General features: G+C 39.6%; 2 protein-coding genes across 2 annotated transcripts; both read left to right on the top strand.

Moving 5' to 3' along the window:
• Positions 1-31,127: 31,127 nt before the first annotated feature.
• On the top strand, positions 31,128-43,162 carry tmem256 (transmembrane protein 256). The gene is made up of 4 exons (XM_079811029.1): positions 31,128-31,502; positions 31,692-31,729; positions 32,935-33,015; positions 39,044-43,162. Exons 1-4 carry the CDS (start codon positions 31,421-31,423, stop codon positions 39,185-39,187), a joined length of 345 nt encoding a protein of 114 aa, XP_079667155.1. The 5' UTR covers positions 31,128-31,420; the 3' UTR covers positions 39,188-43,162.
• Positions 43,163-44,703: 1,541 nt separating this feature from the next.
• On the top strand, positions 44,704-63,829 carry tmem102 (transmembrane protein 102). The gene is made up of 3 exons (XM_079811015.1): positions 44,704-44,837; positions 45,414-45,625; positions 59,326-63,829. The coding sequence occupies exons 2-3, from the start codon at positions 45,424-45,426 to the stop codon at positions 60,687-60,689; spliced, it is 1,566 nt and encodes a 521-aa protein (XP_079667141.1). The 5' UTR covers positions 44,704-44,837; positions 45,414-45,423; the 3' UTR covers positions 60,690-63,829.
• The last annotated feature ends 8,260 nt before the right edge of the window (positions 63,830-72,089 follow it).

Here is a 72,089-nt window from a genome sequence, read left to right as displayed (position 1 = left end):
ATATACATTGATTCTTATTAAAGCTACTGTATTAGTTTTTCAATCAAGAGCCGTGAGTGATTTTGTCTTTGTCTTTTGTTATTTTATTAACCATTAAAGGGAATAGTTCACTCAAAAATGAAAATTCTGTCATTGATTACTCGCGCTCAAGTTGTTTTAAATCTGAATAAAGTTCTTTCTTCTGTTGGACATAACATATATTTTGAAGAATATTGGAAACCAAACAGTTGCTGGTCCCCATTAGGAAATAATAATATGAATGTCAATCGCTACTATCAGCTGTCTGTGTTCAACAGAAGAAATTAATACAGGTTTGGAACAACATTAGAGTGAGTAAATAATGACATCATTTTAGAGTGCCCTGCTGTCAATTTAAGACTTTCACGCATCTAATATACAGACACACGCCGATTTTACTTTCACTTTAGACATAACCGACTGTGTTTATGTTAACCTTGTGTGTATTTGACAGTATTAGCGCAGTAAGATTTAGTCCAGTAATCACTTGTTTGACAGGCTTTTAGTGCGCGCGCTAGGGAAAGCGCATGGTGCCCTACGCGCAAGGGTTTAAAACGCATGCAAATAATGAATTTTCATTCAAAAATAAAACAACTCAAATCAAGGGCATAGTAAGTAACCTTCTCCAGCAAGCAAGCCGCTCTCTCTCCGTAGTGTACAGTCGCGGGAGTTCTTGTCTCGCAAAGTAATGCTGCCTAGGTAAACTGTATCTTGGATCAAGTGTTTGAGAACCAACTGTCGGCATTCATGGCAGTAGACATCTGTCTGCTTTTCGTCCGACGCCTTAAAACCGAAGAATCTCCATATAATGGAGCCAGTTGTTTTTAAAACGAGTTCTGTAGACTCCAAGCTGGTTGCGGACGCCGCCATGACAACACGCGAGGGGAGGGGGAACAAAAGCAAGGAGGCGGGGGGCGAGCGAGCGGGGGCGAGCACAGCACAGAGAAGGCAAACAAGCAAAGTGGCGGAAACAGAATTAAATATAAACAATATATCGATATATACGATATGTCAAAATCCATATCGTGTTTAAAAAATATCTCGATATATTTTAAATATCGAGATATCGCCCACCCCTAGCGTCTGGTCTGAAAACCAGGTGTGTTCAGGCGCATTGTTGGCGTTAGGCCTGTCACGATAACAAATTTTGCTGGACGATAAATTGGCCAAGAAATTATTGCGATAAACGATAATATTGTCGTTCTGAGACCATTTTCATCTAAAATAATGATAATGGCATAATAATGCAGGTACACCTTTTCAAAGATCAATAAACTTTTATTTCTAAAGACCATTTAAAACTGAAAACGGAAAGCATTTTAAATATCCACAATAAATGAACAAAACAACCAAAACAAAAAAAGCAATGGACTCTCAGTCTGTTAACAAAAAAATGCACTTGAATAAACCGCTGGAAAACTGCAGCGGATGATTGTGTTTTAGGTACTGCTGGGAATCAATTAAAAAAAATTAACTACTTAATCACATTTTTTCTGTAATTAATTACGAGTAATACATTTTTAATGTTTTGATATTGTAATAATTTCAGTTACTCTCCAAATTAATGTAGAAACAATTTAAAGACAGTATATTTTAAATATATGTTGTATTGTCATGTTTTTATGAATGAAGGCCAGTATCACTGATGTCTCTATGAAACATTAATGACGTTACATTACAGTATAACTGAAAGCTCCCAATTTCAACATTTATTAGGCTTTAAAAAACAACTTTTAATTTAAGTGAACTTCAAACAATCTTTACATAAACCCATAATAAATGCTGTGCCTTCCCTGTTAGACATATAAAGAAATGTAATAGTTATCAAACACCTTTCTTAACTGCATAAATAATAAGTGAAATATAGATTAATCATCATTAAAGCTACAATTTTCTCTGTTCCCGTTGTTCTTTGATGAACATTAATGTCAGGCATCATCAGTGCTCCTGTCACTTTAAGAACAGCCACAGCCGAACATGACGCGGATCTGACGCACATCTCATTTCCTCACAACTCTTTAAGTTAATTTAAGACGTTATTGAACTTATTTAAGACTCCTAATATGAGAATACTCAAAATTCTTGTTGTTGTTATTGTTTGCTCATGAGCAAAAGAGAACTCGATGCGAGCAGGAGACTGACGCGAGTCTGTCTGTGCATCGAGTGTGTGTGTGTGTGTGTGTCAGAGTGTCCCTCCATTAGCTGATGAGACGCAGCCACACACACAGGACATTGATACAGCGCGTTCTCTTGTGTCTTGTCGCGCTTAGAAGCATTTACATGTATAAGAGCGTGATCATATAATGTAATGTTCGGCAAAAATGGATATAAAAACGGACGCTGGAAATTATCGCGGCCGGAAAAATTATCGAGCTCATTTTTTTTTATAGTGCGATTAATTGATTTATTGACTATCGCGACAGGCCTAGATGGCGTGTTACTATTTTAAGAAACTGAAAACGACTGCGCCATTGACCAACAGAATCCTGGTCTAAAGTCAATAGCTTAGTATTTTCTTGGTTATTTAAAGGGCGCATTAGTAATGTGCGCCTATAGGCGGGTGCACAACATGCATACACTCTGCTTATTACACACACAGGGACGCGCAGTCAAATCACCCTGTAGCCCAAGACTGGTTTCCCACTGAAGCTAAGCAGGGCTGAGCCTGGTCAGTACCTGGATGGGAGACCAACTGGGAAAACTAGGCTTCTGCTGGTAGAGATGTTAGTGAGGACAGCAGGGGGCGCTCAGCCTGTGGTCTGTGTGGGTCCTAAAGCCCCAGTATAGTGATGGGGACACGATACTGTAACAAGCACCGTCCTTCGGATGAGACGTTAAACCGAGGTCCTGACCCTCTGTGGTCATTAAAAATCCCTTCGATAAAGAGTAGGGGTGTAACCCCGGCATCCTGGCCAAATTTGCCCATTGGCCCCTGTCCATCATGGCCTCCTAATCATCGCCATATATAAGATTGGCTTCATCCCTCTGTCTCCTCTCCACCATCAGCTGGTGTGTGTTGGGCGTTCTGGTGCAATATGCCTAGAAAAGCGCTAGATAAATGTAACAAATGTAACAAATTATTACATTATTACTTTTACACAGAACGCGCAGCAGCGCACAAACATTTTTAAATATTAAAAATGAAAGGATTCCTCTCTTGAGAAGCGTTCAGTCTTTCCGCTTGCAAATTCCGCCGTGTAAATAGCGAATCCGCCATGGTGCAAGCGCAACTGGCTTTTAAAGGGAATGGGAGACGAGACTCTGATTGGTTTATTGCACTTTACACCCAAAACAAACCCATGATTCATTAAGAGAATAGGGACAACTCTTTTAGACCATGCGCCGGGTGCAGCAACCATTTTTCCCGCCGTTAAACTAGCAAAAGTGGATGCAGTCACGGCTTAAGTGCACATGCGCTTAGATCGTTAAAATAGGGCCCTTAGACATATCATGCATACAGCATACTACATTTTTTTCTAACATATTTCTATATATAAATCAGAAATATTGATGATTTTGGCTTTTTATACCTTAATAGTGCAACGTATCCTGGAGATACGACTCATAAAATCCAAAATATATTCACAAAATTCCTGGAAAAAGTCCAGATGATATAAACGTGACATGAAATGATTTTTTGCTGATCATTTTCCACTCTTGCCTTTTTTAGGGTTAAAGATGCTCAATCAAAAAGATCAAAATATTTTGTATGACTGGGGAAACTTTTAATTACAAACATTGCTACGGCATTTCTAGGCAGGTAAGCACCACAAGCCTGATCATCACAGAACTTTTCCAAAACAGAGCTGGTGGATAAATCCTGTCAATTTGCATGAGTTGCCTTTGAAGCAGGATGGAGATGAGCCTAATGAGCTTTGCTAATTACTGTGCTGATCACTGTCCCTATCTTTTTCTTGCCGTCTCTAACATCTTTCTATTTCACACTTTGACTACAGCTTGCATACTTTGTGCAAACGGTGCATTCCAGTGCTTAGATCAGAGTGCATTACGGCAATCTCCAATGCACTCAGTGTGTGCGTGCCTTAATCTCCAGCATAATTTAAATGCTTGTGAAGGCCAAGTTTTACAGGGAAGGTTCTGAAGATTAATTTTTAAAAACACATTTCCATAAACCGTCTAAATCTTCCTAACCTATCTTCTTACAAAGCCTCTGAGGCAAAGGTTAAGGTTGTTCTCTTCCAGATATCCAGTAAGTTTATAAGGCTTCCATTATTGCATTACAGTAAACATGAATTTCTGTTGTTTTTACAAGTTGAGGAGCGAGTCAAATGATTTTCTGTGGTAATTTATGGGTCAGGGTTTGGCTGCTGGTCATGGAATCAAAGTTATAAAAGTTTTAAAAGTAATGCATTACATTACTTTTGTGTTACTTTTTCTCACCTGGGCTGGGCTTGCTTGTTTGTTCTATAATAACAACAAGAAAAGTGATATTTTTGGCAAATGTAAAGGCCCTTTCACACCAAAAGTGAAGCCTCAGGCTGAAAGAAATGCAAATTCACGCCTGTACAGAGGGTGCAGTTAAAAAAAGCCTGCTGTTCAACCATTCTGGATTTAAGAAGAACAGGATGCAGGAGAAGAAAGTTCAACACACTTACTTCAGCAATAAAAAAAGTGATGTTTTTCTAAAGTCATTTTTGAAGTAGATTCTTTGAAGGTCAGCAGCGAAGACATTAGTTAATAAAGTGAGATTAAGTACATAAAGTATATTTGAGCAATTGAATCTATTTAATTATACTACGGGGCCGTTGAATGCTTGAATCTGATTGGCTGATGAACGTTCTGAGGTGTGCAGTTATTTTCTGGGAGACGCACAGCGAACGTAGTTCCAGGCAGCTCTTGACCGCATTACAGTTCCATATCACTGCGCATAGTTAACTGTAATAACGGAAATTACAGGACTAAAAAACAACAATATGACAGACGATTTTCCTAAAGTAAATCTTAATATTTACAGTGAATATAAAACGTTCAACAACTGGGCGGCAGCAGTATTAGACAGTCCAGATGAAAAACAACAAAGGCAAGCTTTTCTGTCAAATTACTGAAATCACACATGCTCGCACACGCACTACAGTTTGCACAGAAAGCTGTCAGCGCTGTCCTGACGATTTGATCAGTTCGCCTTTATAGTGGAGCAACTTAAAGGCTACACGTGACATTTTTTCACTAGCGAGGTAATAACAGCTGTTTAGAGACGCACAGAGGTAGCCTAGTTCACACAAGCGCTCTTTCTTTCTTTCTTTCTCTCTCTCTCTCTCTCTCTCTCTCTCTCTCTCTCTCTCTGTCGCTCTCTCTCTGTCGCTCTCATTCTCTTTCTAATAACTTTATTAATAACTGCAGTAGAATGCTATCAACGGCTCAAGCCTTCGTTAACAGCTTTAAAATGACGTTTCGGAACTAGCAAAAGAGCTGTTGGATGAGACGCGGAAGAAATAGTCCTACTCACAATAGCGATTTAAGTACAAAAACCGGACGAATCCCATTAAATATATAATCGGATCGATGTCTTGAGGTGTGGTAACCGTAGTATAAGCGGAATAATTGACTCCGGGCCGTTCAATTATTAGAATGATAATGCACACCCGAGGTGTAACTAATAATTCTAATAATTAAAAATCTAAAAAAACTAAAAAAGGAGAAGGAGGAGAAGGAGGACCGTGACGTCGCCCGGTATGGCGCAGCCGGGGCCCCACCCTGGAGCCAGGCCTGGGGTTGGGGCTCGTATGCGAGCGCCTGGTGGCCGGGCCTTCCCCCACGGGGTCCGGCCGGGCTCAGCCCGAAGGAGCGACGTGGGGACACCTTCCCGTGGGCCCACCACTCACGGGAGGGACCGTAAGGGGCCGGTGCAAAGCGAATCGGGCAGCAGTCGAGGGCGGGGGCCTGGACGACCCGATCCCTGGACACGGAAACTGGCTCTTGGGACATGGAATGTCACCTCGCTGGCGGGGAAAGAGCCTGAGCTTGTGCGTGAGGTTGAGAGGTTCCGACTAGAGATAGTCGGAGTCACCTCCACGCATGGCTTGGGCTCTGGAACCACACTCCTCGAGGACTCTTTACCACTCTGGAGTTGCCCATGGTGAGAGGCGGCGGGCTGGTGTGGGTTTGCTTATAGCCCCCCAGCTCTGCTGCCATGTGTTGGAGTTTACCCCGGTGAACGAGAGGGTCGTTTCCCTGCGGCTTCGGCTCGGGGATAGGTCTCTCACTGTCGTTTGTGCCTATGGGCCGAACGGCAGTGCGGAGTACCCGGCCTTCTTGGTGTCCCTGGGAGGGGTGCTGGAAAGTGCTCCGACTGGGGACTCCGTCGTTCTACTGGGGGACTTCAACGCCCACGTGGGCAATGACAGTGACACCTGGAGGGGCGTGATTGGGAGGAACGGCCCCCCTGATCTGAACCCGAGTGGTGTTCAGTTATTGGACTTCTGTGCTAGTTACAGTTTGTCCATAACGAACACCATGTTCAAGCATAAGGGTGTCCATCAGTGCACATGGCACCAGGACACCCTAGGTCGTAGGTCAATGATCGACTTTGTGGTCGTTTCATCTGATCTGCGGCCGTATGTCTTGGACACTCGGGTGAAGAGAGGGGCGGAGCTGTCAACTGATCACCACCTGGTGGTGAGTTGGATCCGATGGCGGGGGCGGAAGCTGGATAGACTCGGTAGACCCAAACGTACTGTGAGGGTCTGCTGGGAACGTTTGGCAGAGTCTCCTGTCAGAGAGATCTTCAACTCCTGCCTCCGGCAGAGCTTCGACCGGATCCCAAGGGAGGCTGGAGATATTGAGTCCGAGTGGACCATGTTCTCCACCTCCATTGTCAAAGCGGCTGCTCGGAGCTGTGGACGCAAGGTCTCCGGTGCCTGTCGAGGCGGCAATCCCCGAACCCGGTGGTGGACACCGGAAGTAAGGGATGCCGTCAAGCTGAAGAAGGAGTCCTATCGGGCCTGGCTGGCTTGTGGGACTCCTGAGGCAGCTGACAGGTACCGACAGGCTAAACGGACTGCAGCCCGGGTGGTCGTGGAGGCAAAAACTCGGGCCTGGGAGGAGTTCGGTGAGGCCATGGAAAAAGACTATCGGCTGGCCTCGAAGAGATTCTGGCAAACCGTCCGGCGCCTCAGGAGGGGGAAGCAGTGCCCTACCAACGCTGTTTACAGTGGCGATGGGCGGCTGTTGACCTCGACTGGGGATGTTGTCGGACGGTGGAAGGAATACTTCGAGGATCTCCTCAATCCCGCCGTCACGTCTTCCATTGAGGAAGCAGAGGCTGGGGGCTCAGAGGAGGACTCGTCCATCACCCGGGCTGAAGTCACCGAGGTGGTCAAGAAACTCCTCGGTGGCAAGGCACCGGGGGTGGATGAGATCCGCCCTGAGTACCTCAAGTCTCTGGATGTTGTGGGGCTGTCTTGGCTGACACGCCTCTGCAGCATCGCGTGGCGGTCGGGGACAGTGCCTCTGGGATGGCAGACCGGGGTGGTGGTCCCTCTTTTTAAGAAGGGGGACCGGAGGGTGTGTTCCAACTATAGGGGGATCACACTTCTCAGCCTCCCCGGGAAAGTCTATGCCAGGGTACTGGAGAGGAGAATCCGGCCGATAGTGGAACCTCGGATTCAGGAGGAACAGTGTGGTTTTCGTCCTGGTCGCGGAACACTGGACCAGCTCTATACCCTCTACAGGGTGCTGGAGGGTTCATGGGAGTTTGCCCAACCAGTCCACATTTGTTTTGTGGATTTGGAGAAGGCATTCGACTGTGTCCCTCGTGGCATCCTGTGGAGGGTGCTGGGGGAGTATGGGGTCCGGGGTCCTTTGCTGAGGGCTGTCCGGTCCCTGTATGACCGAAGCAGGAGTTTGGTCCGCATTGCCGGCAGTAAGTCAGACTTGTTCCCGGTGCATGTTGGACTCCGGCAGGGCTGCCCTTTGTCGCCGGTTCTGTTCATAATTTTTATGGACAGAATTTCTAGGCGCAGCCAAGGGCCGGAGGGTGTCAGGTTTGGGGACCACACGGTTTCGTCTCTGCTCTTTGCGGATGACGTTGTCGTGTTGGCCCCTTCTAACCAGGACCTTCAGCATGCATTGGGACGGTTTGCAGCCGAGTGTGAAGTGGCTGGGATGGGGATCAACACCTCCAAATCCGAGGCCATGGTCCTCAGTCGGAAAAGGGTGGCTTGCCCACTCCAGGTTGGTGGAGAGTTCCTGCCCCAAGTGGAGGAGTTTAAGTATCTAGGGGTCTTGTTCACGAGTGAGGGGAGGATGGAACGGGAGATTGACAGACGGATCGGTGCAGCTTCTGCAGTAATGCGGTCGATGTACCGGTCTGTCGTGGTGAAGAAAGAGCTAAGCCGTAAGGCGAAGCTCTCGATTTACCGGTCAATCTACGTTCCTACTCTCACCTATGGTCATGAGCTTTGGGTCATGACCGAAAGGACAAGATCCCGGATACAGGCGGCCGAAATGAGCTTTCTCCGCAGGGTGGCTGGGCGCTCCCTTAGAGATAGGGTGAGGAGCTCAGTCACTCGGGAGGAACTCGGAGTAGAGCCGCTGCTCCTCCACATCGAGAGGGGACAGCTGAGGTGGCTCGGGCATCTGTTCCGGATGCCTCCTGAACGCCTTCCCGGGAAGGTGTTTCGGGCATGTCCAACCGGGAGGAGGCCCCGGGGAAGACCGAGGACACGCTGGAGGGACTATGTCTCCCGGCTGGCCTTGGAACGCCTCGGTGTCCCCCCGGAAGAGCTAGAGGAAGTGTCTAGGGAGAGGGAAGTCTGGGCATCTCGGCTTAGACTGCTGCCCCCGCGACCCGGCCCCGGATAAGCGGAAGAAGATGGATGGATGGATGGAAAAAAACTAAAAATCATTCTAATAATTGAACGGCCCGTCGTCAATTATTCCTTACTTATTCCAGGTTTGCTTAATATTCTGAGTTTGCATTCCACTGTGTTTTTGCAAGTGAGAGGAGTAAATGCATGTTCACATTTAGACTAGAACTACAATATCCATCATGTTCACACACCAAGCGGCAACCTCTCCCAGTTTCTCTTGAAGCCAATAGGGAAGTGACTTAAACTGCAATTCATCGACTGGCCACTAGAGAAACACTCCAGAAGGAGCAGAATCTCATTGAGCTCATGTTAAAATGCCAACTTTACAGCAGATTAAAACATGTTCACAGTCTGGGACAAATTGTGGTTTTGGTCTATACGGCTAATTTTGCCCTTCATGACACCTGTGAGGGAGTGAATTTTTTTTATAACTCATTCGTTTAAATTATATTAAGCCTTACCGTTCTGCATAATTAAGGGGGCGTGGCCACTTTGAGTGACAGGTGAACATCGTATTGCGGCTGCTCAAGCAAATGTTTGTGCTTTGTTTCTGTTTGATGTAATTAGGGGCCAAGCAACGAAGGTTTGAAACCGTTGGATTTCTTATTATTATTCCGCCATTGAAGTCTATGGCAGCCCATAGAACCGTTTGCGGGAAAGTTATGAAATTTGGCACACAGATAGAGGACTGGCCCAACATTAACCACACAAATTTTGGAGTCTCTAAAACAATCCCTCTAGGGCCACCACCTGTTAATAACTTTTGAACCCTAAGAGCTAGAAACAATTTTTTTACCTTTGATTCCTTGGCTCAAGCCGATTCGATTGCACAAGGTGACGTCATTTTCCGTCATGAACATTTTCCATTTTTTCCAACATTTTTTAATTTTTAATTAACCGAAAAACCTACTTTTGCAAACTCCTCCTTGGCCGTTGCTCCAATTTTCACAAAAAAATAACCAGATCATCTTCAGACCATGCTGACAAAAAGTTATGGAATTCAAGTTGATTCGTCAAATCGTTTTTGATAATCGTGCAAACAAATTTTTACGTAGCGGTTGCGAAAATACACTTAAAGCTATAGTATCTCCACAACGCTTTATCGTATTCAAACCAAACTTGGCACCTACTGGTCCGGAGATATGAAAAATGGCTATTTTTGCTAATAACTTCTGAACTGTTTGTCCAAAAATCATAAAAAGGGGTCTTGTTAGATTCAGGACGATATGCCGAATCGTATGATATCCAATTTTACCATATCGGCCATTTAGAATTATGTGCTAAAATGATGTATTTTATGAACGCCTGAATGGATTGTTACAAAACTTGGTATGGGTCATCATCACGATGCCCTGAAGGAGCCTGAGAAGTTTTGAAACAGCGCCACATAGTGCAGAATTTTTTTTTTTTTTTTCAAACGCGTATAACTTTGGGTGGGGTTGACTTATTTTCATGGGAGTAACTTTTTTTGTCTCCTGAATCCTTGCCCAGTCCAACGATACCAGACTTGCCAGGTTTCGGCATATGGTTTGTGCAGCGTTGTAATTTAGCGCTTAAAAAGCGTTAGCTGATATCTTCGAAACCGCTAGTCCGATCGAGACAAAACGTCCACATGTCAAAATATTGAAAATAAGGGGTAGTAAAACCCAATCAAAGTCAGGTGTCAGTCATTTTTTACGTGTTTTTCATATAAATGGCTATAACTCCGAAATTGGATATTTTCACCAAAATTGACACACACATGTATGGGCTCACTCCGAGGACACATACAAATTTTTTTTAGGATTGTGCCTCTTGGTGGCGCTATAATAGAACAAAACATGAAATTTCCATAGATTACAATGCATTTTTTTTTGCCTAAAATCATCTTAAAATGTGTTTAATTGCTCATTGCTGCAGTTGATCTGACACTCCCAGCCATTTTGGCATGTCTTGTCTTCTTATTTGCGCTTGGCCCCGGTATTGCTGCTTGTTGTAAATATATCTATTAAAGGGGTGGTAAAACACATTGTTTTGAAGGCTTGATTGTGTTTGTGGGGTGCACTGTAACGTGTGTTCATGCTTCGTTTTAAAAAAAAAATCATTATTTTTCATATATTTGACCTTTATTCTACACTGCTCTGTCCCTCCTTGTAAAACGGTCTGATGCTTTCCGGGTTGTATGAAGCCAGTCCCTCAAAAATACGCAATGTGCTCAGATTGGTTAGCTGGCCCAGTGTGTTGTGATTCGCTAACCGCAGTGCACGTTTTTCGGAAACTTCACGCCCCTTACCGGAGGCTGTGCTTTGGTCAGTATTAGAAACGATGGCGTCAATAAAACCACACCAATCTGAGCCCGAATCAGACCCAAAACATTTGAGTGAAGATGATCGAGCAGAACCTGTTCAGTCCTCAAGAGTAAAGACTGCGGATCTATAGTGATCGCTACTGAATGGCACTGTTACTTTTGTATTTTTAGAACGATTATAGCCAAATATCTGTCGCAAGAACTAACCCAAAACAAACACTAAGCACTGGCTTTACTAGTAGCCAAATCAAACACAGAACCATGTTTAGCATGCCCGTAGATAAATAATACATAAAAGCTCTAATCAAAGAATCATTTACACTAATGCCAAGTTCGCTGTTGAGATTTTAACGTTAGTGTTTGTAACGATAGGTGTTCGTCGGATAACGTTAAGTATGAATGAGCATTTAACAGACTGGTTTGCAGAACAGTGTTGTCATCTGTTTACTTCCTTGCTACAACGCACAATTAACCTATTACAGGAAAACACATCGATGAAAAATAAATCAGACTTACAGGTTGTGGCCCGTAAACAGCTTCTGTTTGTAAATCCAGCTTTCAGGTCAAGCCGTTGTGCATATCCTGAATTGAACTCGCGAACATTGTGGAAGTTTTCCTCCATGAAATGTGCTGCGGGAGGGAGCCCCGCGCGCGTTGTGCATTCACACACTGGCCGCGTTTGTCTCACGCAGCTGACGTTGTGCAAATCCGGTGTTGAACTCGCGAACATTGTGAAAGTTTCCCTCCATGAGATGTGCTGCGGGAGCCCCGCACGCACCTGTTTCCCTCTGTCTCAAACACACGTGCATATAATATGTTTTATGTTAAACGCTCTGCAACGCACCCCCGTCCCTATGAAGGCTGAACAGAGCAAGTACCCCAGACCTGCAATCCGGATGAAAATAACAGCGTTTCCTCGGCATCGCGGCAACAACACTCCAGCCTAACTATACCACAACAGCGCCGCGATGCAAAATGGCGCCCCCGCCCCCCCTATTTAATATTCTCGGAGGAGGGGTTTATGTAAATATTGAGCCTGGTGATGTCACCAACCCTGGAGGAATGTGTGTAGTCGCCTGCTTGCCGTTTGCTGTAGTTCTTAGAAACTGATTTCTTTAAAAGCAAATATCTCCCTTTGCTTTAAACTTTGAACGTTGTAACTTTGCAGATGTTGTTTATGCTCAAGCAGCAACATTACACGCTAGCTAAAGTTAGAATAGTGAAATCGTGGTTTACCACCCCTTTAAAATACTGATATTCTGGTCAATAACTCCTCCCTGAATCTCCCGCTGCCCTGTATCTTGCTCTCTCATTGGCTGTAGGTCATCAATGGTGTTATTTTCAGTCAGAACACATTTCACACAGCAGGAGTTTGAATCGCTGACAGCTCCAGATATTTAGCATGCCAAATATCTCGCGGGTGTCGGCGATTCTCTCAGATTGCGTCTTTGATAATTCACACTGCGTGATTGTCACTCACGTGCATGAGCACCGATTTGCCTGTGACTTCGGGCATTTGTTGGCGATTTCGCAAAACCTGTCGGTGAGTCAAAATCTGGATTAAAATCGGGCAGTGTGAACTCTGCATTAGTTTGGCACGATATGGTGTGCAATCGATTACTCTGGTCTGGTTGAACACTAGGGGGAGAACTCGTGGGATTTCTCCATTCCACATAAAGTTTGCAGTGGGGAAACAGCGAGTTTTCTGTGGTTTTAATCTTCTCCCCATTTTCACGGGTACAACAATTGCACATGTGCAGTACTTTTCAGTTTAGGTTTTCAATATGATCAAGTGTTAACATGCCCCTCTCAATAGGATTGCATGAATAATCCACCCCTTACAATCCGAATGAAATTTGGATCTGGCCAATTCATTCCGATTGACGTGGTTATATGTGACTGTTTTGTTCCAATTGTGCTACTAGTCTGGTTATGATCGATTAAAAGGGTCGCAGCTACTGTTTATAATTGGCGTGATTGGCTCAAAAACGTCTGTGGTTCCCATGAGCAAAAACGGCTATTTCAATCCTGCACCATCTGAGCAACTGCCATGGAGATGAATGGGAATATCGATGGTCTCCAGGGATTTTCTTGATGGAAATAGTACAGATGATGACAATAGAGTTATTTCACCTCAAAATGCAAGTTCTGGTTATTCAACTGTTATATGAACATTTTACATTATGCATTTACATTATGACACTTTTATCCAAAGTGACTTACAATAGAGGAACCGAAGCAGTTCATCATAAAACCGCCCATATGCTGAAAATCAGTGGGTCCAAAACAACATCGGACCCCATTTTTATTGTACCAAAAAAAAAAAATCTGTCCCACAAAAGAAAGTATGTCATGACATGACCAAATTCATTTTGGGGTGAATTAGTTGAACTTAGCAGTGCAAACGTTAGTAGTGAGCAAGATATTCCATCATATACAGCCAAGAAGCTACTATCCACGGAGACGGGATTCATCAGCTTCGCTTCCCACCACTGAAGTTTCAAGAAACAGAAGTTAGTGTGGTATTAAACTCAAAGCCAGAGTCAGAAAGACAGCCAAGTATCTATCAACAGCTTGATCCCTGCTGATAACAGCTATCTTCTCTTGCTCTGACACTCCCTGACTTGGCAAAAGTAAGAGTTAGAGAAACTCACAGTGCATCCTCAAGCCCTCTAATTCCCACATAAGATTAACCAGAAAAAGCTGATCCCAGTCAAAAGCTACGCCAATCATACAGCGTGTGCTAAAACAATCCACTGATTCGGAATCAGCAATTGGCGCCATGTTGTTTCTGCTGCAGAAGTCATGTGGCGCTCCCTCTCCAACCTGCTGTTACTGGAGGTCAGGGTTTTCTCCTGAACTCTGCGAGGGCTCTTTATAATTTAACGGCATGCAGGGGGCTGCTTCCACACACCTGCTGCACTCGCACACAAAGAGAGAGAGCGAGCGAGAGCCTCATTTTTGATCTATTATTGAAGCTCTGTATTTGAGAAAGCTGTCTATGTTGAAGGATGAAGATTTATGCATGCATTGGAATTCACAATGCTGCGGCTGTCTCACAAAGGCTGAATATATTTCACATGTCGCACATGACAGAAACCACTTGTTAAAACAGAATTCATGCATTCATGCACTCTTGGAGGAAATGTTCTGTATCGAATCTTAAATGGTTCTGTTTGGCGCTTAATATACCTTTAAGAAGATTGGGTTTTCAATCTGAGTTATATACAAAAGTCCAGGCTAATCCAAGCATTATAATAGCAGTAATAGTTGCTCTGTTTTTGAAGTCCATAAAAAGTGCATCTGTCCATCAAATAACTGCTCCACGCGGCTCTGGGTGTTAATAAAGGCCTTCTGAAGCAAATCAATGCGTTTGTGTAAGAAAAATATCCATATTTAAAACTTTATCAACTAAACTTTCGGCCGACCGCCTTCCCTGTTCAATTTATGGAAATATTGTTGAAAGTTCCCCTGCCGATCGAAAGACTAACGCGACCAGGTCCGCTCGTCATGACGTCACATACGCATCTTGAGTTTCACTTTCAACATTCAACACTTTTCCACGGAAGGCGGTTGGCCGAAAGTTTACTTGATAAAGTTTTAAATATGGATATTTTTCTTACACAAACGCGTCGATTCGCTTGACGTCGATTGACGGACAGATGCACTTTTTATGGACTTCAAAAATAGAGCAACTATGAATCAAATTCTAAAGCTTGGATTAGCCTGGACTTTTGTAATATAACTCTAATTTTATTCGTCTGAAAGAAGAATGCCATATACACCTAGGATGACTTGAGGGTGAGTAAATTATGGGCTAATTTTCATTTTTGGGTGAACTATCCCTTTAACTGAATAAATTTCAATTATTTATTTTATTACATTTTATGAATAAAAAAAAATAAAAATGGATTGATTGACAGCTGTCTGACTCGCGAGTCGCAAAGATGGAGAATGACTGGAGTGACGCCAGTAGCTTTGCAACAGAGCGGTCATTTCTCCTACCTTCACCTGAAGTGGAGGGTGAATTGTCTGTAGACACAGACCCGGAGCCTTATCAATGCGAGCCGCTGCTCAAACTGCGTTAACTCCCGATGCCGATGATGCTAGCGAAGCAGCAGCGCAAGAGAACTGACATAATCTATGAACAGTCAAATCCTTATACTGAATGCCACTAAAAATAGATCAGATACATACAATGTATTTTTACTCAAATTAACTGAATCAATAAGCAGCACAGGACCAATCGGTTCAAACCTAATAGGCTATTATAAACAGATTTCCGCAAATAAAAGTTAGACTGTACGGCAGCACGTTACGATATTGTTGTTCGCTACCATGGCAACCACATGCATGTCAGGGTTTGAAAGCGCGTCTCAAGTATGAAAATTATCTGTACACATGACCGGCGGCAATATTATCGCAAGAAAAGCCGGACGTGTACTGACAACTGCATTATTTAACCGTATTTTCTTCATAACAATGTTAAAGCAAGTGTCAAGTCAGTTTCATTCATAATGTTTCTACTTCATGTAATATGAGAGTTCATTCTGGAGTGAAGCCGTTCTCATCATGTGATTGGGGAAAACATTTCTGAGGGCGTGGTGAGCTCGTGCCAGGGGCGCGGATAGTGAGCCGTTGGAGGTACCATCCTACGTCACGATGTACCACAACGTCCAATAGGAAAATTCAACTGCAGTAGCCACCGTTCAACCTTAAGAGGGCAGCACTTTGGCGGTTTTACACCATATTTTATAGAATTAAAACACTTTATACCCAAATGTCAAAACATTTACTCGAATCAATGAACAGCATTAATAAAGCCCCAGCCTTGCAGATCATTAACTAAAAAAATTGGGTTTAGGGTTTAGTTACCATGCGATAATTTAAGACATTTCTACTTATAGAACCTTTTTGGCATGACGGGTTCTTTAATGGCGTTTTCACACCTGGTCCGTTTGGAGTGTTTGTTTCTGAACCTGATGGATTGCGTTTTCACACCTATAGATCATTTGTTTTGTTCAGAAACAGGGACTTCATTTGTTTCAATGTTGCATTTTCTTCTTCGCTTTCACAAGGCAACCTTGCAAAGTGTACCAAAATGTGTTTATGCAAGTGAGTACAACTGTCCTCTTATTGGTCAGAGTTTCCTCTGTGTCATCCATCAGGTTGATTGACACGTTCGCTCCATGAGCTTATTGCTGCTTTATTTGTAACTGTCGAGACACACACAAACACTATACACAACCCAAGTAGGGTTGAAAACGACAAACCCAGCAATTGGGTTGTTTTAAGCAAACATTTAACCCAACCACTGGGTTAAAACAACCCATTTACTGGGTTAAAACAACCCAATTGCTGGGTTTGTCCATTTTCAACCCAACTTGGGTTATTTTTAACCCACAATTTTTTAAAGAGTACGAATGTAGCCGTCATTCCCGCTCTTAAATTACACTCACCTAAAGGATTATTAGGAACACACACTAATACTGTGTTTGACCCCCTTTCGCCTTCAGAACTGCCTTAATTCTACGTGGCATTGATTCAACAAGGTGCTGAAAGCATTCTTTAGAAATGTTGGCCCATATTGATAGGATCGCATCTTGCAGTTGATGGAGATTTGTGGGATGCACATCCAGGGCACGAAGCTCCCGTTCCACCACATCCCAAAGATGCTCTATTGGGTTGAGATCTGGTGACTGTGGGACGGCCATTTTAGTCCAGTGAACTCATTGTCATGTTCAAGAAACCCATTTGAAATGATTGGAGCTTTGTGACGGTGCATTATCCTGCTGGAAGTAGCCATCAGAGGATGGGTACATGCAGGGGCGTCGCACCCGTGGGGGATGTGGGTGTTTTAACACCCACACTTTTCCTGGTGAGAGGGTTCAACACCCACACTTTTTCTGCAGTTTCCTGCAGTTTTGCACAAACACTTTCGGGATGCCACAATTCTCATTATAATATTAAACCGTTCGGTATGGCATTCACGGGTCAATTCGCAATTTTTTTGTTTTTGTTTTTTTGCAGTGTGCATAGTCTACGCGCTGATATGAGCAAATATCCAATCACTATAGAGATCGCTAAGACATGTGACCAACTGGCACGGCAACGTCATCAGAATGCAAAGAATTATGGGTACGTTTGGCCCGTTTACATGGCCTGGCATAGCAGGCTAGTGTTCTGGCATGAAAATAATTAAACATTAGAGAGAAAAGCAGAATGTAATCCTACAAAATGCAGCAGGCTAAAGAAAAGATTGTCAGACCATATTGCCTAAAACTAAATCCTAATGCAAAGACGAGATCTGATGAGAAAAAGAGAATCAAATGACTGGATCCTTACGAGCTGAGCGACTGGTCAAGGGATGTCAAACTGTTGCCCAACTTCCAGCACCCATATATATACTACATTATATTAAGTGTTGTATATATATATATATATATATATATATATATATATATATATATATATATATATATATATATATATATATATATATATATATATATATATATATATATATATATATATATATATATATATATATATACAACTACATGATATTAAGTGTTGTTAGTGCGTACACACACACGCAAAATTTTCAGAATTCAAGTCGCTGCAGTCTTTTTTACAGATGGATGGGTCTAGCACCTGGATATTGTAAAAGTGGGGTAGAAAACTGTCGCCCGTTCAAAGTTTTGCTAAGTTTTAAGCACCACACTCCTCGCTCTCTCTCATCTATCTGCATACAGTCAGAATTCAACAAACCTTCGTGCGTGTGTGTGTGTGTGTGTGTGTGTGTGTGTGTGTGTGTGTGTGTGTGTGTGTGAGTGAGGCCGGCTACACACTGCAAGCGCGTCGTGTCCGTTTTTATTTCGGCTCCCATGTTAACAGGTTAGAGCGTGCACACTGCCTGCGTGAGACGCGGAAAACGCGTGCATGCTAGAAATAGGTCAGACGCCTATCTTTCATGCGACACGCAAGCGTGTTGGAAGCGTTTAAAGGGTTAGTTCACCCAAAAATGAAAATTCTGTCATTAATTACTCACCCTCACGTCGTACGAGACCCGTAAGACCTCCGTTCATATTCGGAACACAAATGAAGATATTTTTGTTGAAAGCTGATGGCTGAGAAAGGCTTCAGATAGGCCTCCATTGGCATTCAGTACACTTATACTCCCAAGACGGATAAAAGGCACTCAAAACATCGTTACAAAGTCCATCTCACCACAGTGACTCTACAATAATCTTACGATGCGACGACAATAGTTTTTGTGCGCAAAAAAAATCAAAATAACACCTTTTTCCAACTTGTTACTGCCTTCCGTGTGTGCCTCCACGACGCATGCGCGAGAATATGACGCAGATCCGGCGTTCGGACAGATGACCCAGAAGTGATTTGTTTACAATCAGAGGAAGACGCGCGTATCTCAGCTGTTGGATTCTACATTGATCGTGCTTTAGGTCTCGGCGTAGTGCTCAAAATGGGGTTAGAGTGTGCATTTCATGGATTCCCAAACCCCGGCGCTACGTCATATTCTCGCGCATGCGTCGTGGAGGCACACGCGGAAGGCAATAACAAGCTGGATAAAGGTGTTATTTTGATTTTTTTTGCGCACAAAAACTATTGTCGTCGCATCGTAAGATTATTGTAGAGTCACTGTGGTGAGATGGACTTTGTAACGACATTTTAAGTGCCTTTTATCGGTCTTGGGAGTTTAAGTGTACTGAATGCCAATGGAGGCCTATCTGAAGCCTTTCTCAGCCATCAGTTTTCAACAAAAATATCTTCATTTGTGTTCCGAATATGAACGGAGGTCTTACGGGTCTCGAACGACATAAGGGTGAGTAATTAATGACAGAATTTTCATTTTTGGGTGAACTAACCCTTTAACATGAAGTATAGGCCTTCCACTTCGTCACCTAGCAGCAGCATCGCCGCGTCAGACACGCTTCTGGTGTGCAAAGACACAGAAAACGCCACGCAGCTGACACACAACAGAAACACCACGCTCACAGTGTGTAGCCGGCCTGAGGGAGGGGGGAGCGGGCGCAATCCAACAGTGGACACATACAAATATACTCCGTCATTTTGTTCATACAGGACATCATTCAAACTGCAAAGTGTTTACTTATATTTGTATATCCCGTTCTTAAGCTTTATGCCACTTCTATCGTGAGAACGACTATTGCAGTTTATTACACAGCAGGTAGACGGCATCAACACTGCGTTCTTCCCTCCATGCAAACTAAGAAGTCTGGCGACCGGCGCCCGTTTGTGCCGCGGATTCTCAAAATGCTTTGCGTTTACCACTGGGAATACGTCATGATGACGACACATTAGCAATCTCTATACACAGTGCTAGACACGCTTGCAATGCTGGTGTCAGAGAGTTATAATCACGGAACACTATAGTTATTCACAATCACGAAAGTTCATTATTTGCATGCGTTTTAAAGCCTTGCCGGTTATTCGCGTGCTTATGCACCATTTTAACGCGCAGAGCGCGCGCACTTAACTTGATTACTGGACTAAGTAGTTTTACTGCGCTAATACTGTCAAATACACACAAGGTTAACATAAACACAGTCGGTAATTTGTAAAGTGAAAGTAAATTTGCGTGTGTCTGTATATTAGATTATATTATTACATATTATTACATATTATTTCCTACTATGGGGATGTTAATGTTAATAAAACTACAAAAGACATAGAAAATTGCTCTGTTCTTGACTGAAAAACATTAATACATTAGCTTAAATAAGAATCAATGTATATTTTATAGTGAAGTCTATGTAGTGTTTTATTTTTACATTTATTCATTAAATTTCATACTTAAATGCTGCTGTACAGCTTTGAGCTGCCAGTGTAAATCTTTATGTATATTTATTATATATTATACTATTCACTAGGAATGTGTACAATGTTTTTTTAAGTAAAGTTTTAAGTTTAAGTAAGGTTTTTCAAGTCTTTTAAGTAAAATAAAAAAAATAGCATTTTTTTTCTCCTTAACCTCTTTCTGTCCCCGTCACCTAAGAATAGAATAGCAAAAAACTGATGTGACTAGCCATCAGAACCCAACCGAACACCGTGGTTAAAAAAAACGAGGTATGTATAATATATATATTATATATCTTGTATGTTATACCTTTTGTACCCTTCTGTCATTGTATTCATCGTTTTTATTGTTAACAAACAAACCACATCCATCCCCCACACTTTTGAAAAGCTTGCTACGCCTCTGGGTACATGGTGGTCATAAAGGGATGGACATGGTCAGAAACAATGCTCAGGTAGGCCGTGGCATTTGAACGATGCCCAATTGGCACTAAGGGGCCTAAAGTGTGCCAAGAAAACATCCCCCACACCATTACACCACCACCACCAGCCTGCACAGTGGTAACAAGGCATGATGGATCCATGTTCTCATTCTGTTTACGCCAAATTCTGACTCTACCATCTTAATGTCTCAAGAGAGATCGAGACTCATCAGACCAGGCAACATTTTTCCAGTCTTCATCGGTCCAATTTTGGTGAGCTTGTGCAAATTGTCGCCTCTTTTTCCTATTTGTAGTGGAGATGAGTGGTACCCGGTGGGGTCTTCTGCTGTTGTAGCCCATCCGCCTCAAGGTTGTGTGTGTTGTGGCTTCACAAATGCTTTGCTGCATATCTCGGTTGTAACGAGTGGTTATTTCAGTCAAAGTTGCTCTTCTATCAGCTTGAATCAGTCGGCCCATTCTCCTCTGACCTCTAGCATCAACAAGGCATTTTCGCCACAGGACTGCCGCATACTGGATGTTTTTCCCTTTTCACACCATTCTTTGTAAACCCTAGAAATGGTTGTGTGTGAAAATCCCAGTAACTGAGCAGATTGTGAAATACTCAGACCGGCCCGTCTGGCACCAACAACCATGCCACGCTCAAAATTGCTTAAAGGTCCCGTTTTTCGTGTTTTTTTAAAGCTTTGATTGTGTTTACAGTGTGCAATATAACATGTGTTTATGTTTCATGTGTAAAAAAACACAGTATTTTTCACACGTATACCGCTGTTTTCACTGTCCTAACAATGGCTTGAAAGATTTCCCTGTTCTATGAAGTCCCTCCTTCAGAAACACGTAACGAGTTCTGATTGTGCCAGCGGTTCCCGTGTTGTGATTCGACAGCAGCTTAGCGCACGTTGCCCGGAAAGGTCACGCCTCTTACCATAACGGGGAGATGAACGCGCTCAAAGTACAGCCCCTGAAGGCCAAACAAAGGTGATTTGACTCTGGGATGAAAATAACAGCGTCTGGACGACATGGCGACAAACGCAACCGAACCGAACCGAACTGAACCGAACGCAACACTTCCTCTTCTCCACGAGGGAAAGCAGCAAGGCCACGCCCCCTTTTTCGCGTATTCTTGTCGCCGGAGTTTAGTCAACAAACTGTTCTACTGACGTAATTAAAGCAGGATGTACAGGGATGTAGTCCAAACCGGCCGTTCGCTGTAGGCTTTGAAAGGAAACTTCTGTTAAATAAAATATCTCGCTTGGCCTTGAACTTTGAGCTTTATAATTTTACAGGTATTATATATGCTCTAACAGCAACATTACACACTAACCAAAGTTTGAAAAATGGGATCACGAAGAACAGGACCTTTAAATCACCTTTCTTTCCCATTCTGACATTCAGTTTGGAGTTCAGGAGATTGTCTTGACCAGGACCACACCCCTAAATGCATTGAAGCAACTGCCATGTGATTGGTTGATTAGATAATTGCATTAATGAGAAATTGAACAGGTGTTCCTAATAATCCTTTAGGTGAGTGTATACGCTACATTTACACAATGCAATTACACAACATTTTAGGATGAAGAGGTGCAACATTTTGGTTTTCAACTGGGATGTTCTCACTCAGAATCAGACACTATTGCGTTTTATATAGCACATTTCCTGTTATGAATTATAATACCATTTTGTTCGTTGGTCCATTGGGTTGGATTGCCTTCACACTTCAAGTGAACCGTCCCAGAGTTCATTTGCAATCAGGGCGAGACCACCTCGTTCAGGCGATCTCAGAGCGATTGTTTTGGTGCGGATCGAAGCGCGATTGCCGTGTTCACATGTGCCTAAACGATCCGAACCCAGGGAGAAAACGCACCAGGTTCTGAAACAAACGCTCAGGTGTGAAAGCACCCTTAGTTTGGTTCGTTTAGACACATCTGAACACGCACTCTATATTTATCATTCAGTGAGGGAATCAATTAAGGCTATATTCGTGTAAGTGTTAGCATGCGTCACGACAGCTTCAGATAAACCCACAAAAAGCCAGAGGAGCGAACGTGTCAATCCATCATGAGGAACATAAACAGGTGAACTCAGACCAATAAGTGGCCAGTTCTACTCTTATGTAGACATTAACATTGTACATTAAAAAAATATTTCAGCCCTTAAAACTCATCTTTGATCATCAAAATGACATATTAAAACTTGCTTCATTTAGTATATGTGGATTCATGAATATGCAAATTAGCCCCGCTTCACTCACACCAGCTGAGAGATCCACTCGCTCAACTTTACTGTAGTAAACGCTGCACAATGGTCTTGCTCTTTACAACGTCGTACACATAATGGTAATTAATATGATTAGCATTTTGCTTGACTTAACGGATGTTATCAAACCGCTAATAATGTAACCCTGTTCCCGTTCACCATCTCAGAGTCAGACAGTCAAATCAGCATCCATAGAAACACTTTTAACATCACAGAACATCAGTGGAGAAAGGCATTTAGTTTATCATATCATTATAATATACATCATATGCATAATTCACCCAGCTTCTCTTGAGACTCCTCTGCTTCAGAGCAGTCATAGTTAATGATATGCTAAAGCTCCGCCCCCCTTGTGACGTGATTGGTTACAAGGTCGTTTGTGACGTCAGAAACTGTCTTTTTGAGTCTTTGATTCACTGGACTTTTAAGGTGAAAATACTCAGCAATGGTGTTGACTTATGAATTTGTTCATGGTTGGTCTGAAATTTTTTTTAAAACAACATTAAAAAACTAGATTTTCACCACAGAGGGTCTTTAAGGGCGTTTTCACACCTGAAAGTCCGCACCAAGGTCCGAACCGAAGTTCATGTTTTGATACATTTTATACATTCGGTTAGTTTTGGTTTGGTTTCACATTGCAATCATGCGAGCGCACTAAAGAACTTTACATGACACACTTACGTCCACTCGTCATCATCTCTGTGGGCGGCATCTGGACATTGATTGTTTTGTAAACGGACGTGCGTCTGACGTCAGCGTCTTTGACAAGAATGAATTAACGGACGCATATCGTTGCCACTATTGAACAGTGAGCATTGCTTGACTATTTTTTATTCGTTACGTTTAAAAGTGGACATTTCAAGCTTTATATACACATATTTCTCATATTTGTGAGACAAGTAGCTGCTGAGTTTCGGTTTATTTGAGACGCGCTCCAGTTCATGTGCAAAGCATGTGATCGCTCCTGCGATTATTGTCTGCTATAGACTATTTGCTTCTTATTTATTAAATCCAGGCAATTATCTGATTAAACATTGATTAAAATTAAGATACAATTTATACGAAACTAAATTCACATTAAAAAAGGCTTTCTAAGCAAAATCATACAAAATTTAGTTCAAAATCATTTCTGACCTTCTGTCTTCTGACATATTGCGCATCTTTTCACTTTTCATAATCAATGTAGCCTAGATTGAATTTAAAAATAACATTATAATATTTAAACATAAACAGGAACTTCCTGTAAATGGTCTACCTTTTACCGAGACTACCTCTTTTCGTCGGACCAAATTTCGTCTGTTTGGTCCGGACCGTGGTACGGGGAGGTTTCACACCTGTAATTTTGATTCGGACCAAACTACAAAAAAGTCAGATAATCCGGACCAAGCAAGGTAGGTGTGAAAACGCCCTTAGACCCTGTTTTGGAGCAAAGAAAAAGATCTAGAGGTGTGACAACGCCCTGAATTTGAGTCAAGAACTCTAGTGAACCCCAGAGTGTAAAATCAAAGTAACAATAGAATAGAATAGAATACTTTTTCAGTCTTTTTCTTTCTTCTGCGGAACACAAAAGGTGATGTTTTGAAGTATGTTGATAACCAAACTGCTTTGGTTACAATTGACTTCCACTGTGGACAAAAACACGGAGACATTCCTCAAAATATCTTCTTTTCTGTTCCACACAAGTCACACAGGTTTGGAACGACACAGTTGCAAAAACAAAGATTATTGTAGTACGCTTTACAATTATATAGTATTTCATGTTTTTTTCAAAATTTCATGTTTGTGTTACTTTACTAGCGATTTCTGAGTGTAAAATATTTACAGATTTCTTATTTGGGGTAAACTCTCCCTGTAAAGGATATTCATAAAACACTGTACCATGTTGTTATTGTGTACTGTGTAGAAGAGAGGCGGTTAGAATGTGATGGCAGAACAAAAAAAGCACATCTGCGGCTTGATCTGTGATTCTGAGGGTCTAAGCTGGCTATTGCATTGGTCTTGTGTGTGTGAGCATCCAAACAGATTCTGAGTCTTCACCAAACAGAAATGACCTTGTCAGATGAGGATTCAGATGAAACCTGGCAAACACACGGACAGACCAGGGAGGAATTGCTTCAATGAAAACCGCTGTTTGGTTTGGAAAGCCTTGACAGAGACAGCCACAGTGCATCAAGTGCATGCGGTTTTAATACTAGAATGTGTCCTGGTTGTGCTGTTGTGCTTGTCATTTCGTCTACTGTTAGTGGCTAAACAGCGCTAGCGAGAAAACAAAGCCATTTTGCTTAATGTACACTGAATCGCTGTACAACTCTGCATCTGCATGACTGCCTCGCTCCCACACACTCACAAAGAATATCATGCAGCTTATAAAGAGAACTGTACATGACAGTGCAGGATTTGCCAAGCAAGAGTATGCAAACTAGCACAGAGATAAAGCAGACACAAGCACACAAATATCATCTAATATACCCGCACTGTCAAAGAGGTTCATCAACGAGTGCGCTTGCCTACATTTTAAGCACCAAATCACCCCATGAGGCCAGTAAAATCTGAGATCACCTACATCACGGGGAGCAGTCAACAGCCCTCATGAGGGCAATGGCTTACAAAACATACTGTAAAAATGGTTTGTGTGCGTGTTATGTTTAAGGGATAGCTATAGCTCACAATTCCCAATATACCTACGTCAGGATAGACGGCATACTGAATTTAACGTGGATGAAAACGAGGCGGTGAAGTGTAGACTTGCAGTCTTTACAATGGCACGCACTGCTTTCTTAATAAAACAACTATTGGTTTCAGTTATATATTTTATCAGTGTAATGTATCTGCTAGTTGCTAAGATTAATCATTAAACACCATTTTGATATTACAAAAAATATGTAATATGGTGAGTTTGTCAACTATGTTACAGACTATATAGCCCTATTCGCACGGGTTTAGTATTACCTGGTGACCTCTAGTAATTTGTAATAATTGCAGAGGTTGTCTGTGATCTTAATCCCGTGCGAATCGGCCGCGTCTGTAATTTGTAAAGTAAAAATTATCACGCAAATTACCTACCATATTTCGCCGAACACAGAGGTCCTGTGATAATATAAGTCCCGTGCGAATAGGCATCTCTGTGATTTGGCCAGGATTTGGAGGGTCGTATATAATTTTTGCAAGGTTTTTGTTTCTTGTGCGCATGTTTATCCATATTTCATGAAGAATGGAGGCTGCATTCGTTATAAATGCCTGTGCGGCTGTGCACATTATACTTTCACTTTAGAATAAGAGCCAATTTGGGGGCGAATTGCTTGAAAGGTGTGTTTAATATTATTGTTAAGGAAAAACACAAAAACAGAACAGTACAATGACACGCTCGCTTAACCCTTGTGTTATGTTGCGGGTCAATTTGACCCGTTTTGATTTTTAAGTTGTCAGAAATATATCAGTTAAAGGGTTAGTTCACCCAAAAATGAAAATTCTGTCATTTATTACTTACCCTCATGTCGTTCGACACCCGTAAGACCTCTGTTCATCTTCGGAACAGAAATGAAGATATTTTAGTGTAAATCTGATGGCTCAGAAAGGCCTCCATTGGCACAATGGCACGGTTCACTCTCAAGACCCATAAAAGGTACTAAAGACGTCGTTACAAAGTCCATCTCACTACAGTGGTTCTACAATAACTTTATAAAGCGACGAGAATAGTTTTTGTGCGCAAAAAAAACCTAAATAACGACTTATATAGTGATGACCGATTTCAAAATAATGCATCATGAATCTTCGAAGCGTTATGAATCAGTGAGTCGAATCATGATTTGGATCGCGTGTCAAACTGCTGAAATCACGTGACTTTGGCGATTCAAACCGCTGAATCGACTCACTGATTCATAACGCTTCGAAGCTTCATGAGGCCTTGTTTTGAAATCGGTCATCATGATACAAGTCGTTATTCAGGGTTTTTTTGCGCACAAAACTATTCTCGTCGCTTTATAAAGTTATTTTAGAACCACTGTAGTGAGATGGACTTTGTAACGACGTCTTTAGTACCTTTTAAGGGTCTTGAGAGTGAAAAGTGCCATTGTGCCAATGGAGGCCTTTCTGAATTCAAAATTCAGAATTCAGCCGCGAGTGTAGTCTAGTAACTCTCAGTAGAGCTGAGAGCTGGAAAAACCAAACTCTGGTCCGGCCAATCACAGCGTGTGTAGAGTCGGTGGGCGGGCTTAACATAATGACGGCACTTCACGGCAGAGTTGCGGAGGTTCTGCGTGCTACTCGTAAACATAAGCTGACAAACAGCAGCCTTTTGAATCGGCTTTGGCCGCTACTTGGAGACTTGGAGTTAAGCTTTTCTTTGAGAAAAGAACAAAGAACGGCACTGAAGTCATGCTTAAGAAAGGAAGATATGTTCAAAGTTTTGCCGACCAGATACGGAGAAAGTCTATCAACTAACGTTACCTCGGCTTCACTTCTTCGCTCTGGTTGGTTGTGGGGCTCATGGCACTATCCAATTGCGTGCTGAGGGAATTTGAAAGACAACCGTTTATCCCGCCCCTCGGATTGAGCCCTGCCAATGGTGTGTTCCCAGACCCAACATCTTGATGTGGGTCTGCCTTGTCAGGCTAAAATGACGAATCTATCACTATTTATCTACTGCTCTGTCATCTCTTTTGAAAATCAGTCACCAATTATGCAAATTAGAGTCTGAAAGCTTTAAAATGCTATATAGTTGGTCAAGATTACTTTAGGTTTAGACTAAGATATTTTTGTTCTAAATGTATAAAGGCAAGTGTCCTAAGGGCCAATCTTAAAAATAGTGGTTAAAAGTATTTTTATAAATCGTAAATTCAGGTATTTATTCTTTGTAATGTGTGAAAAGTATTGATATTAAAAGTGAATTGTTTGTGCCTGATTGTATGTGTTTTTTCATAGTGTGATTTTTGGGGAATTGTATTGAATCCAATTAGGGTCAATTTGACCCGGACCATAACGAGTGTAACCAGAAATCGAACAGTGCACGAGGGTTAAATGGGCACTTTTACATTTAGCTTTGAAACCAAATCTTCCGCCGTCATATTGTCAGCTCCTCACTCTTGTGATAAATTAAATCTCCTGCTGCTGGTCTGTGCTCAGTTCAGTTTTTAACTGTGACGTCTGTTCTCTAACTGAACTCAATTGTTTTTATTACTATAAAAAAATTTAAACGACGGTGGGAAAGTGATGTAACCGGTGTAACACCTAATATCGCAACAAGCCTCATAACATAGCAGCACGCGGTAAGGAACTGTTATTTATGATAGCCTATATCACATTTACAAGTCTTGACATCATATCCGAGCGATAAGTCAGTAAATACCAGGCTTTGCTTATCCTGTGCGAATGCGCCACGCGAAATTCAGATGTAGGTGGGTAATCTCTAAATCACACAAGGTCCCCAGATAATACTAATCCCGTGAGAATAGGGCTTTCGGTGACTCAAATATTCAATGTCTTTGGTTTATTCTGCCATATGTACCGTGATTGGAAAGACTTCTTATGCTGCGTTCAGACCAAACGCGAATAGAGCGTCTGGCGCGAGTGATTTCAATGTTAAGTCAATGGAAAGGCGCGTTGACGTGCGTCTGGAGGTCCCGCGGCCCGAAGAACGCGAATCCGCCTCATTCGCGCGTCCAGTTCGCGAATGATGCGAATTGGACGCGAATTGAGCGTCTTGCGCGTTACACTTGAATGGTGCTTTTGTGCATTCAAGCGTTTGAAGCGAATTCGCGTCTGACGCCCGAGTTGAAAAATGTTAACTTTGGCGTCAATTCGCGCCGCGTTAACCAATCAGGAGCCTGCTCGCTGCTGTCACGTGGTGAAGTGACGTGATGAGAAACCCTGCATAATTTAAAAATACTACTATTGTGTCACAAAATGTAGTTTTAAGACTTTTTCAGGTGAGAATGTAGTTGTTTAAAGCTCAAATCTGTGGTTTATTTATAAAGAGAGCGCCTATTTAAAAAAAAAAATCTTGTGTTTGTGGAGTTGTGAGATCCAGTGGATCACCGGGCGCTCAGCGCTCATTAACCCCGGCGAGAGCAGCCTTTCCTCGGCCAGTCCTTCTGGCGTTTGCCGCTGGCTCTGATGTCCTGTAGTGGTTCATCTTGTGTAGATCTAACAGCCGAGCTTTGCTCTCATGAATCCAAATCATTTTGACTGAGGGCAAAGAGAAGTTTCATAACTTTATATTTTAAGGATATTTAAATACACATGCAGTGAAGATAATGTAGGAGTTGCCTGGACCACATTTGTGTGGCTATTAATGCTTAATATATATGTTTAATGAAAATGAAAAGAGGTAGAGTGGTGTTTTATGACATATTTCTCCTGGAGTGCCTTGAATTCCGTCAATTCCGCTTCCAGCGCTCGATTTCTACGCGCGTCCAATTCGCCGCAGACGCGCCAATGCATTCAAAATGTTCACGTGTGAAACTAGACGCGGTAGACACGATTTTGACGCTCTATTCGAGTTTGGTGTGAACGCAGCATAAGAATTACATTTTTTTTGCCGATAATTGTGTAAAATTCTCAGCACGGTCACTAAGGATAAGGACATTTAATAAGAAATCTACTTTAAAGATCATTTTGATACTTGCGGGGAAAATGAGAAGCTCAACACAGTTAGTCTTATTGTTTAAATCTCATTTTCTTGATTTACCACGAGTGCCATGTTTTACCATGCCTAATATTGATCTCACTTCAGTGTGAACAAGAGTCTCACAGTCGCTGCCGAGCGAACGCACAGAGTAGCTTTATAACACACTTTCAACACACTCAATGTATCTAATATGATAAAACAGCGCTGCGTTACGCCACATACACATGAGCGGAAGAAGCGGAAGCAAACCATAACAATGTACCCAACATAGTTGATTGGCAATTAATACACTCCTTGACAATAAGTCATTGGAGATTAAAAAAAAATATATAGAAAAAAAGTAAGAGGATATTTACCATAATGTGTTCAAAATATACGCCACAGTCCATGCTGGTCACATGGTTTTGGGATAAACCATTTTTTATGGGGTGTTTGGTTAGTAACATAGTTGAGAGAATTTTTGCAGACATTAATAAAATTAACATTAATATATGTTCTTATTTCAAATGCAATACAAATCATCTCGACTTTAATATTTTTATATTCCTTATTTTGAAGTCCCACTCACTTCAAAAAGCAGCCTTAAAAAACTGTAATTTAAGGGACATTATTTCAAGCAAAATGAAAGACATTGTGTATAAAATATTTGGTGTGAGACTGTAGTATGCAGTCTATTAATAGATTAATAAAAGACAATTGTTAGGAAAAAAATATAATTATCATCAATGGCCATGAAATTAATATGTTTGCCATTAAAACAAATACATAAAGGCAATGATATTCATATTAGCAAGGTGATATTTTCAACCCTAAACCTCACACAAAATGTGTGCATGGAGTATACGCACAGAAATTATGTAAATGTATTAATTGACTGCAGTCAGGATGACTACATCCTACTTTACCTCAAGACAGTACATTTACCCCCGGTTTCACAGACAATGCTTAAGCTAGTCCTAGACTAAAATGCATGTTTGAGCTGTTTTAACTGAAAGAATCTTGCACTGACAAATCTTAAAATATGTCAGTGGCATTGTTTTGTCTCAAGATGCACACCAGTAATGTTTTTTTCTTGGGCACATTTATAAAAGTTACTTAAATGTCCTAATTGAACTAAGGCCTAATCCTGGCTTAGTCTAAGCCCTGTCTGTGAAACCGGGCCTTAGGGTCTAAATACTTGTGTTTTTGTTTTGTGTAATTATTTTGTGTTCATTACAAATTTGGACCAAAACTTTGTTTTAACTCAAGGCCAGGATTTTAATTTTTATTAAAATGTTCTACATATTATGGGCTTATTTTGCACAAGTTTCAGTTTTGAAAGCCAGCAGTCACAGTAAAACAGCGCCCCTCACTGGACACTAAAAGCACACGTGTAGGATTCAGGACACTCATGAAACTCAACTGGAAACAAACTTGAAAAATGGCCTTTATTCCCCAAACAGGTGCACAGAGAAAATAAACTTGTATTGTTTGTTGTGCCTATACAAAAGTATATTTGGTTTCATAGCTTTAGAATTAGATTTGCACTAGAGTCTGTGTTTTGTGTAGAATAGGCTATAGAAATGTGCACAGAACTATAAACCAGGAGAATTAGATTTAATAATAACTTTTTTGAAGTGAAATGGCGGATTATCAATAATTCACACGAACCACATTATGCAGGGCGTTGGCTGTCTGTCGGCGTTCAAGGTGCTTGTTTGATGAAACAGTGAATGGGGGTCACGGCATTGGCATATGTTGGGGCTTCAAAATAAAATGGGGTTGCATACTTAAGAGGGAAAATTATTTTATTTTAGGTTCATTAAGGCTTAAGTGTTTCTGTGACCTTGACTGAAAACGAATACATTTGCGTAGTGTAATAATATTTTTCACAAACATTATATTTCCATTTTAAGTGTTATACTTACAATATCGTGTAATGTGTTTGATCTTGACTTGACCACTGTCCTCAATGATAAGCTTTATCAGAATGGCTCACGTGATGTGCAACTGTACTGCTGGACGCCATCTTGGCTCAACGCACGTAGTTCCGAGTAGATGGCATCGTTCTTCCTGTTAGATCCGTAATGACCTCAGTTTCCTGCGTGTGTTTGTCAGTTGTTCCCTTGTTACTCCTGGAGTCATGAACGCTGCTTCGCTGGTCCAGAGGCTAGCGGGGGTATCCGGGGCTCTTGCAGTCGCTGCAGGTGCTTATGGAGCTCACGGTAAGTGTCGTTTCTGGTTGGTTGTGTTTTGTTGGGCTGACGGGTCTCGTCAGACGATTAACGCGTTGAGAAGACTCAAAATATTGCTCGACTGGGCACCGGACAGGTCGTACGTGACTGAGCGCACATTATCTTAAAGTTTTAAGCTTTTCTGCTACTCTTTCGTGTGTTTGTCTGTGTTTTGGACAGGCTTCCGACACGGTGAAGCGAGTGATTACCAGAGAGAGGTGAGTAGATTTGCCTGTTTATGTCCTGTGTCTTTGTCACTTCGTTCATCTTGGCAAAATTATCTTGAAAAAAAATTCTTATTGTGTACATTTTAGTTTATTTGGTATAGAAGCTCATTTTTGCCACAAAAAAAAAAAACATGATTATGATGAACAGTTTTGACGTACGAATTTTTGTCATCATTATAACAAACTTTTTGACTCGACATAGTATTTCATAATTTTGATATTTTATTTCAGATATGCTTTAGTGTTAGCCTGTAACTTACTTTCAAGTAGTATTATAACTCATAATTATGACTTATCTTATAATTGCAACTTTTTTATATCATATTTATTTCTATTTATGTTCTGTGTCTTTGTCACATTGTTCAACTTGTTGAAATTATTATCTAAAACAATCTTTATTTATTTTTGTTTATCGTGTACACAGTAAGGACTTTGGTATGGAAGCCCATTTCTGCCACATTAGAAAAAATATTGCTTTGGTAAATCATAATTATGACGTAAAAAGTTTTTGAATATTATTACATTTTTTGACGTAAGTTTAGTAAATTTTTAGTATTTCATCATTTTGAAATTGTATTTCAATTATGCCATAGTGTTATACTTTATCTCATAATTATGACTTGGTATCTTATAATTGTAGCTTTTTATATCATATTTATTAATCATTTATTTCTCTATTTATGTTCTGGGTCTTTGTCACATTGTTCAACTTGTTGAAATTATTATCTAAAACAATCTTTATTTATTGTTGTTTATTGTGTACACAGTAAGGACTTTGGTATGAAAGCCCATTTCTGCCACATAGAAAAAATATTGCTTTGGTAAATCATAATTATGACGTAAAAAGTTTTTGACAATTATTACATTTTTCATGTAAGTTTAGAACATTTTTAGTATTTCATCATTTTAAAATTGTATTTAAATTATGCCATAGTATTATACTTTCAATTATATCTTTATAACTTTATCTCATAATTATATAACGTTTATGATTTGGTATCTTATAATTTCAACTTTTTATATCATATTTATGATTTACCAAAGCATGTTTTTTTGTGTTTTTTATGTTTGTTTTTTTTACACTATGTAACCCACATTATTAACAGCTAAAGCAGAAGCAACATTATGTATTATTTAGATATTATTATTATTATTATTATTATATAATAACAGTTCTGTTCTCTTTGTGTCCTCAGTTGTATGAGACAGCAAACAAGTACCACTTCTACCACAGTCTGGCGCTGTTAGGAGCCGCTCGCTGTGGGAAACCAGCTCTGGTAATCTCACCTCTCATACCTGTCAAAGATGTGGCTCTCTGGATTATTTGATTGTGATTCTATGATTTATATTTATATATATATATGATATGATATTTTCTAATGATTCTAAACCGCATAATTGACAGTTGTCCCAGGAAACTGATTTCCTAATAGAAGCTTAATTTCTCATGTTATATCCCTCTTCGGTCTCATGTTTCTCATGTTATGAAATAATAGATAACTCAAATCAATATGTCATGTCCATTTATTCATTTATATGCCAAGTATCCTTGTAAAAAGTCATTATTATAAAATAAATCCCTTTAGGGACAGGATGATACAAGCCTCCTGCACTTTGTGCATTGTTATTCAATGATAAAAAAAGAAAATTCCTAAATCGCCCTCCTTTCTGTGAAACATAAATTGAATAATTTAATCAGAATACTTTAAATTGGTCATCAATGGATAAGGATGTTTTCTTTTCCTCAACTCTGACACATGGCATCATATTCGATTTGTGATCACGTCTGTATATATTATCAATTCGTCCTGTTGAAAGCACTTCAGCTTATGCCTGCTGCAGATTTCAGCAATCCTATAGGATCATTACAAATCACACCGTACGACATGGATCTAATAAACTTGGGCAGGATCCCCATCTGAGTGTTGCTGTTTTGGGTTTTGCTCAATGCAATGTGGAAGAATTTAATAATTATATTACCGCATGGTGAACCTATGATAAGTCATATTTAAACAATTATTACTTTATGTTGTTGGCCAGATAAAATGACACACAAAAGAAAAACAGACTTGAGATAATTTTTCAGTGCACCAAAATTCCACAAATATACTTACAAGTACAATTGTGGCTGTATTATTTGTGTCCCCTTCAAAAATTGCCCTTGAGAAAATATATGTTTACTGCCAACCAGTGTTGGGGTAGTTACTCAAAAAAAGTAATTAGTTACTAGTTACATCTGTAAATTGTAATGAGATTACTTTACTAGTTACTGTATTTGAAAAGTAACTTCACTACTTATTACTTTACTTTCCCATTTCTTAATTTACCGTGTAGATATATGGACAAATATCATATGGCTCTATGGCAGTGTTTCCCCAAACAAACAAAAAGGACTACTGTCAAATAAAGATAAAGAAAATAATAAGAACAAATGATTTAAATACAAGCAGCAGCACAAATAAATACTATTGAGCAAAGACACTAATAAAATAAACAATGCTTTTCAGGTTTTTCAGGTACATCTAACATTAGTTTTCAGGTACAGAAATTGATCAAATGTAAAATAACATTGCATATTTGACTGTATAAATTAAAGATTAATCCTTTTTAAATTGACAAAATCTATTCAATCAAGAGCAGTGAGTGATGTCCTTGTCTTTTGTTGTTTGACATTAAACAGACAGCAGTAAAGCCCCTTTAAGACCTAATCCTGGACCTAATGCTCGGATATGCGTCGTTTTAAGGCATATATAGGCTATGTCTGCTAGGATACTCATCAAGATGGGCATGTTGACATAGTTTTTGTGTGAGTTTGTCCGTTCAAGAGCAAAACTTGAAAGAGAACTCAATATTTGCGCGCTGTGAGACGTGTGCGCGCTTTCGGATGAGTGCACAGACACAAAATCTTCTCACAGCGCGCGTGACTTCTCATTTGTGATGACGGCGAAAATGAGTGGTCTTATTCAAACATACGGCAGCACTCGCATGAATTGAACAAAGTTTACAAAGAGAGAATTTGAAGGACTTTTACACGGCACCCCTGCTCTTGTCAGACGGCACCTCGGTTGGGAAACACTGCTCTATGCGTTACTTTACTTCGTTACCCAAAAAAGTAATATCGTTACTGTAATCCGTTATTTTGTAACTCGTTACCCCCAACACTGCTGCCAACCTAGCGATCCAAAATCTTTGTTTGCAATTTAATTATATATATGTATATCTGTGTTAAATAGCTTTTGTTCTTTGATTTACATTAATGACAGACATTACATCAGCCGGTTTATTAGGCTGCTGTCACTTTAATGCTGCGTACACACCAAACGCGAATAGAGCTTCAGGAGCGAGTGATTTCAATGTGAAGTCAATGGAAAGGCGCGTTGACGTGCGTCTGGAGGTCCTGTGGCGTGATAGACGTGATTCCGCCTCATTCGCGCGTCCATTTCGAGTGCGAGTGGTGCTTTTTGTGCATTCACGCGTTTGAAGCGAATTCACATCTGACGCCCGAGTTGAAAAATTTTAACTTTGGCGTCAATTCGCGCCGCGTTAACCAATCAGGAGCCTGCTTGCTGCTATCACGTGGTAAAGTGACGTGATGAGAAACCCTGCATAATTTAAAAATACTACTATTGTGTCACAAAATGTAGTTTTAAGACTTTTTCAGGTGAGAATGTAGTTGTTTAAAGGTCAAATTTGTGGTTTATTTATAAAGAGAGCGCCTATTTAAAAAAAATAATAATCTTGAGTTTTTGGAGTTGTATGATTCAGGCGATCACTGGGCGCTCAGCGCTCATTAACCCCAGCGAGAGCAGCCTTTCCTCGGCTTGTCCTTCTGGCGTCTGCCGCTGGCTCTGATGTCCTGTAGTGGTTCGTCTCATCTGGATCTAACGGGCAATCTTTGCTCTCATGAATCATCATTTGTTGTCTGCCTAATCATTTTGACTGAGGGCAAAGAGAAGTTTCATAACTTTATTTTTTAAGGATATTTAAATACACATGCAGTGAAGATAATGTAGGAGTTGCCTGGACCACATTTGTGTGGCTATTAATGCTTAATATATATTTTTAATGAAAATTAAAAGAGGCAGAGTGGTGTTTTATGACATATTTCTTAGTGATGCACCGATCATGATTTTACATGGCCGATTCCGATACCGATTTTTTTTCAAGAAAACTGGCCGATACCGATTTTTTTTAATTTTTATTTTTACACGATAAAAGAATGAAAGTATACATGAACAAGATGTTTATTTGGTATTTAACAGGCTAAATTGGCTTTTGGCTAATGAAAACAAGTCTGCAATCTGAAATTAACAGGAAATTGATTTGGAAATTAAAAGGCTGAAAGGTGAAATTAAAGGCAACAACTGCATATTATGCAATCCAAACAAAGATGTTACTTAAATCAGCATTTCTTTTTTAATTCAGTGTAAAGAAAAAAAGTCTTTACCAGTGAAATTAAATAAAACCAAAGTATATAATTGTTCCAAAATGTTAAATCAAATAATGTTTAGTGCAACGAAAAAAACTAAGATGCTACAGCAGGTGCTTTTTAAATCAAATTAAGTCAATGTAATTTTAAGGTAAAATAAAAGGTAACACTTTAGAATAATGGTCATTAGTTAACATTAGTTAATGTATTAACTAGGGGTGCACCGATCCGATATTAGGATCGGATATCGGCCGCGATACTGACAAAATAGCTGGATCGGGGATCGGAAAAATTAACAGATCCACAAGCCGATCCAGGTGTTTTTTTCCGTCGCAGCAGAACCTACGTCATTCGTCAGCTTCACGTGTGTCGCTTGCTAGAAGGGAGCGAGCCAGAGAGTCGGCTGTGTGGAGGAGATATTTCACGCTTGCCACGCCAACTAGTTCGTCGCTGTTTCGAGGGTATTACTGCAAAGTCAGGGTCTTTCCTGCATTGACATTTTTTTGACGGCCAAAGCCTAATTTGATGAGTTATTGTGATTTACGAGTGATGTAGAACAGATGCTGCGTGACAGAGAGACCGATCTGAGAGCTCCTCCCCCGCGCGCGCTCTCTGGGTCTTCAAAATAATCAGTGTTCGCTCTCATATTTCACATATTAATCCAAATCAAAAGCTCGGAAGACCGAAACCATGTTGCACGTGACACATTCGGACAATTTTGTCCTTGAATTATCACTGGGTGTGAATTGCGCTCAAAAAACATTGACTCTTCTCTGACCAGCTGACATAAAGCATACTTTCAATAAGCGGGAGACAAATTATATCCAGTTATGAAGTGTTTTCTGTGTGTTGACATCTTTCGCGATGTTCTAACAGACGGGATTCGCACACAACGCGTCTGCTAATGTCCGATTCGTGACCTAATGACTCCTTTGAACCGAATCATTTTAACGACTGGCCAGAACAACTGATCCGTCCAACACTGAACTCATGAACTCAGTTTATTAATTTACTCAGAACGCAACTGAAATGAGAACACAAGTGTGCTTACCCAATTTAGCAAGAGTGGGTAGTAAGAATTATTTTTAATTATCAACAGTATTTCATCTTATTTCTGTTGACAATGTGTAGTAAAATAAAAAGGCCTAGCCTACAATCATTTAATCTGGAGTGAGGTGAAACCAGAACAAAGTTGTTATTAGCTAGCTGAAAATTTTTAATAAATTGCATATGGCAGAAAATTAGACTATTTGTTAATTTGTAATGCTACTTTTTAATATTGATATGATTATATACCAAAACAATTATCTGTAGTGTAAAAAATGTTTGGTAACTGTCAGATTACTATTGTATGTTTGACCAATAGGCCTACACTGTTTTTTGTTTCCACTGCTACATTTTATTTATTTAAAGAAGTTAGATTACATTCTATTTTAGATTTGAATGCACAATTGTTTTTTAAATAAATAAGAATTCAACACCTTACATACATCTGTTATTTTGTCTTAGTTATGTTTAGTTAGTAAAGTCTGGTGCCTTTAGTCTCTTCAAGGAAGGTATAAGGTGGAAGATATACAGTTTATTATTAATTCAACAATATATCGGATCGGTATCGGGTATCGACAGATACACAAAGCCCAGGCATCGGTATCGGTATCGGGACTGAAAAAGTCGGATCGGTGCACCCCTAGTATTAACTAACATGAACTAACCATGAGCAGTACATTTGTTACTGTATTTGTTCATCTTTGTTAACGTTAGTTCATAAAAATCCAGCTGTTCATGGTTTGTTCATTTTAGTTCACAGTGCATTAACTAATGTTAACAAGATTTTAATAATACATTAGTAAATGTTGAAATTAACATTAACAAAGATTAATAAACGCTTCATAAGTGCAGTTCATTATTAGTTAATGTTAACTAATGTACTTAACTAATGTTAACTAATGACCATTATTCTAAAGTGTTACCAAATAAAAATGATCATCCTATAGGCTACAGAACTGATAGTATTTCATTTTCAAAGTGCATGCATGTTCTTCTTTAGGCTACAAAAAGAAGTATTCGGCTTAGTCACAAGTTAGTCTGTTTCGTTCTCATCCGATCCAACACATGAGAAGCTGAGCTGAACAAACGCTCACTATCTGCGCTTGTGCAGGTGGAGAGGTTAGCTCGCGCAACTTCAGCTCGCGCAGGAAAGTGGATCTTCATTCCCTTCAGCGTATCTCGTTTCTTCCCTCAGTTCTCCAGTTTCCGTTTGTAACACACAAGTGACATGTTCGCGAATAATCGGCAGAAAAATACAAAGAAAACCGTTTTTTGGCCGGTCAACCGGTGCATCCCTAATATTTCTCCTGGAGCGCCTTGAACGCCCGTCTATTTTGCTTCAAACGCTCAATTTATACGCGTGTCCAATTCGCTGTGGACGCGCGAATGGATTCAAAATGTTCAAGTGTCCAACTAGACGCGGTAGACGCATTTGGTGAGAACGCAGCATAAGACCTGACGCGGATCCGGATCTGACACGCATCTGATATCCTCACAACTCTACATTCATTAAGCACTTTTACACTCATTTAAGACTGTGCTTATGTACTCAACAAAGCGGACATTTTGGCATACTTTAGTGTGTTTTTGTCCATTCAAACGCGAAAGAGAACTCAACGCAGGCTATCTTTGGTCTTTTGGTTCGCTTTGAACCTCTACGACGTAGGACCACCGTTTAGGAGCCACGGCCACAGAAATCATCACGATTGGTCATCCTTCATCCGGGACAGCCCAAAATCGCACAATGTGTACTGGGCATTAAGCAGAGTTTGTATTAAGAATGGAATGAATTAACTTAAATTAACACACTTTTTTTTTTTTCTCTTAAGGCGGGCGCACTCCTCCTCACTGGCATGGGCTGCTTCTGTGGTCCCCTCTACCACCAGGCCTTAACCAATGACCCCAGCTTCAGCAAGCTGGCACCAATTGGAGGCTCGTTGCTCATCGTTGGCTGGGCCGCAATGGCTCTTTGAACTTTGACTCCATGTGATTGTAGCACTCTCAGAGATGATGTCCTGTTTTGTCATTTGAACAAGAAAAGAGGAGATATGGGGCGGCTGAAGGAGAAAAGGGTGGAGAGTTTCACATCTTATCTAAACCCTTTTCAGTAACGTCTGGAAAGTGATGATAAGGCCTTGGGATCAAACATAAGTCTTTTTTTTCCTCTCCACACTGTCACAGGCATCTTTATTTTGTCAGCATGGGGGGAAAAAAAGTTTGAGAAGCTTTCCTTTGTGGCTTATTACTGTGAATGAGTCAGACTCTTGTCTTGAAAGTGTATTGTACGGACGTTTCCTCTGTTTGAAAAGAATAAATCCGTCTTGAGAAGCTGATTGCCAGTCTGACCTTCTGATACCGCAGGAAATGTCTCTGTGAACGTCTCTCTCCCAGGTCAGCGAACTCGATAGCCTGCAGGCTTTGATCCTGTATGAAGCAGTTCATTACCGGCGACCCCACTTTCAGTGTCCAAACTTCCAAATCCAATGAGGTTCTTATTCCAGGGCCTGTGACTGTCAGAGACATCGCTGCGCTGGGGACCTTTGAAAATGACTTAATAAATCCTCAGGGCAAGCAAGGGCAGCTTCATAAGCCAACTCTATCGCGGAGAGAGGCTTCTATTGATGCGGCACGTCCCAATAAAGTGATCACACCACTCGTAAAACCCTCATTAACTCGGGGCTATTAGAAGAGCCGTGCAAATCAGGGCAAGGCAATCAAGCCACTTTAGTCCACTCTTCACTGTGCCGATGGAAGAATAACACATTTCTCCGTGCTCTCCGATAGAAAGAAAGACATTCATGCCTCTATTTGAACAATATAAAGGCGTTTTCGGCTGTCTCGCCGGCTCAAAGTTTCTTCGTTGTTTCCTCCCTGACATTTCAATAGCGCTGGGAATTCCACCAGTCGCTCATTACTGAAGTCAGATCAGAGTCTCCTTGTTAAAATCCATAAAGGCGTGTATACATCGCGCTCTGCTCCACGAGGCCGTGTTAAGCGTCTCCTCCCTGGCTCTGTCTGGATGGATGCAGCCAGTAAAAATCGATGTTTAAAGCATCGGTGGTCATTCAGTCGTTAAATTCTCATCGTGCCTGAATGATCTTTCTGTGTTTGAGCCAGCGTCTAAGGGGGCAGCGCTGTGGGCAAGCCACTCGCTTTCACTACAGTTGGGTAAGAAGCGGTCAGTGGCAGTGAGGTGGGTGTTGTTAATTGCAACTCATGGGAGTTGAAGTCTCTCTCTGTCGGTATTCGTGTGGCTTCGCTTCCTCCCCTGGACGCCAAATGACATTTCGGACTTGCCCTCGCCTGTGTGGGCAGTGCCAATTCGTTTCCCAGTCTGATTTTGCACGACCTCTGATGTCGAGAGAGACGTCGTCTGAAGGTGTGGGAGATTTTTTTCCGCTTTGAATGAAATGCCCACACACACTGATATGATTACTCGGACTCCCTCTTTCCCGCTCTCTGTTCTAGGCGTCAATCATCCCGCAGTGGAGTGTTAATGCAATTTCACTTCAACATGTCAGTCTCTGTTCAGCCCCTGCATCCTCATGAAAAGATCATCATTCTTTCTGATGTGCTGCTTCAAAAGCTGTCATACATTCTCCAATGTTAAAATCTCATTTGAGTTTTTTGTGCCATAAACATGGCCACTGCAGTTTTGTGTGAAAGGCGAGTGGATTGTGATATAAAGATTGCTTTATACAGGGTTCCAACGCTTCTTGAAAGTACTTGAATTTCAGACACATGGATTCAAGGCCTGGAAAGTACTTGAAAACAAATATAGGTCCTTGAAAGGGCTTGAATTAAATTTGAAATAAATTTTGTTTAAATTAAAAAAATTGTCCTACAATATATGTGCTATCAAAGACAGAACAAAACGTTGCTTATGTTCGGGGGGTGGAGGGGTAGCAGGGAAAAAAACTTGAACCGACGGAGAGAAGTATACACTTGCTGAAAATGAAAAGTTGTGATTTTCTAGGCCGATATGGCTAGCCTACGAAGTAGGAACTATTCTCTCATTCCTACATAATAATCAAGGAACTTTGCTGCCAGAGATGCTGTTTCATGCATACTAAGCTTTTTACACTGTCCACCATCCTAAACATGGACAAAGTTTCACACAAAAAAAAGTTGGATGTTTGATGGAGTATCTCTGTGCCAAAAATACTCCTTCCGGTTTCTCATAAGTTTCGGAACGTTATTTTTCGAGTATGGGTATATGTGACGTCAGATGGGGCGGAATGTCCTTGTATGAGCCGTACGGGCTCTTCTCCCGGAAGGGCAGGCGCGTGCAACTAGAGCGAGAGAGCAAACGCTTTAGGGAAGCCGAAATCAACAATGTCACCAAAGATGTGTGTTTTTGTTTGTCATGGCAAGACAATCATGTTTTTCCGGAGCAGCAATGGAGTTGTGCAAGTGTTAGTTTGTTCCCTGAATTTCGGCAACGATGGTTTATAAACAAGGTACAGTTCAACTCCGTATTTGTAGCTCGCCTAATGCTGAGAGATGGAGCGGTCCCAGCGATTAAGGTTCACGGTCGTGTGTTGTAGCAGGCAGTGAGTAAAAATGCTTCAAATGTCTTTGTGTTGTTAGCTATCGATTCCATTGTTTTTCTATGTAAACATGCATAGCTCAATGAATAGCTGCGTGCGCTCGTCATTCTTTAGCTCCGCCCACACGATACGCCTCCAGCCGCTCGGCTTTTTTCGGAAATACTCGGTACAGCGTATTTTTCTTTTATAAATATAATAAAACTAAATACTTTTCGGATATATGAAAGATGCAATACTTCTCTATAGGTACTCAAGATTGACATGTTATTGACTGAAAATGAGTGTTTTACCCCCGCTTTAAGTCCCAAAAAGTCGACGTGTTCCTTTAAGTAACCTGCTTTAAGAGGTATTTCGTGATGCTACATATGCTGGGTTATGAATCTGATAGGTGCTTGAAATAAAATAAATGGTGCTTGAAAAAGTCCTTGAATCTGGTGTTCATGAAAGAGTGGGAACCCTGTTTATATGATGAGCAGATTGAATTTAGACTTTTATGCACATACAAACATTGAACTCACACATCAGCTGTGGTAAACGGAAGCTCAAGCATGTTTGCTTGACGTGCGCGAACCAATGAGGTTCATTCTTGTGTTACGCATCACGTTTGAGCTTCCGCGAGAACCAATGAGGTTCATTCTCGTGTTACGCATCACGTTTGAGCTTCCGCGAGAACCAATGAGGTTCATTCTCGTGTTACGCATCACATTTGAGCTTCCTCAAGAACCAATGAGGTTCATTCTTGTGTTACGCAGCATGTTTGAGCTTCCGCGAGAACCAATGAGGTTCATTCTTGTGTTACGCAGCATGTTTGAGCTTCCGCGAGAACCAATGAGGTTCATTCTTGTGTTACGCATCACATTTGAGCTTCAGCGAGAACCAATGAGGTTCATTCTCGTGTTACGCATCACATTTGAGCTTCCTCAAGAACCAATGAGGTTCATTCTCGTGTTACGCATCACATTTGAGCTTCCTCAAGAACCAATGAGGTTCATTCTCGTGTTACGCATCACATTTGAACTTCAGCAAGAACCAATGAGGATCATTCTCGTGTTACGCATCACATTTGAGCTTCAGCAAGAACCAATGAGGTTCATTCTCGTGTTACGCATCAAGTTTGAGCTTCAGCAAGAACCAATGAGGTTCATTCTTGTGTTACGCATCACATTGGAGCTTCAGCAAGAACCAATGAGGATCATTCTTGTGTTACGCATCACATTTGAGCTTCAGCAAGAACCAATGAGGATCATTCTCGTGTTGCGCATCACATTTGAGCTTCAGCAAGAACCAATGAGGTTCTGTTCTAGTGCGTCAAGCAAGTTTGGTTTTATATGTTAATAAAAGTCTAAATTTAATCTGTTCATCATATAAAGTGATTGAGTCTCTTCCTTAAATGTATTAAACCGCTCAATTCATATGGATTAGTTTTACGATCTCTTTATAAACTTTTTGAAGCGTCAAAGTGCTGGTTGCGTAGCTGTCAATGGAGGGACAGAAAGCTCTCAGATTTCCTCAAAAAGATTTTCATTTGTTCCGAAGATGAACGAAAGTCTTACGGCTTTGGAATGACATGAGGGTGAGGAATTAATGACAGATTTTTTTTTTTTTTTTTTGTGAAATAACCGTTTAAGATCTCAATCGAAACAGCCTTTTTTTGTGCCATAAACATGGCCACTGCATTTTTGTGTGAAAGGCAAGTGGATTGAGTCGATACAAAAGCTTGATTAAAGAACTGAATACAGAAGAGTTTTGTATTATAAATGAATATATAATTATATGCGCATTAGATTACAGGGTTCATTTGTTAATTAGAAGGCGTAGAGCTGCTGGGGATGGTGCAGAGTGAACGAAGCTGAAGAAGTGAAGAATTAAAAGCACCTCGCTATCTTTGGCCTCTGCTGTTTCTTGCACGGCATCAATTATCTGCGCTGTCAGCCTCTCAGATGCTGCTTCAAAGGGGAGGTATTTCAAGGTGACACCACAGCAGAGGGGTTCGGAATGGGACAGGGAGAGCTGAAAATCTTTTGATCACTCTTCACCTCCTCAAAAAAAATTCTTGGAACTGAGGAGAGGTGGAGTTTAAAAGCTGTCAGGGGAGCATTTGACTGGAGTCCATGGTGTCTGGCTTTTAAAATTGTGTTCCCTCTCTCTAAAGGGCAGAGTTTGTGAAGTTTGCAGATCAGACCAGCAAAACAAAAAAAGGTACAGAGCTGTCACTGGGGCAGTGCCCTAAGGTACAAAAGCAAAACAAAAAGTACATCTTTGTACCTTATTTACCCCTAAATGTTACATATTAGTACCTTTTAGCTGTTGTAGGTTACCTTACTGTCCCAGTGACCGAGTGTAGGCTAATAGTGGGTAGTAAAAATACATTCATTAATATTTTACAGATACTTTTTGGCCTTTCATTTGGGTATAGTCCTTATAATTAATTTAGGGATAGTTTACCCAAAAATGAAAGTTCTGTAATCGAACTCTGAGTTTATTTCTTCTGCTGAATACAAAAGAAGATATTTTAAAGTTGATGGCACCCATTGATTTCCGTAGTAGGAAACAAATAGTATGGAAGTCAATGGCTGCCTTCAACTTGTCTGTTACCTTCTTCAAAAGATCTTCTCATGTGTTCAGTAAAAGAAAGCAACTGATACAGGTTTGGAAAAAAGAATTTTTATTTTTGAGTGATATTAGTTCAACTATCCCTTTAACACTGATCCTATTTATTCTTGCATTAATATGAAAGTATACACTTTAATACAGAGTAGGGAAAAAATACCATTTAACATTAATTAGACTAATTATTGTTTGCCTATGAGACATAAATCAGAGCAAATAGTTTACTCTCCTGTATATACTGTAATTGCACGGGCCAGGGAAGATTTATGTCCCTTTTAAAGTACTACTAATCCCAAGATTCTCGGAGGAGGTACATGATTTCCGGGAATAGTGTTGCCAGTGGGAAGGTGCGCGCAGAGGGACCTGTTGGAAATGACGGGAGCAGAAATCCTGTTTCATAAAAGAAATCACAACAAACAACCCGGGGTCCACGGCAGAGAACAGCGAGCCAGCGGAAAACAGGGTGTGTGTGTGTGAGAACTATAAAGACGAAATGTCATCGCCGAGTCTTTGAGGTGTTTAGCCGGTTAGCACGTTAGCTCGCTCCACACCTGCTAGTCGGCTCATTTGGGCACCTCAGTGGACACACGAAACAAACATATTTCCCCTCACACAGCACATGTCATGGGGAATTCTTGTTTAGATGACATATTTCAGAGGTCTCGCCATGTTTATAATAATCAACAGTAAAAGGGTTCAGTAGTTACGCTAGAGAGACATTAGCTGGCTAATTAGCGGTTAATCTGCCCATTGACCTACATTCCGCCGCAGTCGCAATGAATAACTAACCTGCGTTTAACTATTTAGGTGTTATAAAAAATTCATAAATAGTTTGAGTTGGTGAGTTAGGACTTAAATGTAGCTGTTTTGTTTCCTTAACAGCGGTTTAGTGTGTTTATTAATTCATGTCGACATTTTTTAAACATAATTTAATAATTATTAACATGCATACATTTAATGAGTAATACTCGCTGATATTAATATAGATAAGTGTGATTATTTTGGGGCAGTTTATTAATATTTTCACGGTTTATCTCAGGTTATGCTCAATGGAGACGCTCATGAGTGCCGTGGCCCCGCGTGCACCGGCGACGGTGAAGCGGGTGTCCGAGGTGGACTTCCGCTCCGGCACGACGCTGGAGCAGCTGTCGGCGCAGGTGCAGGAGCTCGTACAGCTGGAGCAGGGAGAGTTTGGGGACCAGACCGCGCTCGAGGTGCACACGGCCAAAGACTTCATCTTTAATATGTTGGGTGAGGAGACCACTGTGAACGAACACACATACATAAATATACACATAAGTGGGCGTGTGTCCTGGTAAACACTACATTAAGAGGACAAAATGTCCCCACAAAGATGGCAATATTCAAAATCCTTGTCCTTGTGGAGACATTTTTTGGTCTCCAAGAGGAAAACGGCTTATAAATCATACTAAGTGATGTTTGTTGAAAATGTAAAAATGTTTTCTGTGATGGGTAGAGTTAGTGTAAGGGGATAAAATATACAGTTTGTACAGTATGAGAATCATATCTATGGTAAGTCCCCATAATACACGAAAACACAACGTGTGTGTAAATTCTGTGCAAATATTATTGCTGTAGCTGATTAGGTGAAGTGAGCACCCCCATGGTACACATTAGGTATGGTCAACTTCATAACAAAAGATGAACGTTTGTATTTTATTAATTTTGTTTTTAGGACGAGTATTTTTCAAAAAATGTCAAATTGCATTCAGGATGTTTGCAATGAAGATATCTTTTGGTCTCCATGAGAAAAACATACTAAGTGATGTTTTTTTTAAAAATGCAGTTTGTTTTCTGTGATGGGTTAGTGTTAGGAGATAAAAAAATTACAGTTTATACAGTATAAAAATCATATCTATAAGCCCCCATAAAACACGAAAACAACGTGTGTGTAAATTCTGTCCAAATATTATCATATTATTGCTGTAGCTGATTAGGTGAAGTGAGCACCCCCATTAGGTATGGTCAACTTCATAACAAAATAATGTTTTTTTTCAGGACAAGAGTATTTTTCAAAAATCTCAAATTGCATTCAGGATGTTTGGAATGAAGATAACTAATAAAACCGATTGAATATGCCATTTCTGGGCAGTTTTTAACAGTCCACATCCGCTTTATTTATCCAGGTCTCTGAATCAGAGCTTGACCCAAGTGAAGCGGTTTGTCCAGCAGGTGTCTCTAGTTCTCCTTATTTTCCCCCCTCCAGATCTCCCCCAACACCCTTTTCTAATCTCCTGCTCTCCCGTCACCATGTACACACACAAACGAAATGTCATCCTTTTTCTGTGTGACACAAGTGAGGGAGAGAGATTTGCAGAACTGTATTGTTCTCTGAAAACATCACTGGAGCCGCTTCACGTAATCCTGTCAAATGCTGGATTTGGTGACAGTTTCTCTTTTTCTCTCTCGTTCTGCTGTTTTTTTTTAGCCGTAGCCGGTTCTCTCCTCCGTAGGAAACCTTTTAGCCTGTAGCTCTCTTCTGTTTTTGTTTCATTTGTTACATCTTGTTTTGTTTGTCGTTTACTTTTGGAACTTTTCTGCCATCCTGTCAGTCCAGCGTTTGTGTCTTTTTTCCTGCCTCCTGTTGCTTCTCCCTTTCTTTCTCGTCTTTAACCCCTTGGTGTTCAGCCAAAAGCTTCCTACTTATTTTTTCTTGTTTGCCGTTTCCATCTCTCACTCTCTAAAATATGCAGACAGTTTCAAAGCGACATCCATCACACACCTACTGAGAGTGATGGGTAGACAGATTGTTATTTCTATGCCGGGTAGGCTTTCTCCTTAGCATTCGTTTTGAATATGTTATGTACAGTATGATTGAAAAACTGATGATCCGCTTTTATCGGCTCTTACCTGTCCATGAGTATTTAGATGTTAGGTCACTTCAGAAGACCTGAAGAGATTCTTGTAATGCAAGTGCCATTGATCAATTAATCATCATGATTTCTGTTTCCACACCTCCATGACCTGCGAGCATTACCATACCATCTGCATGCCAGCCTCAAGACTCACAACACATTCCTCCCAGAGGAGCTAATTAAACTCAAATGGTGTTAAAAATGAAAAGGACAAAAGGGATCATGGTTATTGTAGAAAAACAAAAAGCCTTCCGCTTCAGTTTTTGGTGTGAAGGTCACAGGGTCCCCGAAACAAACACCATAAACTATTTTTATGTCAATGTGTCTCATTCATTAATAATTGTGTACACTATATACGCACATTTGAACTTCTCATCAAAGCTTTCCGCCTAATTCTCAACACGTGCACATGCACATGAATTTGTTGTTAAAGGGAAAATTCACCCAAAAATAAAAAAATCTGCCAATTGTCTATTCACTCTAAAACTGTTCCAAACCTGTGTAAATGTCTTCGTTCTGCTGTACGCAAAGGAAGATATTTGGAAGAATGTTGGTAACCAAATCTCGTATCCCATTGACTACCATAGTAGAACAAAAAAAATACTGTGATAGTCAATGAGGCCCGAGATTTTTTGGAATATGATCATTTTCCACGGCACACCTGACAACCTGTGTTTCCTGGTTGGGAATAAATGTATGTATATTAGTTCTGTTAAAATTAGCGTGTTAACACATGCGATAGATTTTTTCAGTTTAACACGTTAAAATATTTAATGCACTTAACGCAGCATCCGTTTTTCTGTCATTTTTTTGGCTAGTGTTACATTATATGATCACTCTCTCATTCATGCAAATGCTTTTAAACCATTAAAGCGCGACAAGACAAAAGAGAACGAGCTGTGTGTGAATGTCCTGAAAGACGCGCGCCAGAATCGAGTTCTTTCACGCTTGAGCAAACAATAACACACTGAATTGTGCCAAAATTCCCGTTTTGTTGAGCATTCTCATAAGAGCTTTCTTAAATGAGTTAAATAACGTCTTAAATGAGTTAAATAAAATGTCTTAAATGAGTTAAATAACGTCTTAGATGAGTTAAATAACGTCTTAGATTAGTTAAATAACGTCTTAAATTAGTTGAATAATGTCTTAAGTTAGTTAAATAACGTCTTAAATTAGTTAAATAACATCTTAAATTAGTTAAATAACGTCTTAAATTAGTTGAATAAAGTCTTAAATGAGTTGAATAACGTCTTAAATGAGTTGAATAATATATTAAATTAGTTAAAAAACGTCTTAAATTAGTTAAATAACGTCTTAAATTAGTTAAATAACATCTTAAATGAGTTAAATAAAATAATGTCTTAGATGAGTTAAATAACGTCTTAAATTAGTTGAATAACGTCTTAAATGAGTTGAATAACGTCTTAGATGAGTTAAATAACATCTTAAATTAGTTGAACAACGTCTTAGATGAGTTGAATAAAATAATGTCTTGGATGAGTTAAATAACGTCTTAAATGAGTTGAATAACGTCTTAAATGAGTTGAATAACGTCTTAAATGAGTTGAATAACGTCTTAAATGAGTTAAATAACGTCTTAAATTAGTTGAATAACGTCTTAAATGAGTTGAATAACGTCTTAAATGAGTTGAATAACGTCTTAGATGAGTTAAATAACGTCTTAAATTAGTTGAATAACGTCTTAAATGAGTTGAATAAAATAATGTCTTAGATGAGTTAAATAACGTCTTAAATGAGTTGAATAACGTCTTAGATGAGTTAAATAACATCTTAAATTAGTTGAATAACGTCTTAAATGAGTTAAATAAAATAATGTCTTAGATGAGTTAAATAACGTCTTAAATGAGTTGAATAACGTCTTAGATGAGTTAAATAACATCTTAAATTAGTTGAATAACGTCTTAAATGAGTTAAATAACGTCTTAGATGAGTTAAATAACGTCTTAAATGAGTTAAATAACGTCTTAAATTAGTTGAATAAAATGTCTTAAATGAGTTAAATAAAATGTCTTAAATGAGTTAAATAACGTCTTAGATGAGTTAATTAACGTCTTAGATGAGTTAAATAACGTCTTAAATTAGTTAAATAACGTCTTAGATGAGTTAAATAACATCTTAAATTAGTTAAATAACGTCTTAAATTAGTTGAATAAAGTCTTAAATGAGTTGAATAACGTCTTAAATGAGTTGAATAATATATTAAATTAGTTAAAAAACGTCTTAAATTAGTTAAATAACGTCTTAAATTAGTTAAATAACATCTTAAATGAGTTAAATAAAATAATGTCTTAGATGAGTTAAATAACGTCTTAAATTAGTTGAATAACGTCTTAAATTAGTTGAATAAAGTCTTAAATGAGTTGAATAACGTCTTAAATGAGTTGAATAATATATTAAATTAGTTAAAAAACGTCTTAAATTAGTTAAATAACGTCTTAAATTAGTTAAATAACATCTTAAATGAGTTAAATAAAATAATGTCTTAGATGAGTTAAATAACGTCTTAAATTAGTTGAATAACGTCTTAAATGAGTTGAATAACGTCTTAAATGAGTTGAATAACGTCTTAGATGAGTTAAATAACATCTTAAATTAGTTGAATAACGTCTTAGATGAGTTGAATAAAATAATGTCTTAGATGAGTTAAATAACGTCTTAAATTAGTTGAATAACGTCTTAAATGAGTTGAATAACGTCTTAAATGAGTTGAATAACGTCTTAGATGAGTTAAATAACATCTTAAATTAGTTGAATAACGTCTTAAATGAGTTGAATAACGTCTTAAATGAGTTGAATAACGTCTTAGATGAGTTAAATAACATCTTAAATTAGTTGAATAACGTCTTAAATGAGTTGAATAACGTCTTAAATGAGTTGAATAACGTCTTAGATGAGTTAAATAACATCTTAAATTAGTTGAATAAAATAATGTCTTAGATGAGTTAAATAACGTCTTAAATGAGTTGAATAACGTCTTAAATGAGTTGAATAACGTCTTAAATGAGTTGAATAACGTCTTAGATGAGTTAAATAACATCTTAAATTAGTTGAATAACGTCTTAAATGAGTTGAATAACGTCTTAAATGAGTTGAATAACGTCTTAGATGAGTTAAATAACATCTTAAATTAGTTGAATAACGTCTTAAATGAGTTGAATAACGTCTTAAATGAGTTGAATAACGTCTTAAATGAGTTGAATAACGTCTTAGATGAGTTAAATAACATCTTAAATTAGTTGAATAACGTCTTAAATGAGTTGAATAAAATAATGTCTTAGATGAGTTAAATAACGTCTTAAATGAGTTGAATAACGTCTTAAATGAGTTGAATAACGTCTTAGATGAGTTAAATAACATCTTAAATTAGTTGAATAACGTCTTAAATGAGTTGAATAATATCTTAAATTAGTTAAATAACGTCTTAAATGAGTTAAATAACGTCTTAAATTAGTTAAATAACGTCTTAGATGAGTTGAATAACGTCTTAGATGAGTTAAATAACGTCTTAAATTAGTTGAATAACGTCTTAAATGAGTTAAATAACGTCTTAGATGAGTTAAATAACGTCTTAGATGAGTTAAATAACGTCTTAAATTAGTTGAATAACGTCTTAAATGAGTTGAATAACGTCTTAGATGAGTTAAATAACATCTTAAATTAGTTGAATAACGTCTTAGATGAGTTAAATAACATCTTAAATTAGTTGAATAACGTCTTAAATGAGTTGAATAATATCTTAAATTAGTTAAATAACGTCTTAAATGAGTTAAATAACATCTTAAATGAGTTAAATAACATCTTAAATGAGTTAAATAACAACTTAAATTAGTTAAATAACATCTTAAATGAGTTAAATAACATCTTAAATGAGTTAAATAACATCTTAAATTAGTTAAATAACGTCTTCAATGAACGTAAAGAGTGTTGAGAAAATAAGATGTGTGTGACAGTGCGTCAGATCCACGTCATGTTTGGCAGCGGCAGATCTTAAAGTCACAGCAGCCACTAATGATGTCTGTCATCAAAGTTAAAGGGAACAGAGAACATTTTAGCTTTAATGAGGATTCATCTATATTTAATTTATCATTTATCCAGTGCAGAATGTTTGATTACTTTATTCCGTTTCTGTATATTGCCTGTTCGACAGGTCGGAAGGCCACAGGTAAATATGACATTTATTATAATAGGTTTATGTGAAGAATGTTCACTTTAATTAATAGATATTTTTTAAAGCCTAATAAAAGTTGAAATTGATCTAGCTTTCAATTATACGGTAATGTTGAATATCTATCATTTAATGGTTAAAAAAAAATCTATTTCATAGAGACATCAGTATCAGAGATACTGGCCTTCATTCATAAAAACATGACATGTATGACATAAAATATTAAAAACTCTTTAATCGTGATTAATTACAGAAAAAAATTGCATTTAATTAGTTCATTTTTTAATCGATTGACAACACACACACACACATAATGAAATCTATTTAAGATCTATATCTATGTTTAAACTTTCATAAACCTTATAAACTTAATGTTTATAAGGCTGTTGTTGTTTATAAGTATGTGATTTTTGCTTATGATTGGTTTCAGTTCTTACATTTTTTTCCCCCGTAAATTTAGAAAAGTTATTGATGAATCATGATTTGTTGAAAACGTTCTAATGCAGATTTCGCACTCAAATTCGTGCATACGCATGCTTAGTGAATGAGACCCAATGTTGTAGTCCAACTGAAATCCTACCAGGCCTTTTTTTTGCTAAGTCAGATTTAGTGCTGGGTGTTGACACATTTTATAATTTGATTCGATTTCGATTCACAAACTTGCGTTTCGATTTATTTGATTCATTACTGGTTAGTTTGGATATATATCGGGTGTAATTCATGTCAAATTTTATTTACGAATGCTGTAAATGCAGTTGTTTGTACTACATTACCAAATATTGAAGTTTAAAATTAACAGATTTGTATACAAACACTTATATTTATACATAAGGCTGTTTGTATAATAATAAAGTTATAATACTAACTTTATAATTACATAGTTATGTTTCTACTCCAATTCGTTTTTTTAAATGTATACATTTAAATAGTGGCTGCCATAACTTGCCGGACAGTAAAAAATGTAATAAATATGTAATATATTGCATATATTTATCAAAATGCTCCTCTCCAGAGTAATTTTTTTAGCTGACTATCGAGTTTGTGGACATTAAATGGCCTTTTTTTAAGGTAAATGTAACATTGTTTACAAGCTGTTTTATTGACATCTTTCCGCGGTTTAAACGCTGATTGAGCGATTACATGACATGATACACTTCAGTAAGTTGTACTGTATCTTTCAACATATCTTCTGGTGTTCATTCATGTTAATTTTGTGCTGTAAATAGTAGTAAAGCGGAAGAGAATTTTATTTATAAAATTTCGTAATAAAATGGACAGAATTTTCAAATAACAAAGCACAAAGCTTATTGTTATTTGTTGGATGGGAGGTGCTACAATGTTCTGTTCAGCATAGACTAAAATTCTTGAGATTCGAGAATCTATATCAGTTCATCAAAATGAGAGCTTAAAATCTCAAAATCAATTTTTTTTACCCAGTGTAACCCGTCCTTTTTGACCCGCCCGCTCCAAGTGGGACTCGAACCCGGGTCTGTCGGCATGAGAGTCGGATGCTGCTTCCTCTAGCGTCAGTCACTAGAGCATCTCTTGAGATCTGAGGAGTGAGGTTTACTTGCACAGCGACCACTAGCTGTCGAGAAATCTAGTTGTCGGTACCAATACTAACAAAAGTACACAATACTCGATACCAAAGTCGATACCACATTAAAAAAATAAATAATAATAATACTTAAATATTAACTTTTTTATAGATATTTTAAATAAGAAATTACAAATATCTCACCAAAATGTTTGCTCAGTCAATGTATTTGTATTTTTATAAGGTAACTTGTTGCAATTGTCAGTAGGGATGGGGCCGATCCGATCCAGTATCGGTATCGGGACCGATACCAGCTTAATTCACGTATCGGATTTTCCCGATCCAACCTGCGGAGAAATCCGATACCCATGCGCTTTCCAAAAGTGATTCCCGCCGGCTTGTCTGCTAGCTGGCTGCAAACTATGGAATGGATTTCCTGATGGGAGGCGCAGCTCAATGAGACACAGAGTTATGAGACACGCCCCACTCAGGAAATCCATTCCGCAGTTTGCAGCAGGATAGCATTGAGCAGCATTGTGGCTAGCCAACATGTCAGCTGTGTGGAAATACTTCACACTGGAAACACCGCAGAGCAAGACAATGTTTGCAAAACCGTAGTTCAGAGAGGTGGAAGCTCCCTCGCGTCGTACAACACAACGAACGCAATCAAACATTTAAAAAAGCAGACAAGACTAGGGTGACATTTAAGAGATAAAAATCAGGGCTTGACATTGACAATCGCCATCTGCGTGTATTTCGGCTGTGTAATACTCACACCAGCCACTTTGAACTTATTATGGTCTTCTCAAAACCATCTGTTATAATCGCGTTGTGCATTATAACCAATCACGTGTTTATATTGAGTTTATGAATATAATAATCAGAGGCGTTCAGATTAGCAAAGTTTTGTTCAGAGCGCGCGCGGCTCTCACTCTCGCTGAAATCTACACTCAAAGCAGAGATAAACGTGCGATGTACGCAGGAGATTCATTCATCATACAGTGATTGACAGTTTTTGTTATATTTCAGCACCGAAAATAGTTTCAAACAAAACACAGCAGAACAACAGCGCTTCTTATATGACTGGCATTAGGTTGGCTTGACGTTCGCGAATCTAGGGACCGTCTCTAAAGTTACATACAACATTGGTAACGTTATACACGTTTCTTACTTAAAAGGCATTTGAAGAGAATAACTTAGTCATAAAACTGACTGTAAAGTGTTCATCTAGGTGTTCGGTATGATGCACACCTTTTGGATTTTTTATATTTAATCAAATAAACTGTCAAATCATGAAAATATATGCTTTATTTCACTAGAGTACTGTATGGGCTCTTACACAAAATATGCTAGATTTAAATGTGTCATAGCTGATAGAACACTGATGAGAATATTGCTTGAGAATATATTTACAGATATAATATTAGAGATTTATGCATTATGTAAATTATATATAAATTACATTATATAAATGCATTATATATAAAAAAGACGACGGCCATTATAAGGAAGGAAATCCCACAGAATCTAGCTTAAAAAAGTGCTTAGAGCTGCTTGATTTATTTTTTGTTTGTTGATTTTCAAATATAAATTGATAACCGTGATAATTTGGGTCACTATTATGTTCATATCATACTTGCCTGTTGAGTGGAGTTTATGTCGGCATCATATAAAATCAACAATAATGATAATAATAATATTAAAGCAAACACAGTTCTGGTATTGGAATAGTATCGGTATCGGCCGATATCCAAATTCAGGTATCGGGATCGGATCGGAAGTGAAAAAATGTGGATCGGTGCATCCCTAATTGTCAGTAATAAAACAAGAATGAATAAACACGTTAGAAGCAGTAGCATAAATATATACAATAGAATAAAGATACAAATTAAACAGTGCTAAATATTTTTCCATGTAGGTCTAACAGTATTATTTAAGTAAAAATACCACAGAAATTGAATCTTATTAAAGGGGCCTTGAATTGAGAAATCAACTTTTTCTTGAGCTTTTTATTTATAAAAAAGGTCATCGGATTCCAATATTAGGAATGCGGTTGAAGACATTACGTGTTTGTTCCTTCATTTCATCGCAGATTCTTTTGTAAACGAGACTGGATTTGCAGACCGAATGAGATTAAAAAACACACTTGTTTTTGTATGTACTAGTATATAAAAATAGTTACAGATCTTTGATATCTACTGATTATCTGTACGTGTCTAACTATACATAATTAACGACAACTTAGCACGCTGTCACAGGCTGGAGTATCCTTTGTATTTGAGGTGGTGTTGGTTCATTGTCTTGTGTTTCGGGATCAGACTCGAGCACGTATGGGCGAATCATTCCTGTTGCCATTTTTCCACACAGCAAGTTTTCAAAACAATTCCCCACGTGTACTGACGGGGGAGTCAAAACTCAAATAATATGCAAAACTGCTATCCAATCATCGCAGTGGGCGTTAACTTCCAAGTCTTCCAAGTCAATGCGGCACACCCATAAAAAACAAGCGTTTCAAGAGCTAGGCTCAAAACCAGGGTAGAAAATAGCCTGTTACTTATTCATTATGATGATAAAAACCATGCAAATGTCATAAGTTGACCTCAGACAACCGTATAAAAAAAATTAAAAAGCCAGTTCATGACCCCTTTTAAAGCTTTTTTGTCATTTGGTTATCATTAATAGCATGGGCGTAGATTACTTTTAATAAAACGTACATTCGTCCCCCGCGCTTTACCGAGTCTCGCCGGTCCAAGTCGACCCGCTCCGTGTGGGATTCGAACCGGCATCTAGTCGCACCGCTCTTAATGGCCTACGTCTCTTATATGGGCACGTTTGTTTAGAAGCCAATGTGAATAAATCTAGATTCAAATTCAAAGACACAAAATAAAATATACATGACCTGTCATTTTATTCGTATCCAAAAACAAGGCGATCTGAACACCATGGAGTGCTAACAACACTCTCGTGCAACACTCTAATTCATACTCGAAGCCGGAAGGCGACCTCTCACAGAAAAAGAACAAAACGGATTCGTAGAAGTAATCACGTTCCAAAGGCATTCACAGCGCTGAACCAGCAGCTAAATAAAGAGAATTATGACTGATGAAACGCGACGACAAACACATGATTTCGACAATATATGGTTCATGTGTGTTTTTCAAGCCATCTCAAGGTATTTATTGACAATAAAGTATATGAATAATGCAGTGCTAACTGACATCCTTTTTAATGTTTAGTATCTTCTGCTCACAAAGGCTGCATTTATTATATAAAACAGCTGTTTACTATGTCAATATATAGTAAACGTGTAATTTATTCCTGTGATCAAAGCTGAATTTTCAGCATCATTACACCAGTATTCGGTGTCATATCGATTATAATATGAGGATTTGGTGCTCAAGAAACATTTAGGATTATTATCAATGTTGAAAACAGTTGTGCTGCTTAAAAATGTTGTGGAAACCATGATGCATTTTATTTTATAGGATTCTTTGATGAATAGAAAGTTAAATGAACAGCATTTATTTGCATTAAATAAAGCACTTATTAAATAGAAATCTTTATTTATATTATAGATGTCACTTGTGATCAATTTAATGCATGTTTAATGAATAAAAGTATTAATTTCTCTCTTTTTTAATCTTACCACAAAAGTTTGAATAGTATCATGGTTTCCACAAAAATGAAGCAGCACAACTGTTTTCATCATTGATAACAATCATAAATGTTTCTTGAGCAGCAAATCAGCATATTAGAATGATTTCTGAAGGATCTGGAGTAATGATGATAAATTCAGCTTTGATCACAGGAATAAATTACTTAATTTCTTTTTACTATATATTCACATAGATAACAGCTGCTTTACATTGGCATAATATTTCACTGTATTACTTTTTTACCGCATTTTATTAAATAAATGCAGCCTCTGTGAGCAGAAGTCTTCTTTCAAAAACATTGAACAATTGTAATTTTTAAACTTTTCTAAACTGCCTTGTTCAGTGATATTTTTTTAACATTGCATAAAATCCATGGGTACGTAGGCTAATGCACAAGTGTTTGTAGTGCATAAACCAATCATAAAATTGGCATAAAATATAGGGGAAAATATTATACATATTAGTGGTTATTGTTCAGCAGTGTATCTGATATCTTACTGAATTAAAAGCAAGAGATCAATTATATCGGTCAATTAGACAGAGGTCAGAAAAAAACGGGTATTATACCTGACATTTCTGTCCCCCTCACTTCTGAAAAGACGGCCAAGATGGGCATTTTGACATAACTATGTGTGTATTTGAACGTTTATGTGTAGGCTAAATAAGCCACGAGAGGCGGCTATGTGTGCGTTTTGGTTGAGAAAGTGTCCAAACTTCAACAGACCTACATTACGTGTAACTCATGCTTTGACAGCAGTGCATGTTGGGCTCTGATATATGGCTAGCAAATGCGTACGCTAACCAGCTTCCCTTTGGCATCTGTCATGGAGAGTGATGTTTTGCATTGAAGGCATTATTATTCTGTTTTTGTTTTAAAGTGGTCAATAATGGGGACCGTCTGGGGGAGTGATGAGTGAAATGCACCTGGTGCTGATGGCTTCTGCCTGTAGGGAGTGATGGACATAATGAATTAAGTAATTTGCATGCACAAACTGGTAATCAGTAAAGCTGTTGCTACTTGTTTTGGACAACATGATTTTAACACCCCTAGCAAGACACCAATTCTTTTCCTTATTTCCCCAGTGAAGGATTGTCTTCAGATTATGGGTCATTAAAGCACTTTTAAGTAGCACATCCATATGGCAGCTATACTTACAGTATTCAGTAATTGTCTTCTCAGAGCATCTTTTAAATGAGTGGATTGAATTTACATGCAACGGGTGTGTGATAAATAATTCTAAAGAAATGGGTGTTGACCAATTTCTACCTTCATAAAATATTAAAAGGCAAGATGTTCGTTTTCATTAAAAAGATTCCACTGGAGATTGCACTTGTTCATTTTAAAGAATTTAAGGAGCGGAGTCGCATTTGAAAACGAGAGCAGCGGCTTGAATTGCAGAGCAGAGTTGAGGGAGACTATCATTTATATCTTTCACTCTGAATTAGCGAGAATTATCCGACTCAGACTGAGGAGAGGTTTAGGGAGATTTCTGTCGTCTTAGGAAAAGCATCATCTTCCTCTGTTTCCCTCCATTCCTTACTTATCTGCTTTTGTTCCTCACTCACTTCAGATTTCTAGATTTCACACTATTTCTAGATCCACTGTCATAGTGCACGAAAGTTCACTCTTGCACTATGACAGTGGCTCATCCAGTAAAAGCAGTGGGTGTGGGTTTCTGTAAAAGTGATCACTCACATCTGTTCAAAAAATACTCCTACTTGTGCTCTTTGGTCAAAAATGACACCATAGGAAATGAATGGGAAATCTGCAAAAACACAAATTCACAGAAAAAAGCTATATTTCTAACAAAAAACATTTTTTTTTAATAATATATATAATATATATTCAAATCCATCAACAACAAAAAAAATCATTAAATGTGTCCAAAACAGAGCTAGGGAATTCTCAAGCCTCTCCATAGAGACCTCTAGTGATGACATACATGGTTGCATGATTTCTTAAATAATTCCAAAAGAGGGCGCTAATTTGCCTTCAAAAAAATATTTTGAAGGCCAAGTCTCTATTTTAACCTGAAATACTGCAATAAAAAAAAAAAAAAAACGGGTATTATTTTCAATGGAAAAAATAGACCATAATTATTGCAGAAATATTCAAAAATACCATCAAATCATCTAAAAAAAAAAAAAAAAATATATATATATATATATATATATATATATATATATATATATATATATATATATATATATATATATATATATATATATATATATATTATTGAAGAAAAAATAAATTGCATGGGTTTTACTGGGGTGGAGGAAGTTTAATTTTTAGGTGTCCAGTCACTTATGACCAGGAAGACAACCAATGCAACCCCTAAACGAAGAGCACCAAAGGGGTTAAAAGTATAACATTTGTCTAAACAACTTAAACACCAGGCATTTTATTAAGACTCTAGTCCTGCACCCTAGTCATTAGTGTGCCAGAGGGCTGCACATTTGAATCTTTCTGACCTCCGGCCCTTTTGCAAGACAACTGAATGCATAAGAACTCAGACATGTTTTATTAATGTGCTTGGGGTTGGAAATGTACAATTCTTTTAGCATTTTGAGCTTAAATTGCTTAGAACTGTGAAAACGTTGCCCTCTCGTTCCCCTCACTCCTATGTCTACCCACCCCTCCGTTTGTCTTTTTAAAGACTTTTTGTTTTGAATATTCTTCTTCTTCTTCACAGGCCTGGTGCAGAAGGTAGACAAGCGACTGCCGGTTGCCAATGAATACCTGCTGCTATCAGGTGGGGCCAGGGATGGTGTTCTTGACCTTAACCCTGAGGACCTTGGCGACTACGCCAAAGGCGTTGACTACGATTTGGACTTCACTCTACTGGTGCCTGCTCTTAAACTGCATGACCGCAATCAGCCTGTGACGCTGGACATGAGGCATTCCCCGCCATGCCATTCATGGCTGAGCCTGCGCCTCTGCGATCCTGCCATGCTGGCGCGTTGGCATATCTGCTGTCAAGACGAGATTAAAAGAGAGAATAAAGATGTGGAAGATGAGGAGGAAGAAATTGGTGCAGCACAAGGCTCAATCCCATCTCTGCAGAATCCTCAATCATTAGATGGGTGCTACTTCTCTCCGTTGTTGGTTGCCGATTGGTTCTGGAGTGTAGTTGGGACTGCGGTGGACGAGTTGCGGCAGAATCCTCAAAGAGGGATTCCTGTTCCTGATCGCGTGGAGCGGAACGGCCCTTTAACAACGCTGATTCTCACTGCGGGAACCAGCCGAATCCTCTACGACTTGCTTCCAGTGGTGTCGTTTCGTGGCTGGCCAGCCATCGCACAGGGCTGGCTCACGACCAACCATTTCTGGGATGGGAAAATAACAGAGGAGGAGGCCATCAGTGGCTTCTACTTGCTTCCATGTTATTCCCCAGCTGCCAGCCCCTCCACCAGGCCTGACCGTGAGTGGAGACTTGCCTTCTCCCGCAGTGAGGTTCAGCTAAAGAAATGCGTGCCCTACCCAATGGCACAAGCCTTCCAAGCGGCTAAAGCTGTACTGTCGAGACTGTTAGCCCGCCCACGCACCGGCCTTAGCCTCTACCACCTACGTACCTTGATGTTTTGGGCATGTGATCGCTTGCCTACCAGCTTCCTTAGCTGTCCAGATCACGATACACCTGCACGGCTCTTCCTTGGTCTTCTTGATGACTTGACTCACTGCATTCTAGGCAAAAACTGTCCTAATTACTTCCTCCCCCAGTGCAACATGCTAGAGCACCTCACGGATGGGGCTGCCCTGTTAGTTGCGCGGAAACTTGCACATTTACGCTCTGATCCTGCAGAGCACTTAAGAGCAGCTTTGGAGCAAGCTCAACAGGCATGCCAGCTCAAACGAGAGGCAGCGGGAGCTGGGAGCAATGGGCATGGGTTATCATCACCTAGCCACGGATATGGTCCAGGATCACCACAGGATGACCGGCTAGCACAGCGACTGCAACAGCTGGTGACGGAAAACCCTGGCAAATCGATTTCAGTCTTCCTCAACCCAGATGACGTTACACGCCCTCATTTCCGCATTGACGACAAGTTCTACTGAGTGGACTGAGCTGGTTTACACACTGCCCAGGGGACAGAAACCCTATATGACAGAACTTGTAGAGGACACTGTGCTTCTGTATTGAACCAAATTGTAAAATTGCCCCCACATGGTCTCGCTCAACAAGGCTGACAACAATCAAAGCACCTGCTTGACACTCCAGTGAGGGTTTATCAGGTGTCACAAATGTCAGGGAGAACAAAAGTAACGGGAGAGGATGGATTTTAGTTATGCGTCTCGGACGAAATCAAAACGAAATCCTTGTACAAATACAATAATAGTATTCTATAGAGATTGAAGATTTTTACCCACTACTCGATACTACTGAGAATAGAAACTACTACTATTTTTATTTTATTTTTTTGCAGAATGAGGGCAGTAGAACTGGAAAACCAACTAGGCCAAGGTACACTATGATGAAACCGAACGTAATGTTTGGTGTGTGTGGGGAAGTTTGCGGTTATTGATCACACAACCTTCTCTTTCTTTAGTCTGTCGGCTACACTGCTTGCTCCCTTTCTCAGGTACTTTTTATTACTTTCTTTTAAGTGGTGAGTTTTGAGCTGGTCTAGTCAAAAACAACATAAGCAGAAAGATAGACGAGGAATAACTTGCAAATCCAGGCCTTGGCCTTTATGTATAAGAAGCTGTTGTACAGCAATCTTTTTGAATCAAATACTGCTCAAAGCTATTTACTTTTCAGATTTTTAATTTAGATGCCGATGATAGTATATCAAGTTTCAGAGACCGAGGTTGTACTAATTGTAATGGTTCCTGATTGGATTGGATCTGCACATAAATAGTATGTGTTCTAGTGGAAGCATATGTTTGAACGAAATGGTCTTTGAAAGTTAGATGTTTTTGAAAAGGTTTTGGGGTGATTGAGGTTTTCCGACACTGTGTGAACTGTAATGATATAGAGAGAGAGAGATCTAGAGTGGGGCAACAGAGGTTTAGAGAAAGGATAGAAGGAACATGTAAAGAGACAGAGGAGCGCATCGCAGTGTTTTTGTGTGTGAGTGAAAGGGTCCTACAGTATCTCGCTCTTGCAGATTTGCATTGGTAGCTGTGGGAGGCAGAGATGGATGGAGAAAGTCAAACACAACGTCCACTGGATAGATTAGGCCGAACCAATGGGACTCCCGGGACCGCAGACATCTGCTCTCCCTCACTCATTGTCGCTTTCTGTCTCCTTCCTAAATCCTATCCTCTTCATCGGCCTCCATCTCCATCTCTACCTCTTTGACTGTGCTCGAGGATTAAAGAACAATGTTACATGTGTATTCAGCATAAATCGCATTAGCGCCCTGTGGGAGTTGGCAGACTGTTCATGTGGCTGCTGCGTATATACAGAGCAATCAGTAACAGCGATGCCTTTGAATGACGGCAAAATGGCGAGGAATAGGCTTTTTATAGTGGATTTCTTATTCCAATATGAGAGACATGCTACTGAAAAGAGTTTGTGTCGTGTTGCACATGGTACAGGTAGACTACTATACATATATCTGCTGTATGCCAAGGAAAAGACACCAAAGATAGATTGCTTATATTAAAAGTCATGCGTCATGAAGGAAATAGATGTATGTCTTGTGTAAATTGTCAGGGTTTGACACTGTATACCTTAAAAGGCCTATTTAGTGGGTTTAAATATTGTGAAATGCTTGAATCAGTATTTGTAATGCTACTTTCAGTGTTTTACTGCTTATGACCGTTGTTTAGCACAATGCCTGATATCAAATGAACAGTGGAACTATGCAAAATTTCACAATCATCTCTATAAATGAGATATCAAGGCCTGCCATGCCTGTGCTAGTTATCAAGAGCGTTTTATACAATGATTGCATTGAGGGGGAATTTATGTTCCTGCCTTAGGGCATGATGAAATGTTCCGGATGCATTTCAGGTGAATATCTGAAGGAAGCCAAAGCACATTAATTTTCCTTCCCAACTTTTTAATAACGTGGTCCCAGTGTTTCTTTATCTGATAGCGTAGTCCCTCGGGTCATGCTAGAGTTTTTCGCCCTCGAGCTATGAATGTAAACAACATTTTTTACCTCTTGAATTAATCTATTCATCTACTTAAATTCCCGGAATGGAAACGGAGCGACGCATATTTAAATGGTACCAAATATTTTTACATTTCATATCATTTCTCTGTCGTGCCTCAGAAGGCGTTTCTTTTTTCTTTTGTGTGTGTGTGGGGGGGGGATTGCCCTCTTATTTCTTTTTGTGTAATTCTATGTGATGATGCTGGTCATAGCATGAAATAAAACATTACATCTATATGAAGATTTGTCCTGTTTATATTTTATAGAGCCTGACCGATACAGGTTTTTGGGGGCGATACGATATTAGGGAGTAAAAAAAGTCTGATATATCGGCTGATATTCTTTGTGTATAATATAGTACAGTACCAGTTAAAAGTTTGGACACACTTTCCCAGTGGTGTGTCCAAACATTTGACTTTATATAGAAAGCAGTATATACATAATATACATACATTATACATAAATAAAACAGAACAATCATACAAAGGAAAAAGTTATTTTCAGGTTTTTCATGTATTTTCAGGTACATAAATAGTAATCAAATGTAAAATATCACTTTTATAATCTTTTGTGTATAAATATAGATGAACCCTTATTAAAGTTATTCAGTCAAGAGCCGTGAGCTGTTTGTCTTTTATCTCGTCTTTTATGAGAAAACACTTCCCTGCCATTGACAAGATTGTTCTGTGTTTTCACTGTTATACCATAGGGGGCGCTATTACACATCTCTTGGACGAGTACAGAATCTCTTGATCAAAACACAGGCAAAGAAGAAGCAGAAACGAGCGATCTCTTATAAGCAGATGCATATGAAAAATAACGCCATCATCAGCAATAAACAGCATATAAATCGCAAAACTGTACATAAACAGCAAACTGCCTAATGTTATTGAATGAAATGTCGACCCAGGACGAGCTCTAGGACTGTGAAGCTTTGGGGTGTTTATGGACTCCATCTACTCCATCTGTGTTTTGATCATCGTTCTGAATCCCATCTGTATGTAAGTTAGTAGCTTTTTTCTCAAAATGTTGCTTTTTTCATGAAACTTGCTCACATTCAAGTGTTGATAAAAAAAGAATACATGAAGCTAGAATAAAACAGAGGGTCTGTTCTTTCTTTTGATTTATTACATGTTCAGATATTCATACAACAAGATATTCTGTGGGCCATGAAACTTGTGAAAATGACCAAAAACACTGGCGGTGACTGGCATATTTCATGTCTACGTTCACTTAACCGACTATGTTTACGATGATACTCGACAAGACCGGCATTTTGACATAATTTTGTGTGAATATTCGCGCGCTGTGAGCAGTTTGGGCGCACGTTCATATCGACAGCATAATGTATATCTGCGACAGGCTCATATCGGCAGACCAATAAATCGGTCGGGCTCTAATAATTTATATAAATGAATGTTGCACATCTCAAACCTTTGATACAAGACTTTATCTGTACTCTAAAGACCAATTCCAGACAGTTAAGTTAAATGTATTATACATTATATTCGGTAGTAACAAATTTAAAAATAGTCAGTTGTCACACGCTGGCTTGATGCGATAATCCAAAACAATATGCTTGATGCAGAATAACGATAAACTCGCATTTAATAAACACCAGGAACCATCATAGTCAAACACGAAACTTCATCACAAGACATTGAACAGAAGACCGCTTTACACACAGGAAGACAAGGGGCTAATGAGGGACAAGATTGTATTACTGGAAGATTTAGAATTAAAAAGGCAGAATACAAATAAAGCCTGTTCACACCAAGGATGAAAACTTTAATGATAAAGATGAAGTTCTAAATATTAAAGAATTGTAGAGTCTGCACTACAACTGTAACATTGACAGCCAATCAGAAGCCATCCTACTTTAAAGAGCACAAGTATTTAAAGCGGCAGATGACAAAAATGCAGTGTGCGCTTATATTAAACAGAACGTTGATATAGTTATAGTTATCTTCATAGTTATTGTTCTTGGTGTGACTGGGCCTTTAGTCTTGAAGTGTCAGATTCAGTGGCCTCTCAATGTGCAATACAATGTTTGTGCAACAGAGGACGCTATTTGACCACAAAGTGTTAGCTTTATCCACCACCCTCCATTCTGTACCGATTCTCACCCAGGAGTTGTAGTTCAGAAGACACTGTAACTGCCATATCTCTGCTCTCCCAACACATTATTCTGTTTATGTGTATAGATAGAAATGCATGTATACACAGTGGAGTCCAAAAAAGTGCATGTTGAAAATATGGGACATGAACTTGGACATAAAGTTAGGGTTTTGAAAGACTAAAACAAAGATATGATTTAAAATGCAGGAAAAATATCTAATATTCAGCACAATTTCTAGGTCACTAATCATGATGTTTACCATGTCAACGCTGGAATAACATGGATTTGCAGGATTTGCCCAATCTTTTACAGCTCGAGTGCTGCTGTCTTTAAAGCAAAGGGGAGACATGCATGCCAAGATTCAATTCAGCTCCCTCAAATATTATCATTTGTAATAGAAAAACTACAATTAAATTAGAGAAGAATCCAAATAGAAGTGTTTCAGACTTTTGTAGTGTTGTAGTCAAGACCAACTAATCCGAGACCAAGTCCAGACCAAGAACAATGAGTGTTGAGACCAAGACAAGACCAAGACTTTGAGGGGTTAAGACCAAGACGAGACCAAGACTTTGAGGGGTTAAGACCAAGACGAGACCAAGACTTTGAGGGGTTAAGACCAATTCGAGACCAAGACTTTGAGGGGTTAAGACCAATACGAGACCAAGACTTTGAGGGGTTAAGACCAAGACGAGACCAAGACTTTGAGGGGTTAAGACCAATACGAGACCAAGACTTTGAGGGGTTAAGACCAATACGAGACCAAGACTTTGAGGGGTTAAGACCAAGACTTTGAGGGGTTAAGACCAATACGAGACCAAGACTTTGAGGGGTTAAGACCAAGACGAGACCAAGACTTTGAGGGGTTAAGACCAATACGAGACCAAGACTTTGAGGGGTTAAGACCAAGACGAGACCAAGACTTTGAGGGGTTAAGACCAATACGAGACCAAGACTTTGAGGGGTTAAGACCAATACGAGACCAAGACTTTGAGGGGTTAAGACCAAGACTTTGAGGGGTTAAGACCAAGACCAAGACTTTGAGGGGTTAGGACCAAGACGAGACCAAGACATTGAGGGATTAAGACCAAGACGAGACCAAGACTTTGAGGGGTTAAGACCAAGACGAGACCAAGACTTTGAGGGGTTAAGACCAAGACGAGACCAAGACTTTGAGGGGTTAAGACCAATACGAGACCAAGACTTTGAGGGGTTAAGACCAATACGAGACCAAGACTTTGAGGGGTTAAGACCAAGACTTTGAGGGGTTAAGACCAAGACCAAGACTTTGAGGGGTTAGGACCAAGACGAGACCAAGACATTGAGGGATTAAGACCAAGACGAGACCAAGACTTTGAGGGGTTAAGACCAAGACGAGACCAAGACTTTGAGGGGTTAAGACCAAGACAAGAATAAGACTTTGAGGGGTTAAGACCAAGAGGAGACCAAGACTTTGAGGGGTTAAGACCAAGACAAGACCAAGACTTTGAGGGGTTAAGACCAAGACTTTGAGGGGTTAAGACCAAGACCAAGACTTTGAGGGGTTAAGACCAATACGAGACCAAGACTTTGAGGGATTAAGACCAAGACTTTGAGGGGTTAAGACCAAGACTTTGAGGGGTTAAGACCAAGACTTTGAGGGGTTAAGACCAAGACTTTGAGGGGTTAAGACCAAGACTTTGAGGGGTTAGGACCAAGACTTTGAGGGGTTAAGACCAAGACTTTGAGGGGTTAGGACCAAGACGAGACCAAGACATTGAGGGGTTAAGACCAAGATGAGACCAAGACTTTGAGGGGTTAAGACCAAGACGAGACCAAGACATTGAGGGGTTAAGACCAAGACAAGACCAAGACTTTGAGGGGTTAAGACCAAGATGAGACCAAGACTTTGAGGGGTTAAGACCAAGACTTTGAGGGGTTAAGACCAAGACAAGACCAAGACTTTGAGGGGTTAAGACCAAGACCATGACTTTGAGGGGTTAAGACCATGACTTTGAGGGATTAAGACCAAGACGAAACCAAGACTTTGAGGGGTTAAGACCAAGATGAGACCAAGACTTTTGAGGGGTTAAGACCAAGACGAGACCAAGACTTTGAGGGGTTAAGACCAAGACTTTGAGGGGTTAAGACCAATACGAGACCAAGACTTTGAGGGGTTAAGACCAAGACTTTGAGGGGTTAGGACCAAGACGAGACCAAGACATTGAGGGGTTAAGACCAAGATGAGACCAAGACTTTGAGGGGTTAAGACCAAGACGAGACCAAGACATTGAGGGGTTAAGACCAAGACTTTGAGGGGTTAAGACCAAGACAAGACCAAGACTTTGAGGGGTTAAGACCAAGACAAGACCAAGACTTTGAGGGGTTAAGACCAATACGAGACCAAGACTTTGAGGGGTTAAGACCAAGACTTTGAGGGATTAGGACCAAGACAAGACCAAGACTTTGAGGGATTAAGACCAAGACGAGACCAAGACTTTGAGGGGTTAAGACCAAGACTTTGAGGGGTTAAGACCAAGACAAGACCAAGACTTTGAGGGGTTAAGACCAAGACTTTGAGGGTTTAGGACCAAGACGAGACCAAGACATTGAGGGGTTAAGACCAAGACTTTGAGGGGTTAGGACCAAGACAAGACCAAGACTTTGAGGGGTTAAGACCAAGACGAGACCAAGACTTTGAGGGGTTAAGACCAATACGAGACCAAGACTTTGAGGGGTTAAGACCAAGACTTTGAGGGATTAGGACCAAGACAAGACCAAGACTTTGAGGGGTTAAGACCAAGACGAGACCAAGACTTTGAGGGGTTAAGACCAAGACTTTGAGGGGTTAAGACCAAGACAAGACCAAGACTTTGAGGGGTTAAGACCAAGACTTTGAGGGTTTAGGACCAAGACGAGACCAAGACATTGAGGGGTTAAGACCAAGACTTTGAGGGGTTAGGACCAAGACAAGACCAAGACTTTGAGGGGTTAAGACCAATACGAGACCAAGACTTTGAGGGGTTAAGACCAAGACTTTGAGGGATTAGGACCAAGACAAGACCAAGACTTTGAGGGGTTAAGACCAAGACGAGACCAAGACTTTGAGGGGTTAAGACCAAGACTTTGAGGGGTTAAGACCAAGACAAGACCAAGACTTTGAGGGGTTAAGACCAAGACTTTGAGGGTTTAGGACCAAGACGAGACCAAGACATTGAGGGGTTAAGACCAAGACTTTGAGGGTTTAGGACCAAGACTTTGAGGGGTTAAGACCAAGACAAGACCAAGACTTTGAGGGGTTGACACCAAGACAAGACCGGCACTCCTTAAATTCACAGAGATCCACATTATCACCTGAGAAATTACTTATAACTTATAATAAATGAATTAGAATAAATATAATTTAGAATAAGACGCTATATAGAGCTGTTACCAATCAAATGAAATCATTTACAACAAAATGCATCTTTGCGCTACAGAGGTGATACTACAGAAGATGCATCTGAATTGCTAAATTACAAATGCATAAAAAATGTTGAGGATAATGTTTTAAAAAATATATTGAGTGTTTGTTAAAGCAGTATCATGTTTGCAGTCATGCTCAAATTTGTGAAAACCGCTCTCTTGCTCTTGTGATATTGGTTAATTATATCACGTTATGAATCCAGATCTCATACAAGAACTTTTTGCAACAATATCTTGATTTTTGTGAGCTTTTGTATACATTTTTGGTGACATTTTTTGACAGAATCCCTCATTAATTTCTGAATCGGCACAATAAATAAATAAATAAAATTAGAAATAAGTTATTGATTGCATCTGAAGTGAGTTTTACATCCAATCGCATTAATGATGTTAATAATCAATCAGACAATGCACTGGCAATTTAGAGATATCCCAGAAGCCTTGACCGGCCTTGAAACAAAATCCAGAGTCCTCTTAGTCGGAGACCAAGACAAGACCAAGTCTTGAGTACTACAACACTAGACTCTTGGACCTCACTATTGTTGATTACTGGTTTTTAAACTGGTTTTAGCATTTTGGATATGAATTTAAAACATTACATAGGTCCTGAAATTTCATATTCTCTGAGATGGCAAAATCTCAGCTGACTCACACACTCCTAACGTGTGATCGTATGTCAAGATGTGTATGTTCGAGGTCGATTTTGCTGCAATACAAATTTAATGCAAATGAATTTACGAGCTATAGTTCTTATTACTTATATATAGTAAGTGTTTAATAATGTAAGGCTGCAGGTCGGAAGCACCGCAGTGGCTGAAGGGCACTTTGGTCGTGCTTGATGGATTGATGAATGAATGATGTTAAGCCAATGCTGAAGAGCTTCAGACACTTCTGAGAAAGATGATGAAGTTGCAGCCTCATATTTTCCCACATGCTGGACACACACACACACACACACGGTCTCGCTGATACCTCAGCAGTCTGTCCCGTTTCATAAAGAGGATTACACATCAGGCACGAGGGGATTTCCTGGAATGGGACACTCACATCCTGTCTGCCGCCTGTCTGTCAATCATTGGGTCGTGGCTATTGCCGGACATTGCTTCACTGCGACTTGATTCATCCCCGTCAAGGTTAAGCAGGGGACAGATGTGAGATTTGATCCTCCAGGGTCACTAAGGGGAGGGGCGTCTCTTTGTGTCCTGCTTGTGTCATTTGCTTCAGTATTCTTGGCATGATACTAGTGTTACTAGAGTGATCCTAACGGAATTCATATAAATGACGGTGATCTCCTTCCCTTGATTTAGTGTAGTCATTAAACAGAGATTGAAGGCTTGCGGGGGCCAAATCAGTTCTAATTCTGTTGATGACAAAAAATATGAACCTGACAAAAAAATATGAACCACTGTTCTGCATGATGAAAATGGTGGTGATAAATGATGTGGGCTGCGTTTCCCGAAAGCATTGTGAGCCTACGTGGATCACAGAGGCCATTGGTGCCAGCGGTTTCTGCGATGCTTTTGGGAGATGGTTGTGCACTGGAGGAACAGCTCTCACGATCATTAAGAAACATTTGTATACGCAACTTTTCCTCGAGCACTGGAGTCACAGTTATAGTCTTTTTCTTTTTCTGTACTCCTTTGTGAAACTGAGCCCCCTCTTAATGTGTGCTCATAGTTGGATCTCTGCACTAGCTTGTACGCTTCCGGCCAATTTTGTATCGCAGTACGGCTAATGTTATTATTTCCTTTTGATTAATAGTTTTTGTTGTATTATTCCTCACTTGCAAGTCACTTTGGAGAAAAGCATCTGCTAAAGAAAATCTGATTATTTAAAATGCAAGTCGTCTTAGAGTTGCAGTATTACTGTATTCAAATCTAAAGGACTCGCAAACTCGGTTGTATGTGCAACAACACTATCGGCTATTTCATTCAGCATCACACATGCAAACTTTCTGTGAGGGTTTTAAAGGGATAGTTCAGCCAAAAAGGAAAATTCTGTCATTAATTCCTCGCCTTCACCTTCGTTCCAAACCTGTAAGACTTTCGTTCTTCTTCAGAACACAAATGAAGATCTTTTTAATAAAATCTGTTGCAGGTACCACTTCAAAAAGTTCATAAAGAGATTGAATTTAGACTTTTATTCACATAAAAAGATTCAACTCACATCGCTTGAAGTGCAGGAACCAATGAGGTTCATTCTCGTGTTACGCATCACGTTTGAGCTTCTGCAGGAACCAATGAGGTTCATTCTCGTGTTACGCATCACATTTGAGCTTCAGCAAGAACCAATGAGGTTCATTCTCCTGTTACGCATCACATTTGAGCTTCAGCAAGAACCAATGAGGTTCATTCTCGTGTTACGCATCACATTTGAGCTTCAGCAAGAACCAATGAGGTTCATTCTGTGTTACGCATCACGTTTGAGCTTCAGCAAGAACCAATGAGGTTCATTCTCGTGTTACGCATCACGTTTGAGCTTCTGCAAGAACCAATGAGGCTCATTCTCGTGTTACGCATCACATTTGAGCTTCAGCAAGAACCAATGAGGTTCATTCTGTGTTACGCATCACATTTGAGCTTCAGCAAGAACCAATGAGGTTCATTCTGTGTTACGCATCACGTTTGAGCTTCAGCAAGAACCAATGAGGTTCATTCTCGTGTTACGCATCACGTTTGAGCTTCTGCAAGAACCAATGAGGCTCATTCTCGTGTTACGCATCACGTTTGAGCTTCAGCAAGAACCAATGAGGTTCATTCTCGTGTGTCAAGCAGGTTCGGTTGAGCTTCTGTTTATGTTCACTGATCAATGTTTACACGTGAATAAAAGCCTAAATTAAATCTGTTTATCATATAAAGCGATCGAGTCTATTCTGAAAATTTTGACTAAATCACTCAATTCATATGGATTAGTTTGACGTTCTCTTTATGAACTTTTTGAAGCGTCAAAGTGGTAGTTGTAACAGATTTTATTAAAAAGATCTTAATTTGTGTTCGAAGATGAACAAAAGTCTTATGGGTTTGAAACGATATGAAGGTGAGGAATTAATGACAGAATTTTCATTTTTGGGTGAACTACGCCTTTAAAACCTGCACATAAATTTTGTAATGCTGAATGAAATAGCCAATACAGTTTGGGTTAACTAACCCTTTCATTTGACTAATTTGGTTGCATTTAATTGTTTGGCAGACCATTTTATCCAAAGTGAATTACTTAGCATTCAATGACTTTGGTATGTCTAGCATCATTCTCTAATGTTTGAGATATGAATGCAGGAACATCCACATTCACTGCAAATCCTGTCAACCTGTAATTTGTTTGCAACTGCCCTTAATTTTTCTATTTGTTTCAGAACCTATCCAAACAACTTCAAAACTAGAAATGGCTATAACATACAGCAGCTGGGCTAAAATTACTGGGGCTGTGACATTTTAAATGTATATTTGTTCAAAACTTGTTATTGGCTAAATATTGTAATGCGGAATGGAAGGTCTAACAATTTGCAAAATAAATGAATTAATTACAGAATAAATGATGTCTCTGGTTTTTCATTAGCTTTGTTTCCAACTTAAGTTGTGAATTTATCTTGTGCTCATAAAAAAATGTGTGAATAAAGTAGGGTCTCTATCCCATGTGTTCAAAATAACAAAATCATCACTCCCTGGAAAATTGGTGCCAAATATCTGTAATAAGAATGGAAGTTGCTGCAATCGGGGAAGCCACTGTGGCTGTTTTTTCCTACATCAGAAAAGACTTGCGTCTCAGGGCAGCAGATGAAACGTAATAAATTAT

The sequence above is a fragment of the Gobio gobio genome, assembly GCF_949357685.1.
Source record: "Gobio gobio genome assembly, chromosome: 2".
Taxonomy (NCBI): domain Eukaryota; kingdom Metazoa; phylum Chordata; class Actinopteri; order Cypriniformes; family Gobionidae; genus Gobio; species Gobio gobio.
Note: the sequence above shows the minus strand (reverse complement) of the source record. Positions and strands in the feature narration are given on the sequence as shown.

Coding starts and splice junctions, on each gene's coding strand:
- tmem102 (XM_079811015.1), top strand. CDS start 45,424: ATGGAGACGCTCATGAGTGCCGTGGCCCCGCGTGCACCGGCGACGGTG. Junction 45,626..59,325: donor CTTCATCTTTAATATGTTGG/GTGAGGAGACCA, acceptor TCTTCTTCACAG/GCCTGGTGCAGAAGGTAGAC.
- tmem256 (XM_079811029.1), top strand. CDS start 31,421: ATGAACGCTGCTTCGCTGGTCCAGAGGCTAGCGGGGGTATCCGGGGCT. Junction 31,730..32,934: donor CGAGTGATTACCAGAGAGAG/GTGAGTAGATTT, acceptor TTGTGTCCTCAG/TTGTATGAGACAGCAAACAA. Junction 33,016..39,043: donor GCTGTGGGAAACCAGCTCTG/GTAATCTCACCT, acceptor TTTTCTCTTAAG/GCGGGCGCACTCCTCCTCAC.